At 38.8% G+C, this 60,948-nt stretch overlaps 3 protein-coding genes across 4 annotated transcripts in view; 1 reads left to right on the forward strand and 2 right to left on the reverse strand.

Annotated features, from left to right (window-relative positions):
• npm1a (nucleophosmin 1a) overlaps positions 1-4,605 on the forward strand; it is a 5,761-nt gene extending 1,156 nt beyond the window's left edge. The window contains exons 2-11 of the mRNA XM_004076570.4: positions 24-103; positions 1,156-1,275; positions 1,513-1,606; positions 1,694-1,803; positions 1,879-1,937; positions 3,159-3,210; positions 3,292-3,372; positions 3,461-3,568; positions 3,654-3,728; positions 3,840-4,605. Of these exons, the coding sequence (XP_004076618.1) occupies positions 24-103; positions 1,156-1,275; positions 1,513-1,606; positions 1,694-1,803; positions 1,879-1,937; positions 3,159-3,210; positions 3,292-3,372; positions 3,461-3,568; positions 3,654-3,728; positions 3,840-3,890 (830 nt within the window). The 3' untranslated portion in view covers positions 3,891-4,605. The remainder of the gene's footprint in view (positions 1-23; positions 104-1,155; positions 1,276-1,512; positions 1,607-1,693; positions 1,804-1,878; positions 1,938-3,158; positions 3,211-3,291; positions 3,373-3,460; positions 3,569-3,653; positions 3,729-3,839) is intronic.
• A 2,555-nt stretch (positions 4,606-7,160) lies between these two features.
• Positions 7,161-9,762, reverse strand: cldn2 (claudin 2). The gene is made up of 4 exons (XM_004076571.4): positions 9,192-9,762; positions 8,195-8,359; positions 8,037-8,121; positions 7,161-7,963 (listed from the first exon to the last, which is right to left on the reverse strand). Exons 1-4 carry the CDS (start codon positions 9,412-9,414, stop codon positions 7,798-7,800), a joined length of 639 nt encoding a protein of 212 aa, XP_004076619.1. The 5' UTR covers positions 9,415-9,762; the 3' UTR covers positions 7,161-7,797.
• A 7,492-nt stretch (positions 9,763-17,254) lies between these two features.
• Positions 17,255-60,071, reverse strand: fgf11b (fibroblast growth factor 11b). 2 transcript variants are annotated; one of them, XM_078930642.1, is made up of 5 exons: positions 57,361-60,071; positions 34,568-34,678; positions 31,151-31,254; positions 22,235-22,349; positions 17,255-22,164 (listed from the first exon to the last, which is right to left on the reverse strand). In XM_078930642.1, the coding sequence occupies exons 1-5, from the start codon at positions 57,551-57,553 to the stop codon at positions 22,028-22,030; spliced, it is 660 nt and encodes a 219-aa protein (XP_078786768.1). In that variant the 5' UTR covers positions 57,554-60,071; the 3' UTR covers positions 17,255-22,027. The 2 variants fall into 2 exon arrangements, with proteins under 2 accessions (XP_078786768.1, XP_023818346.1); XM_023962578.2 differs by having other exon boundaries at positions 22,235-22,433; positions 57,361-60,067.
• Positions 60,072-60,948: the final 877 nt, after the last annotated feature.

Consider the following 60,948-nt stretch of genomic DNA (forward strand, 5'->3'; position numbering starts at 1 on the left):
TAAAACCGTTTTTTGTCTTTTAGGATGCACATTGGAGGCTGGGAAGGAAGTGCTCTTCAGTCCTGAAGATGATGAGCTGGAGCATCAGTTAGATCTCAAACTGGTAATTATAATGAAATGAAGACTACAGTTCTGTGATATTCTTGCGTTTGAGCTCTCATGTCGAATAAATTTTTAGGCACATCAATGGAAATATTTTGGATTTTAGCTTGAAGTCCTGTTTGTGGGTTTAAATGAGCGGATTTTTATCATTTTAAACTGCGTTTAAATTTCAGGCTTTATTTAATGAATTTAAATGTATTGAATTATAATGCATTAAAAGTCCCACTTGATCTTTTGTCAAAGTGTTCCCAGTGGCTTTTAAGCATGATAATGCCAATTTATGCCAAAAAAAAGTATTAAAAAGTGGTCTTGTAGGACATAGTTTCTGCAGGCCGCCAGGAAAAATGTGCCTCCGCCCCCTAACTTCATGTTTGAGCAGCCTAACTCAGTAAAACTATGTAAATGTTTTTCGCGCTTCTACTGGAATCTAGGCAGTCAGGGGCTCGGAGTAGCTGGTTTACCAAATGAACCCAGACACTAGGACAGGCCTGATGGTGCCTGCGTTTGTCTTTCAAATAACGAAACACTCTCCTAGCATGGTGGTTATCAGTTTCAATCATTGCAAGGGTGTTGGCAACGAACCAAAATGTTATCGTTTTGTGCCCAAATTGTGAGATTTGCACCGTTTTGACATTTGGCACCAAGCCTCTTCCAGCTATAGGTTTGGACGTGTTGGTGGTCTCTCCTTGCTTGTCCACAATGGGCTATGTGAATCTAGCTCAACATTAGCAGTGCAATAAAATGGTGAGCAATGTTGAAGCTATTCAGCCGTTCAGTTTGCAACAAATCAGCTCAGACGAGGAAGACGTGGATCTAGTAGTCAACAAGTCGACGCAGGATGGACCGGAGCAGGGAACGTTTGGCACGTTCATTGTAGCACCAGCGCCACAAATAGAATTACATTTCTTTCATCTGCTCCTCATTCGTGACTTAAAATAGACTCAAAAATTCAGGTTTAAGCTCAGTTTTCTTTAAATATGTCCTTCATTGTGAGAAGAATGCTACAAGAATGTTTAAAACGTAGCTCAGACCTTGTCTTGTTTGCCCCTTCAGGCTTGTGTTGACCCCAGCACCAAAGACGAGCTTAACATGGTGGAGGTGGAAGGACAGAACGCAGAGGGGCAGAAAATCAAGGCAGCTCTGGTGTCACTCAAACCCTCCACCCTTCCAAGTGTAAGTACACACAGTTCTCCTTCACTCACCTGAAAGGATATTTTACAGTTAGCCTTTGTATGGAGGACTGTACTGACAGATCTCAAATTTCGGAATAATTTTTTTTTTCTGAAGAAAAGATCTGTGACGTTGATGTGTTGTAGGTTAAGTTCCTGAAGCCCATTCTGTTTGTTTCGGCGCATTTAAATATGGATCTTTAAAGCCAGCTTGTGTGACCTTGCATGCTTGATTTCGTAGGTGTGTCTCGGCGGGTTCACGATCACACCCCCAGCAGTGTTCCGTCTGAAGGCGGGTTCCGGTCCGATCCATCTGAGCGGACAGCACCTCGTCAGTAAGTGTTTTTCTGAAGATGGTTCTTTTATCTGCCCTTCTGTGGGTCTGCATTCATCACACCATCTGCTGTCTAATCTGCTTTCAGTGATGGAGGCGGATCAATCCTTTGAAGAGGAAGACGACGAGGAGGAAGAGGAGGAGGAGGTGAAAACATCAAAGAAGAGGCCTGCTTCATCCCCTGCTGCCAAATCTCAGGTTTGACTTAAAAACTTTAACAAATGCCATAAAATGTGATGTGCTGGTTTTTACCTTCTTCTGATCTGCTGACAGAAAAAGATGAAAATGGACTTGGATGATGATGAAGATGAAGACGATGAGGATGATGATGAGTGAGTATTAACATTCTGACGGCAAATGTTTTCTTTTGTGTCTTGGTGTTGTCAGAAATCCAAATGGTGTTTGGGCCCAAAGTGGCGGGTCCTGGATCAGGTGTTTGTCTCTGAGGTCATTCCCAAAACTACATTCATATTTAGAAATTTGACTTTTTTCCTTTTAACATATCAGACTGTGGAGAATACTGCATGTGATCAACTTAAGCTGTTAATTCGGTGGAAATCCAATTCATGAATCCAGATCCACGATTATCAGATCAAACTACAATAAACATTTTACCGTTTGCACACGTCTATTTACTGGATGTAAGAACATTAAAGTATGCATTTAAAATCATGTAAACGGTACTTTTTTTATTTAAAACGGCAGATAAGAATCAATAAATGAGAAAAAAATAAATGATTTTTATCACTCTAAACGCCAAAGTTTTCTTTTTGTCAACTTCCTGGTTAACTTCAGAAGTAAGCAGCGCATAAACATCACTGTTTTGGATAATTCTGTATCAAATCCTGAAAATGTTTACACCTTCTGACCATTAAAGTTTTACTGACAGTTCCAGTAGATGAATGAAGACACAACACCTAAATAATGATCCTGTAAGAGTTAGAAAGCGCACAGTCCTTTTAAGAGTTTCCTAACTAACACTTTTCATTTGTGGGGGAAATGTCAAAACTTTAGATTTCACACGTTCCAGTGTGTCTTCCCCACAGTGCTAGCAGGCTGTGTATGACATCCCATAATTCATGACAATTTGTGATATTTGAGGAAATATATATATATATATATATATATTTTCACATATATACAGATATAAAAGTAAATTGTTCACTATAGTTAAAACAAAATTACAATGTATATATATCTTTTAAAGCTTTGTTTTTAATAAATGGGTAGTTTACCTGCTCATCTAATGGAATGAGGTGTTTACTTCTTTCCATCTGTTCACCAGCAGAGGGCGCTGCAGCCATATGTTTGCATTTATATATTACATGTAATTATTGTTAAATGAGGCATAATCCTTAAGATAACCCAGATATAATTTAGACGCATGATTAAACACCCAGAGAACGTTCAACCAAAAATAAGAGCCTGGAAATCGAGCAAGAAACAAAATATGTTAAACAATGATTCAGGGATCTATTTTACAAAGTAATTGTAAAAATAATTGGTATTTTCCGTGGTATTAAACTCTTCCTTCTTAAAATTTTTCTTTGTAGGGATGATGATGAAGATGATGAGGAGAGTGAGGCAGAGGAATCTCCTGTTAAGGTAAAGCAGCTTCTGCATCCTTGGTTATATCTTTGTCTCTACTGTTAAATATGTTTTATTTATTGACTGGTTTCTTTGCAGGTCAAACAAACTCCAAACAAGCAGAAGGCCCAGACTCAAAACGGAAAGAGTTCTGCGCCCTCCACTCCTGCGACCAAGCAGGTGATGACAGAGTCCTTCCTCCAGCAATAGGTGCTCTGCGGGGGGCTAAAGCTGCTAACCTTTTACTCACCTTTTTTTTCACATCCAGGACAAGACGCCTAAAGGCAAAGGTGCTAAATCACCTAAAGCCCAGACTCCTAAACCAAACCTAACTCTGCCTGAGATCAAGGCCAAGATTATGGAGTCTGTAAAGAAGGTGGGCGGAGTCTGCTCCATGGAACCTTTATGGAAGACGCTTCAGTTTGTGGGGGAAGTTTGACTTTTGTTGTGTACGTTTGCAGGGCGTGGCGCTTCCTAAAGTCCAGGCCAAGTTTGAAAACTTCATGAAGCATGGACAAAATGTCACAGATGCTAAGGTAACAGGGTCTAGAATCTGGGTTTTCCTGTCTGGAGTTGAAAAGAAATCACTACAAGATTAAAAAAAATGTTTACAATCTTAACAGCTGGATCTTATTTCTTCCCTGCAGGTGATTTCAGAGCTGTGGAAGTGGAGACAGACGATCAAGGAGGAGAAATAGCCCACTAGAGTTTTAACTATTTTATAACTTGTTAATGTCTGTAACGCCTCGCAATCCCGTTGAATTCAGTCTGTGCCTCACCTAAAGTTTTCCTCCACCCGTCCGTCTGTGAAGACTTCATCTGACATCTCCATCTTGTTAAAAGAAAAAAAAACAGCATTTGACTTAATAAAGAAATAACAAGGGAATGCAATATAATGGAAATGCAAGTTTTGGGTAAATTCATTCCTTTGGTTGTCAGCTGTAAGCCCCTGACCACACCCTTTCTTTCTTCATTTACCTTTTAAGTTTCTTTTTGTCTACAAAATAAAGCGTGTTGGATTAGGCATCAACACCTGTTTTTAGTCCTACAGTGTGTTGCTATGGCAACAGTTGGCCCCACAGTCCAAAGGTTTATAGTGAAGTTTGTGAGGACTTCATGCATGAGGATGCAAGTTTTGTGTAATGATTCTAAGAATGAGCCGTCCCCCCTCAAGGTTAAGCGTATCCCGCAGTCTTCAGTTTGCAGTTCCTGTCGGTGCATGAGGCCTGTGGACGAGGACCATTCTATGTCGACTGAATACTGATGGAATTATCATTTCCGCTTTATTAAAAAAGGTGAAAAAACATCTCAAAGTTTATGCTGGTGAATTAATTCACTTTTTAGAACTATGCTTTGTTTTCAAGTAAATTCCTCTTTGTTTTGCGTTAATTTACCAATAAAATTTCCTCAATACCTTTTTGTTTTGTTGTCCTTTGTAAAGATTTGAAACTTTACATTGTGGGCTTGTGTTAAACCACTAGAGGGCGCTTTGAGCTTACAAAGCTCTTGAAATGGGTCACAAAAGAGCAGACGGATCCCTCTGAATGCAGAATCCACTGTGACGTAGTGGTCTGTGCTCAAGTGTTGGTGGCTTTTAGTGAAAACCTGAAATGTGTGGGAGGACATTTTACCCTAAAGCAGGGAGTGCCGGTACAGTCAACGGTCACATGCGCTTTATGAGGAAATGTTTTTAACTGGCTTCCTTTCTCTGCTTCTTTACAAGTGGAAACACGATTGTTGTTGGGAGTTCAGAGACTGGGCATTTCCAAATAATCAATTTTTCATTTATAAGATTGTTATTCTAAAACTGGAAAAGCAGTTCATTCCAATCTGATGTCTCATTTGTATAAGTTTGCTTTTTTTTTTTTTTTTTTAAATTTAAACCAGCCATATATGTTGTTGGCATTTTATTTATTCTCTTGCCGATCACAAAGCTTCCCACCAATGTTTAACGAAGCTCAGTAAAACGAATGACTTTATGATTACAAATCCTTGCAACATTGCAAAGAGATTGAAAGAGTTTCACAGGCCTCATGACTTCTGACCTCAGTTTAGTGACACAGTAACATCCATTTGTTTATGTCAGGGGTCGGTCGGCTAACAGAAAGCTTCTGCAACTGTAATTGACAGAAAAATAATTACCAATTTATTATCTAAACCATCACCCTTTTATTTAAAGTTTTTTTGATTGTTTGCTAAAATATCGTTGCCTATTCTATTTACTGGAGCGAAAAAACTTCCTAATTCACATCTTGTTCTGCAAATACAATCCTTTGCCTTCAACTAAAGTGCTTGGATCAGTTTGATTAGATCATGTGAAAACACTGTCCTGTAATGCTGGAGTGAACCTGGAAATTTGGTACAACTTGGATTGCCAAGAAAACAAAACTGAAACGTCTCAGTGACATCAGTCATAACATACTTACTCAAACTCAAGAATAAGTAAGGATACTGTAGTATAAATTATCCTTACTTAAACTAAAGTATGAATAAGGTTATTTTTAATGATACTCAGAACTTTTTGTCTGTCATGTTGGTTTGTGACTTTTGTCTCCTGAGTTAAAGGAGGATTTGTTGACTTCTGATAAACTTTTCTCTATCAACTCCGGCTCTGTTTTTTAGGACTAAGAGTCTCAATTTATTGATTAGATTAGAGCAGCATCATGTGGTTAAACTGACTCCACAGGCTGTGGCTTCCTAGGAAATGAATCAACAGAGGAAATTAGTCCTTCTGCTTTTAACACAGGAACTGTACTTATAAAGTCTTTTCTTTATATTTACTTTTTTTTTATCATGGTAAAATTCCAAAAGGGTTAAAAATATAGTTGAACATTTGGTCCAACAAGAGTCCCACTTCAAAGTTTAGATATGTTTTTGTGACCATTAAGCCATTTATTTATTAAATATAGGCTAAAATGTTCACAAAAGATGAATTATAACTGTTATACTTTCCTATATTTAACTTTTTTTATTTTACTTTTGAAAGCAGAACATACAAGTTCCTTTTAGAATAAAAAATACATCCTGCCAAAATCTAAACCTAAATGACAAAACTTACAAATGAACAAAAATAATTAAAAAAAAAACATTCAAATTATTAGCATTTTTCTTCAAAGCCAAAGAGCCACAAAAGGATATTAGCATGTGGCTATGGAGCCTCAGATCACAAAAATGTGAGTCAATCTCGTGCTTTTCAGGTTGTAATGATTTTCCAAAAGGGGAAAACACAGACGGAAGAACCACAGCAAGACACGGATGCCAGAGAGAATCACACCTCGCTGTTCAGCAGTGGCATGCATGTGGAGGAGGAGTGGCCGCCTTCAAGTTCCTGGGAACCATCATCTGCCAACCACAGCAGCTTCACTTCCTTTGAGTGCCACACAGAAACCACCTGGAGGAGAACGGCTGAAAGATTCGCCCGCAGCTTTCATTGTTGGGATTCTAAATACACTTTGACATGATGGCATAATTCTCTTCCCTTGTAACATGACAAGAAAGCATTCTACTCTAAAACAATAAGTTAAAAAAAAATTACTAATTACTACTAAATTCATTGAATGAACAGTCACTTGTATGGTATTAGTATAAACAAAGAAATCTGGCCAAAATATCCAACCAGGCAGCATCAAAAACCCAATTTGTCATTTTGGTGCAGAAGTAGTTTACCTCCAATCAGGACCTTACAGGTTTGGTTTCCTGCCCATTTGTTGTTGAGCAAGGCACAGAACACACAACTGCTCCTGGTGGTTTTCAGCGAGTGTGAATACGACTGATGTTTGAGTGTTTTGGGCTTTTCTAAAGTAAATATCAGGTTGTGTCCATATTAAAATGAGGGATCATGGGTAATAAGGATGCCACGATGTCTCCAGGGTCCAATATTCTCTACGCATCTGTTTTTTATATATATATAAAAAAAGCCTTTACCTTTATTGAAGCAATTTGAATCACAAAAACAAAATGATTCAAAATTATTCCTTTCAATTTGATTTTTCACTCTTTATTATATACACAAATTTAAAAGTATAAAAAAGGATAAAATCACAAGCAACTTTATGCAGAACATTGATGAAATTTTAGCCAATCCTCTAAACCCAACAACAGCATTAAATGTGGTTTGAGGCTTGGAAGGCTCGACTTAATGTACATTTGGAAACAATCATAACTTTGTTAGATATAGGGGTACGTCTTCACTGATTATGACAATAGCACATCGTTTAGGCTGTTACAATCTGATCTTTTCAGTGCGCTCCATGCTCAGACAATAGCAACACAATGCCACAGTGGGGAAAAAAACTAAAATTGAAAGGATCTGCATTGGTTTCACTGAAGGTGTGCTTTGCAGATATGCCCACAACATGATACAGGGGTATAAAACAAGACGGGGCCCCAAAAACAAAACATTAACAGTAAACTGACATTTAAAAACTTTAATGAGTTCCTTAAGATATACAGTAACATGACAAGAGGAGCCCTGCAGAAACTAAAATGCAGCATTTAAAATCGACTGCATGAGTATTTTCCATTCTCCCCATCGCAGAGCTAAAACTAATACAAAAAAACAAAACAAAAAAAACAGTATTTTAGTTAAAACAAAGTCCGGGTGGTTCAAACATGACTCTTGAGTGGTATGGAGGATGCTGTTGATTGAGGATATCTGCCTTTAGCAGGAATTGATGTCTGTCTTGGGCACGATGCAGCCAACATGCACCCCCCAATGAGACCCAAGAAGGCACCGGCCCAGGTGATGAAGATAGCGGCGCCAAACTCATACCTACAGGAAAAGCAGATTGACCCGTCAGAATGCTGCAAACCTCGACTTTTAGCCAGAAAAGGACGCTACTCACTTTGAATTGACGGGAGTGAAAGGGTTGTAGAAAGCTTGGACGATGTCGTTCGTGTACCAGCCGCAGGCCACGATGGCGCACAGAGCTATGACAGGAAAAGATTTTAGTAACACACCGAGGGGGGGAGGGGCAAGTAAATCAACTAAAAGGCGTCTCACCTCCAACCAGCATGATGATGCCTCCAGCCATGGCAATGCGACTCTTTTTGACTTTGTCGTCTCCACCACAGGTGGTGCACTTCATTCCCATGCAAGCTACACCCAGACCAGCCACAGAGACCACAATGCTCAACACCATGAGGGCGCGTGTTGCCTGGAGAGCACCTGAAGGAAGAGGTAATTGAGGAATTGATCATCACAACGTCACACAGTCTGCACATGCTGGAATCTTTAAGTCAAACGTGGGGAGGAAGTTGGGAAAACGACTTTTGTGGGGCAGGAAAGCGTGAAAAGGCGGTTGAGGGGGGGGGGTCGGATGTGCTCTGGTGCGTTTAAGCAAATCTACAAAAACAGGTTTAACCAGGTTTCAGGTTACAATGTTCCAAGAGGACACTCCCTGTACCTGTTCCTGGGAGACGACCTATAGCAGCATTAACCCTCATCTTTGAATCTAGCCACCACTCCGAAAACTCACAAATCCAACCCATTCAATAAAATCTGTCATTCCTAAAAAAAAAAAAAAAGTCAAAAACCAACAGAATCGAAAATGTATTATTTTTCCTGCACACTTATCATATTTAGGACCCATGCGTCGATAACCTTTAAGGGGAAAATGTTTGCCCAACAGTTCCTCATAAGGGTGTTTAACCTTTAACCACACCTGCTGTGCCAAACCATGGGCCTTCGTTCATAATGGAGGTTTTAACTCTAAAAGGAAAACACAGGGGGGCGGAGCTTAAACTATATCCACTTTCGTAATTATTTAAATGTTAAAAATAAGGTAATAGTTGGATGCCTCATTAAACGTAAGCAAAACTCGAAGAATTTGTACTTTTGTCGAATGAAAAACTGGAATTGGGACCAAAGACAGAGGAAAGGAGGGGATTTCAAGGGTACACAGGTGTTTAACTTTTAAGGGCGTAGGGGTAAATAAAAGGAGAACAAGGAACTCAGGGGGTGAAAGGGAGGGAGAGGGGAGTTTCGGTGGTTTACTCACCGTTGAGCTGCAGGATGGAGTCGTACACTTTGCACTGGATCTGGCCCGTGCTCTGGAACGCGCAGGACATCCATAATCCGTCGTACATGGACACCGCCGTGATGATGTTCGAGCCAACAAAGGCGGACATCTTCCACTGGGGCAAAATGGTTCCAATGATGAGTCCAAACACCGCAAGGAGGCCGAGAGCGAACCCCAAAATCTGCATACCGGAGTGGGCCATCGTTCCCCCCACTTGCTTTTACGAATTAAATATATATGTAAAAAAAAGTAAAAATAAAAAGCAGCTGTTTTCGATTTAAAAAAAACAAAACACGACGTTTCTTTGACAAAAGTTCAATAAAATCACTCCTCTGACAAAATATCTGCTTGTATTCCTTGGTTTAGCGAGAAGAAAGTCACACAACGCCGGTAGTTGGAGTGAATTTAAACTGGGTCGCTGCTCTTGCTCGCACCTGTTCACCTGCCGCACCTTAAATGGGGCGGGAACGGCGGGAGCGAGCTTTTTCAGGCGGTTTCTGCTGCAGGTGGGGGGCGGGTACGCGCACGCAGTTTCGACCCAGGAGTTGTCTGAACGAACACCTGAAGTTTCGTGATGACGTCACTGTTTTTCTTTTTTTTCTACGACGCCGCATACCGGAAATGATTTGGTATCAACAACAGCACTGTTTAAGTTTCATCAATCAGCAAAGTAAATACAAGAATTAAAGTCAAATCCTTTATGCATCCGCTACACATAAACTTCTAATATTTGTAGATTCATATTACTTCTGTTCATAAATTATATTGTTCTTTAAACTGCCAGAAAAATGGCATGCTAGCATTATACAACATTTTATATGTACAACATTATTTTTTATCACACTAGTCAAATGCAGTTTTTTGTTTTGTAAGAAAAATTCAAGCCAGAAAAATATCTTCAAAAACAAATAACTCAGTCAAATAAGTCAAATAACTAAACAAAACAGCCCCTGGCAAAAACCAGTCAATTTAAAGTACTACAATTATACCTACTGAATATGAGCTTACTTTTTATATAATTTCGTAAAATAAAAATGTTTTAGTCTGAAGGAGTACTCAGTTTGTATTCTACACATGCATGGTCCATAATATTATTTTACTTATATTTTTTCAATTCAATTTAAGCCACTTTATTTATCCCTGAGGGGCAGATGAAAAAAAAATGACATCACAAAGGTGCATTAGGAAAAACGAAACTAAACCAAACTAAAACCACAATATTATACAGCACTATAATTCCTCGATATGAGGAGAGGCATAATAGTACACAGGTATACTTATGTACACATAAATATACTGAAGTATAATTAATAAGCAAACGTATTTAACAAAATAAACTTCAAGTGTACTACCATTTGCTAAGGGAGTAACAGCCATTTTAATTCATAAACCTTAGTAAAACAAACTTTTAGTGTACTTTTTGCTAAGTATGCTTCAGTAAAAGTATAAAAAGTATGCTATATTGGCTATTTGCATGTAATGTTGGAAGTATACTGACTGAATACTCCTTCAGACTAAATTGAAAGTTTGCAATATATGGTTAGTACATAAAAGTATACCATCTCACTTTTAGTATAGACATTGTATACTTGTTGCACACTTTAATAGGGAACCCCACAATTTTGTGAGATTTCTAGAACACAGAAAAGATTCAAAAACAATTTTTTAAATAAAAGATTTTGGAAATTGCTTATTAATTAAGACTGAATAATATTATTTGGTTATAATTCCAATTTATTTAAAAAAAAAGGAGGATAGAATAGAATGGCCAAAGTTCATCAGATGTTAATTCAATAAATCTCTTAAGAAGCATTCTATTAGACTTATGAGCTTATCTTTTGTATTTTTATAAGCATTATTTATAAGCATTATTTTAGCGTAAAGCTACTTTTCAAATTAAAAATATTTTTCAGTATCAATTTCTAAAATACGATTGTTTTTCATTTTGTAAACAAAGTTTTTTTTTCCTTTTTCTTTCAATAAATGAGAAAAATTAAAGTCTCACACAGTGTTTCAATATGTATTATGCCTGTGTAATACATTTGTAGTATGCCAAAGATGTTTTTTGTAATATTCATTATTAATATTTATTTTTCTAGTTTTTGTAAACAGGCATCAAGTGAGAAAATCGTTAAAGCCTTGTCTTTTATTCTCTTCTTCTTCTTAAATGTGAGCAGAAGTGGCTTCCCGGAAGGATGTTCTTCATGAATATTTTAAGCCCAAAGTTGAATAAAAGACATTTTCTTTTGCACTTTTACCCACTGTATTACATTATCCAGTGCTCCAGACACCCAAGTCTTTGGGAAATATCAGTGATGTAAAAACGTGGGATTACAAAGTATCTTTATTGTGAAACTAAAAATTAAGGTGGGGATGTAGGGAAGAATGCGGAACTGAGCTGGCAGTTTGTTCTCATAACCACAGAAGCCAACAAACTGTAATCTATGCTTTGAGACCTAAAGAGAAAGTCATCTTGCTCACATTTAGTTGGTTAGTTAGTTAGTTTAGTTTTAAGTAAAATAGATTTTAAATGTAAAACATGGGGAAAAATGATCTCCTGACTGCTCTATGTGTCAAATTTCTGCGTTATTTTTAATGCATAAACTTAAACCGTTGTGGGACTTTGGTGAGCAACGGAAGTAGTCCAACCGGTTGTGTCGTGTACTTGTTGTGGCCTGACCTTTCCTGGAAAAAAAGAACATGGTAGCGAGCAAAAACGATAGGGCTGAAAACAAATTTCAGTAAAAAAGTAAATATCTGTGAATGTCTTTTCTGAATACGAGCCGCCATGAGTGGGTTTCAGAATCTTGCCAAAGTGAAACTTCACAGGCTGATACTGACGGTTGTCGCTGAGTCATGTCAAACCAATTCTGCACACAACATTTCCAATTTCAGGTAAGTTTTTTCACTAGTCACATGACTCATCTCAAGAAAAAAGAAGAGACACTTCCAAAACAGGACATGTTAAAGCTATTTATATTCCACAGGGTGTGTCTACTGTCACTGTTCAAGTGTTGTTTTTGACTGTAATCAGGATCAGGATCCAGCCTTTTCTAGTTTTTCTAATGGGATCTGTGTGATTTAACTCCAATTACATCCCTTTGTGAGTCACTTTAAATGTGTTAATCCTGTGAAAAACACCTGAAATCTTCCTTGTTGCATGCTTTTGATGTTCTAAAGAATTGTTTTTGCCTTTATAAACTTTGAAACCAATATATATATAGAAATATCTGGGGATGAAAAATTGACACTCCTGTAGTCTCACCACAGTGAGTCAATATCCTGTTACCCTGTGGCAAAGTTTTTTTCAAAACATTAGCACAAACCAAATGGAAGGTAACTCTGAAGCGAGAGGCTGCCATCTAGTGGTTAATGTGGTAACACCAAGAAAAGGTACTGTTGCTCCTCATTGGTCTCCACACCACAATGCTTGCTTTTATGTTATCAATTATACCCTTAATAAATAAAGCCTTCTATTGTGTCAAAATAGGAGATTTAATTTTTATTAATTAAAAAAAGAACATAATTCATAATGCTGTAAGAAACTATACCATAGATGGAAGGAACTAAAACTCTTGCCTCAGTCATATTCTCATCTGTGAGTCAGACATCCTTAAAGTTTCCAGGTTGTGAATTTGTCATGAACTTCCTGAGACGCAAGGAAACTTCAAAGGGACTCAAGCACAGTAGGATAGAATATTTTTGCTCAGATACCTGTCAGTTTGGTATGTGTCCAGTGTGAACACCACGGGCTAAATCAAGGATGGGCACACTTTTTGACTTGTGGGCCACAAACGTTTTTTAAATTTGACCAGGAGAAGATGAATGACGTGTTTTGGTAACCCACCTCATAAAAAAAGAGAAGAAAAAAAAAACATGTAATCTGGACGAACACAAGCTTTAATTTCGATTGAAGATAAATATATATCTTTTTAAACAGAACATTTTGGAGTTTTTATTTATTTCAAAACTGTGGCTTTTCTTTTGCTCTCGTTTCAGTACCGGTGCACCAATGGGTTGATGTCCACCAGAGAAAAAGCAAACTTAGAGAATTGCAGCGTTCATGTGCTGTTCAAATGATCGAAAAAATGGCTGTCTGACTCAGAAAACCCACATCATCAACAAATCTTTTCCAGCGAAAGTCAATGTATGTGTAGTGAGATGCCTATGGCCTCCGGGCTGCAGTTTGCCCACCTCTGGGCACCTTTTGCGCGTTCTTGAACACATGTTACATGCCCGGTGTGTCTGTAGCTTCAAGGGTGAATGTTAGTGTTAGAGGAGGTCTAGGCAATTGCACAAAACAGGACATACCTGTCTTGTCATTTCTGGGCCCTTTTCAGGTTTACTTTATCAGTCATATTAACCCTTGTGCTGTCTTAGATGAGCCCACCCTTACATTGACGTTTTCTCCCTACCCTGACAAAGGTGGATAAAGGTGGAAAGATTTCATGTAATCCATGGACACCAGTGAAGATCACAAATCATTGAAGAAAAAAGGTTCAGAGCACTGTCTAGTGGGTCTAGATGACCCAATTCCCAATGTTAAAGTGCCTAGGATAGCACAAAGGTTAATTAGCTAAAATGTTTTAAAGCTTACAAACATTTTAATATTTACATAAAAGAAACCCCAAATGCACCTGTTTTTCAGCAGTTTTTTTCCTGAAATGAATTTTGTTTTAGTTGTATTATGAGCTGAAAAGCTACCACTGCGTTTTTATATTTCTATATTTGTGAGGAGACATTGAGCCCAGTCACCTGAAACCTGCAAAAGAAAGCCATTCACATTAGAAGTCCTGCAGCTGTCTGTGGTGCAAAGCAGAGGTAAAAGAAAGGAGTCACTGTTTTAGCAGAAAGAATGGGATGCCTGTTCTTTCAAAAACTTCTGCAGTTTTCCAGGTTGAAACTACAACTAGAAATCTGACCGGTCAATAAAAATCTACATTCATAGAAAAAAAAAACTGGATAAAAGACACAATGAGTTTATAATTTGTGGGACATTTTTGCATGTTTTTGACAACTACGTTTTTGGGATTTGTTCATTCGCGCAATGACCCACAGATTAAACAAGTCGGAAAACTTCAAATGAAGGATAATTCGCTGAAATGATCTTGAAACGGAGGATTTGATTTAATTGCATCTTTTGTTTCATCGGAAGCACCGTAATGAAAGCCATTTGTCATGTTTGTCACCATCCTCATCTGCGCCCTGGGAACTTTAATCCAGTTCTGCAAAAAAAGGTAATTAACGTAAGATGTAGCCTCTTCTGCCCACATTCAATGGAAACATGAAGATGCTGAGAGTAATTGGTTGACGCAGTTTTCACAAGAACTATATTTGGCTTAATGCCTTAATCTGCATTTGCTGCATTAAGAAACGTAAAGCTCTGTTTAGTCGGCGTGTGTTTACTGCGGTTAGTCCTAAATAAATGCAGCTTTCATGCTTTGCGTGAGTTTTGAAAGGCTGCAGTGAAGCATAAGAAGGATCAGAGAGGGGAAAGAAGGCTGTGTGACCCTGACCGCGACCACGTCTCCACGTCGTAAAAGCAGTGACAGCCCAGAGCTCACAATAATCTGCCAGATCAGATTCGGCTCAGCTAGTTCTGAAGGATCATTTGAAGCCTAATTACCAAGCCTGTCAAACATTAACCAACCACAGTTGTTACAGAGAGATTTAATGAGCTTCAGAGAACTAAAAGCTGCCGTTTACTTGCTGATACTTTTCTAGTAAAAATGCTCTGGTTCCGGGAAACGATTTACGACTCTACAGAGATGCACTCATAAACTTTGCATCTTGTTTCAGCTTTTGCTTCCTTTTGAACTACAAATGAGTTTATTTCTCTATGCATGATTGACTTATGCATCATGCGTACATACTCACTGTCCTCTTTTGAAGCACTTATTGTAAAATAAATGTATTTCTTTCTTTTTCTACAGAGAAATAAATAAAGGATGTGAAACATTAGAAAATCTTACTGTTACAAAACCTTTTGTTCAGTTTATTGTTCAGACTCTATTCAGTAAAATATTTTATATTTCAGTGCAACCAAAAAACATTTCCCAAAAGCCTAAAGGCAAGTATACATACTTTTTGGGATGAGTATACATACTTTTTGGGATGAACTTGGTCAAAAGTTAAAATCCAAACTGATCAAGTTTTCATGTATTTCCTGAAAGAATTCTCCTGCTGCTCCTTTAAATCCAGTCTATTGTTGAAAGGATGATTTCTGAAATGTATGGAAATCAGGTAATGTTATAACTGTAAAGGACCCTGATGCTAAACAATTGAGTTTATGTATCATCTATGCCTGTATGAGCATCAATTTGTTTGGGACAACATTCTGCTTTATTTACTTGTGCAATAAGTAACTTTTGTAACATGTGTAACTTACTTTGTGTGTGTGTGTGAATTTTTAGTTCCTACAGAGGTCAAGGTTCACCATTGTTGCTGACTCCGCCTCTTGTAGAGCTGATTTTGAGGCTTCCAGTTCTCCCAATGACCAGGCTGGGAGCAGGGTTTAAAAACTCCCACAACACACTGCTCCAGAGCGCAACTGAATTCCTGAGAGGAATCTGCTGTCTGTCTGGAACTAGGAAGTGTTTCTCTCTTTTCCTTGGATCAGGGACATGGCACACGTGGGGGCTCGTCCGGGATATTTGTCACCCTTGTGCTATCCTAGGCACTTTAACGTTGGGAGTTGGGTCATCTAGACCCACTAGACAGTGCTCTGAACCTTTTTTCTTCAATGATTTGTGATCTTCACTGGTGTACATGGATTACATGAAATCTTTCCACCTTTATCCACCTTTGTCATGGTAAGAATAACACATCAATGCAAGGGTGGGGTCATCTAAGATAGCACAATGGTTAAGGGGTTTAATGCTCGGTTGAGATCTGCTGTTAACTTGGGTGAAGCCTGAGCAGAGAATAACATCAAAATGCTATTTGCTACATGCTATTTTGGTGTAAGTTGGACAGAAGCAGAACCGTAGTGGTTTAATCTTCCAAACATACTCGTTGCAGCTCATCTCATGAGAGGCTTTCACATAAGCTACAGAAACTGCAGTGCCACCCAAGCACTCAGATAACTAAAAAACACAACAGTTTGACCCCACAAGACAGCGCGCTGAAACTTTTTTCTTTAATGAATTGTGATCTTCACTGGTGTCCATGGATTACATGAAATCCTCTTCACCTTTATCCACCTTTGTCATGGTAGGGAGAACATGTCAATGTAAGGGTAGGGTCATAGGATAGCACAAGGGTTAATACAATCCTGTTCAAAATCTGCAGTTAAGAGTAAAGATGTTTCAGTTTAGATCATTTACATTCATGAAGCCTGTAAGGTAATAGGCCCAGCTCGCACTTTAACGCATTACAACCCACAATCCACTTGAGTCTCAGCGCATTAAAAAAAATTACCATTCAGGCTTCATCTAATTTTCATAAAAGCAGAATTCTTTACAGACTTTCTGTGCCATGGAGTGTTGTTATATGTTTACCTTTTTTTTCTAAAGAAAAAAACCTTTAGGCTGAGTGAACTATGAATGTTGAAGATGTCGCACAATCCTGCATGGAGTCTGATAAACAAGAAGACATTAACACCTGGGACAAACCATTTATCTATCTATCTATCTATCTATCTATCTATCTATCTATCTATCTATCTATCTATCTATCTATCTATCTATCTATCTATCTATCTATCTATCTATCTATCTATCTATCTATCTATCTATCTATCTATCTATCTATCTATCTATCTATCTATCTATCTATCTATCTATCTATCTATCTATCTATCTATCTATCTATCTATCTATCTATCTATCTATCTATCTATCTATCTATCTATCTATCTATCTATCTATCTATCTATCTATCTATCTATCTATCTATCTATCTATCTATCTATCTATCCATGCAGGGGTGAATGAAGGTGAAAAGAAAATAAGATGATGACCTTTTATGATGCCTGGAGAAAAAAGCACTACATTTAAAATGAAAGAAACTGAAAAAAAGAAGAAAAAAGCATCAGGGCCACATTTTACAATCATAGAAATATATGTTTGTTTATTGAATAATATTCCAGAATAGGACTCCTCCGTTGATTCATAGGAGTTGTAGTAGAAATGTACACGTTAAATGACAGACATGAAGAGAGGGCGAATCAAGGGCTTGTCTCTTGAGAGAGAGAGTCAACCTTGAGGAGTCACAAGTGCATGCTTCAAGAAAAAAGAAAAAGATTACAATAGTTGCCTGCAGATTTCGATTGAAGTGAGCCTTGTAGGTTTGTTTTCCCTCCTTGAGTCTGGACTGCTAGGTCTCGTTGCATATTGCTGGCTTTTGTCTTGCTGCTTTTTGGAGTGTTCAGAAAAGCTGCAACCATGTGATCTTCTGTTCAATATTGAGGAGTCCAGCATGTCTTTAAATCCCTGCCATCACTCGTGAAGGCGGGGACTGGGGAGTCAGGCCAGCTCTCAGTGGCTGACCAGTACCAAGGCTCACTTTACTTATGGCTTCTTCTTTTTTTCTTCCTTCAAAAACAGAAAACAATTTTTGTGTCTGGAAGACGAGAGGATTGTTTAGAGAGATGGAGAAGTCAACAGTCTGAAAGAGCAAGAGATAAGCCTTTGTGGAACAACCCTGGAAGACTTGCATGACCACCAAGGCACAAGCACAACTAAGTTATTCTGCTGTTTTCACAGGAATTCATTGCATCTGTCACCAAAAACACAGCGGAGCTGCACAGTGGCATTCTGGCTGGAAGAATTTCACTTAGGATTCGTATGAGAGTGGATATGTTTTGGTGCAGACTAAAGGACATACGGTACTACAGGAGAAAAATAAATATGCATAATCCACTTCCTATAAGGTTTGACACAAACAGTGCACAAATACACTATTAACACAAATGCAAACAGGCAGATTTGAGATAATGAAAGTCCATCTGCAGTTTTTCTCTGGAATTATGGAACTCTCAACCATTTTCTCTATTTGGATTCCATTCCTGAACTGATTGATTGGAAACACAACAGAGTTCCCAGGATGTAAAAGTAAAACTCTTTCCATTCCCTACAAAAGCCCTCTCTTTTCTGTACATCAAACAAGAAAAATAAAAACAGCAATTCAGCAACATACAAACATGAAAAAAACAAAAAAAAACATTTAAATTTTGCGCCACATGATGCAATTATAAGTAAATTTCCATGTATTAAGGTTGTATAAGATTGTAGTTGTATGAAGGAGTCACCACAATGATGAAATTCTTTAAAAGAAAATTAGTAAAGCAATAGAAACTTTTATTTCTCCTCCAACTAATATGAAACCAGTTTGGTGGATTTTCTTAGAAAACTCTCAGAGCACACTTTAACGAAAAAACTACAAAAGAAACAAAGCATAGCTCTTTTTTTCATTGCAGGTTATAAAAACGCCCGTTAAAGTTGTTTGCAGTGACTTATTTGTTAAAGTCGACTCTAAAACACGTTAGGTTGTACTTATTGTAATGTATCTTTGGGTTCTTTAACATTTGGGATGAAATGACGATGCCTAAAATTTGCTAAGACCACCTCAATCCTATTGACTCAACGTTCAAAAGCCTGTCTAAACCCTTTCTCAGGTGACTGCCTGAACACCTGGAGGGTGGAACATTTTTCCAGTTTTTCAAGTTTATGAAAATGTTTTTGTTCCGTCTAAAACTTTTGTATTTTCTTACAAATACGTGTGGGTGCTCTTTTTAATTAATTTGTTTTTTCAAACTATATTTTTGAGTCCAGATATGTTCATAGAGTCTAAAATGGACTTTTAAATGTCTTTTGTTTTTTGCAGCAATAGCAGGGTGGAAGTTTGACTTTTAGTATTGATATTTACTTTTGTTTGAGTCATGTGCTTTTTTTTTTGATTCACACATGCAACTGTAGAGGGTAACAATAAGTGCTGGAAATTAAACCCATTGCAGATTTTGGACCAGAATAACAACTTTAAAAGTCAATTTTGGGTTTTTGACCTCCTACGACAAGACAGCTGCACTTTCCACCTGTTTCACATTGCTTTTGAGTTTTACGCTTCTTATTCTAAATCTTTTTCAAAAGAAATCATTCCTTTTTTCCCCCACATGATTCAATATTTACAGCTTTCCCTGTTCTTGCCTTATCTACTTGCAAAATCAACATGAAACAACTTGCTGTTGCATTCCTTCAGACTGACACAAAATACAGTAAGGCCCGGCAGCTTTCATGTGCGGAAAAACCTGTATTTGACATTAAGTTACATCCAACTCAGGATTACTTTGAAATATGTGCACTTTATTATACGAAAAAAAAGATGAATATTTTTGGTTCAATCTGCACCTTGAAATTCCTGTAAGGGTTTTTGAAAAATGTATATGCAGATTCTTTGATTACAGAACTGGAAAATTTAGATTTTATTTGTCTACAACTTGCCATTAGAATTGGAATATTCTCCCGGCCACAAAAGTGTGCCGAGCCTCACCTTCATGATCCTATCCACACGTTGCCTCCCAACTGCTGAACCTCTTCTCCTGTGTACCTTCCTTATCAACATTCCTGAAGAATTCACCTGCTAATCCCTCACTCTTTCCAAACAACCGCCTTCAAGCCGTAGCCTCTTTGCAATTCTGCTCACAAATTCTGACTTTCTTTCACCCTCGACACATTTGGATAGCCCTCGTTTCACATCCGGTTACCATCACCTCTTTGGGACACAGTTACAAATTCAAATGCAATTCATGGTAACCCCTATTTTTCAACTTTTCTAGGGTTACAGTTTTGGATGTAACAATGAATCGATAAATTGAATAATTGATTTTTGTTTGTCCGATCCAACCAAATTGATCTGTCTGAGACAAGTTAATGAAATCGTATTGACCTTAACCATTATAAAATTGTTTCACAATGAAATAAATTGATTATAATCAATATTGAAAAATACCATTTTCCAATATTCCAATATTTTCCAATAGGCACGGTGGGTAAAAATGACCAACACACATGTCATGACAGCAAAAAATGTTTAAGCCATCATTCCAGTCCAAACACTTTGAATTTAGAAAAGACATGTGACCATACAGTGTGGTAGAATGTTCAAATAATGTTCCTTTTGGATTGTTTTGATTTACACTTGAATATCTTGCAAAAAATACAAGGGAAACTTCTCTTGCACTGTTCAGTAGCCAGGTATTTATCTCTGAGTCACACTGCTGGAATATTAGGCTAAAGATGTCCTGGATCAATTTTTGGTCAGTGAAAAATCAACCAAAATCGACTATGAATCGGATCGGTAACCACAAATCATGATATGAATCGAGTCATTGTTAAAATGAATCGTTACACCCCTAGTTCCAGTGTTATAATTCCTGACAGACAGAAAGAAAGGGGCCTAGTTGCAGTCTTTTTTAATGGTGTCCATGCATGCTCTTTGTTTAATGGGGGAACTGAGTTTTTTTAGTGGTTTTCATATGTGCAGCTCTCACAAACTCTGTCTGACCTGGAATCCCGCCTCATGCTGCACTAAAGCTTTCCAAAAGAAAAAAAGAAAAATAGATGCCCACATTAGAAGAAATTTGTTGTTTCTTTGACTGAAGGGCAAACAGGGAGCGATCTCCTCTTCTTAGTTACTTTCAAGCGAGCACAGACTCTGAATGCACGGCCACAGACACCCACTCACACGAGGTTAAGCACACCCAGACATTCATTCAGATGACTCCATTCTTCATAGCAATTCTTCCAAGGTGATTTAATAAAGCCAGTGAGTGGATAAGCTAGTAGACATTATCAGAATAACAAGTGCAGCAGCTCACAGGCTCTCTGGCTTTGATGTGGGGCTTCAAGCTCGCCTTTATGCTGACAGCAGATGCTGAGTGAAGTAAATGTTGCTGTTCCCTTCAGGTTTCTCAGCTCAGATCCGTCCCGGGCTTGACTTTAGTCCCAGTTGCTTATTTGCACCCTTTATCAAGTCAGCACACACACTCACTGATCTCTTTTCTCCTATTTGAATTGACCTTTTGGAATTGCTTTGAAAAATCCTCCTTATTAAGATGTTTGTTGACATGAATTTACTTGAACCATTTGTAATTCTATTTCTACTTTTTCGTCATTTTTTTGTGAAGAAAATAATCCTCATTTTTAGTGTCATCGTAAGGCATTTTCATGCTCATGCTTTTAGTCATATTGTCATAAAAAAGTCTCCTTTTGAGCATCGTTCTTATCAAATCATAATCAAGGACACAGATGAAAATCAAAACCCAACTGATTGGTTTTAGTTCTAATGCGATTAACTGTAAAAGATCGAGTCTGACTGCAAATTGCTTTGCAGCCTAATCTGGTTCATCTGACTTTGAACTTCACTTGACCCTGATGGTTTGCTTTTGCTGGTAGGTGGATGCTGACAGCTTGGCCACAGGGTCTCCACCTTCTGTGCAGATAAAGGGCCTCGTGGTTAGGGGGGATGATGCAGCAAAGAAATCAATTCATCTGACAGACAAAAATCCAAGATGGGGGAAAAAGGAGCATTAAAAAGTCACAGAAGACACTGAAATAATAAAATGGACTACAGGGGGTGTGGTCCTGGTTGTGATGCTAGGCTGCTTCAGATGAGGGCGGGGTCTCCCTTCCTGCTGATGGACTGCTGACCCTTTTGCTCCTCAATGAATTGCAGTGCACTTGTGGGATGTGGCGTTGGGGATGGGGGGTGGGGGGTTGGAGCACCCTTTCGTGCCATCCTCACTGCCTCGTGGACAGCTGTGTTTCCAGTGTCACTGCTGCCCTTCATCCCAGCCTCCTCCTCCTCCTCCTCCTGTGCTAGGAAGCATCCGCCCTGGGAGCTTCTTTCTGTCCGTTCTTTAGGGTTGGTGAATCTGACGTCCTCACTGTCTTCCGAGGAGGACTCACTGGCTCGGTGGTGAGCTCGTGGAGAGATGGCTCCTTATACATCGCAACTGTATGAGAAAGAGGAAGCCGGTTACCATGGTGATGGTAACCGGAAAACACCCCACAAAGGACGCAAACCTTCTATGACTTTAGGCACAAAGTGTGCCGCTCCCTTGGTCTTCTTTACCCGATTGCCCTTCATGATTTGACCATCTCGGTTGATACCAATATACCAGGAGCGGCCAGACTGGGTCTGACGATAGAGCATGGATGAGTACGTGACATAGTAGTTCTCAAACACGCTCTCTTTGAACTTACACTCGGGGGTGAAGTTCTCCTGGAAGAAAATATTAAAAGAGGAAACAAAGACAAATTATTCTTCAAAAATCCATCTTAAAAGAGCGTTAAGAGCACAAAGATGCTTGTGGTAATAAGGACATAGAAATAACATGAGCTTTTATCAAAGGAAAAAAAAACCTGCAGACAAAATAACTGTTCAATGTCATGTAGGATTTACTGTATAAAAATGCTTTTTTTGGGCTCAAAACAGATTCAAACAGAACATCAACAACTTAGAGAAGCCAAAACAAGAAAGAATTGATTAAGAGAAGCAGAGACCTGCTGAGACAACCAAAATACTGGATTTTCAAAAGTAAAAGGCACATTTAAAAGTCTTCATTTAAAAAATAAATAAAAATAAATAAAACTATACAGCTTGTCTGTGAAGACTCTCATTCATCCAGGTTGATTCCATCACTGTAGTAGGTTTAAAAGTTGTCATCTGGACTTGGTTTTTAAAGTTGATAAAGGCTTTGTCAATCCTGAAATAGCTCTTTTACCAGCTATTTCAGATTTAACAAAGCCTTTTGGATAAGAGGTGAAATGTTTTCAACTTTACAAACCAAGTCCAGATGACAAATTTTAAACCCACTACTGTAACTATACACCTTAAATTCCAAAGCACCTTATACATGGATTCAATCTAGTTGCTGATATTAAAGAGATTTTGAGAGGTAAAAGGCGCTCTATCAAAATTTTTGGTGGGGTGTTTTTGTAAATATACGTTTATTTTAGCTGTATCAGTCTGGTGTTTTACGTGTATGTAGCACTAACTACGGAAGAGGATTAGGGCCGTGGAGAGAAAAAAAAAAGGGCACAAAAAATTCTGACTCTAATCTCAGAATTCTGCCTTTAAACTCAGAATTCTGATTTTATTCTGACTTTAATTTTAAAGTCAGAATTCTAACTTTAATCTCAGAATTCTGGGCTACTGGCGCATGTGAGCCACATCCACCAGCACTGCAGAGTCTGAGGAGCTGCAGGAGTTAAACCAACAAAATTGACATCTGTACATGTCTTTTTACATGATCAAGGTTTACCAGAGGAGGTCATTTCGCTACTGGAAGAACCGAGGGTAAGTAAAAAAAAAATTGTTTTAAACTGGTTCTTGTAAATGAACGGGCAGCAGGCTATGCTAGCATTTTGCATCAGCCATGCAGGGCTTTGCATAGCTGGTGCAAAAAAGGCTTTGTGATATGTTAGCACCCCCATTGTCGTGCCCGTTTATATCAACAACTACCTTATAAGTTCGTTTTTTTATAGCCTTCAGAAAATACTCTCTACATATGTCTAACAGATTGTCGTGTTTTACTATGCATGATACCCACCGATCTTTAGTTTAAACTTTAACATTCAGTTTTCAGCCTTCTCTTCACGTGACACGTTCTCTCTTTTATTATCCCATTGTCAAACAAACACTCTGCAAACGACGGTCCCCCGTCACTGAATCATACCCTTTCATAACATTTAATACAATATAGTTTTTGTTATTCTGTATATGCTTTGTGTGGTGCTATCACTGCTGTCAAGCGATCTTCATTTTTTTTTTTTTGTCTTTTTTTCTTGTTTATAGGTGCGATAGTACATATCTGAGAATACCTGCAGATAACTGACATACCTTTTCCTTCTAATTTGACTTTATTTCTTATTTTCTATTCATCTTCGGAACCCGTTTTGTCCCAAAATGGGTCACAGGGCTGCTGGAGCCTATCCCAGCCTCTTATTTCATATGTGAAATTTAAAGAAATATGTATAATTAAACACATTTTTTCTCATTATTTTGTTACTTACTTTTAATTTTCAGTATTTCCATAACAGATGCATCAAATGATAGTAACCTAAGATCAAAAGTATTAAATCAACTAAAATTCAGTCCCTTGCATTACATGTGTTAGTTCTGCCCTTGTAAACAATGTTGGCAACTCCTGTTTAACTCACCCATATGGTAAAAAAAAAGGTGTTATGGTGCCAACTGAAGGAAGTAGCTCACAGGCCTCCATAGTTCTGGGATTAAAGACAGAATTCTGACTTTTTTCTCAGAATTCTGAGATTAAAGTCAGAATTCTGAGTTTAAAGTCAGAATTTTCTATGCCTTTTTTTTTCTTTGTCCATGGCCCTAATCCTCTTCCGTACACTAACACACACAGCAACCACATCATTCCAAACCTGGATTCTCCTTTAAAGCTCAACACTTTCTATTTTGTGTTCTTGCATACATTACTGAAGGCAATAATGGAGTCTTCTACTTTTTGAGTTTTCTACAATACAAATAACAACACACATGTAGGGTAAAAAGTGCTAAAAGAAAAGTAGTTTTTTTCTATAACACAGAGAATGCAACTTTTGATTAAGTACTGAGACAAATTGAGCTCAAAACAGTCGGAAGGACTCTCCAATCTATCGAAGGACTGATTTGCATTTGTTTGGGCTGTTTAGAATCCAAGTTAACTCTTGTGCTATCCTAGGCACTTTAACGTTGGGAGTTGGGTCATCTAGACCCACTAGACAGTGCTCTGAACCTTTTTTCTTCAATGATTTGTGATCTTCACTGGTGTCCATGGATTACATGAAATCTTTCCACCTTTATCCACCTTTGTCATGGTAGGGAGAACACGTCAATGTAAGGGTGGGGTCATAGGATAGCACAAGGGTTAATCAAACTAAAACCCTTTTTCCTGAAATGTTCTTAAAAAAAGGAACATTTTGGCTGAAGCAGCCGCGTTTTCTGACAGTTATCTATGACTGATTAAATCTGAAATAACACAGTCAAATGAAATGAATTTGATTAAATCCATTACTTAAGACAGGCCTTGTAAATGACCATGCCCCAGCCACACCTTCCTCCCCTCTGTCCAGAGCATTTATTGAGCTCTGCTCAACTGCTGAAATTAACCAGTGGAGACAGATATACATCTCTTGGTGTGCATCAGGGTCTGGTCTCGACAGGTTCCTTCCCCTGTCAGGAAGCAGAGACAATCTCCTGGATTGATTGAGTCAGTGCAGCAGGGCAGAAATGGCTGAGTGCCGAATTTCTCAGGGAGCCAGGAATTCAGAGCTAGGTCCAAGTTTAGTGGAGACTGAACGGTGCAACAGACTTCCAGTTTCACACATACAAGTCATGATTTTATTCATCACAGCGTCCTTCTTAAGCTCAGATGGTGTCAAAGGTACAGTGGCCCTAAATTTAATAAAATTCAATTTTATTTATATAGCCCAATACTACAAGAATAGTCGTCTCAGTGGGCTTCATACCGGTGATTGTATAGTAACCATGAAATAAGTCACAAAATTCAACAGGTAATGGCTAAACTAAACTTAACAGACTAAGCTAAACTCGGCATCCCTGCCCTTAGACCCTCATCTCAGTCAGGAAAAACTCCTATAAAAAATGGATTGGGGAAAGAAACAAAAAAAAGAAAAAACCTCAGGGATGTCCACATGAAGGAGGGATCCTCTCCCCGGATGGACAGACGATGTAGCAGAACTGTTGGAGAAGAATTAGCTTATCTAACTCTACAACTACATGTTTGAATTGTGTAATAGATGGGCTTCATCCAGCCCCAAGCTGAAGTGCAAATCAAACCAACAAATCATTCAATACAAAAACACATTAAAAATAACAACGACAATAAAAAAGCAAAACGCAATTCCAAAACAAGTAGAATAAAAATTTAACATTTCGGAAAACTAAATTAAATTAAAAAAATTAAAGCGAAATATATAAAAACCAAAACACAACAAGAAATGGTTTCTTTTTGTGCTTCATTCTTTAACATTTTATTTTGATATCTGGAAATCAACTTTGCTTTCCAAAATATTTTTTTATGTAGGTACTATAGAACATCAAAGACCGGATCATGTTTGAGCATAATTTTAACTGAAAGTTATTTGGCATGAAGTGACTGGATGTGCTCCGTACTAATCATAAAACTTTTATTCGTAAGCAGACATTAAAGACTTATTTGAAAAAACTCAAATGTTATCATCTAATCAGTAATGCCTCCTAGTACCTACATTTTCTTTATATTTCTTGTATTTTGTTATTTTATTTAGATTTCTTGAAATAACTACAACTTTCTGAAAATTTTCCTTTTTTCTTCATTTAATTGTTTTGGAATTGTGTTTTGGTTTCTAGAATTTTGTTTTAATATCTAGAAAGTTTTTTGGTTTGTTATTATTTTTTTTGTTGTTGTTGTTCTGATCTTTGATTTGTTTTTGCATTGCATGATTTGTTGGTGTGATTTGCACTTCAGGGCCACCGTTCGCAGGACTTTCTTTGTCATCTATGAATGCCCAATTGCTCCTTGCAGCCAATGTTTGTTCCACAAATGTTTTCCCACCCTTTGGGAAAAAAAAAAAAACGTGCCTAAAAAAAAGCACAACACATTCCATCCCGCCAGGCGGGGTTATTTTAAGATCTACTGACAGGTTTGATATCTTCTGCTGCGCTAAGGCAGAGGACGGGATCGATAGATGATCCGTGTCATTCATTATTAATCAGGCCAGAAAGTAAGAAGGGTGGGAAGCGTGGGTGACAGAAGAAGGGAAAGTGGGGAAGACAGGAAGGAGAGCAGGGATCACTCAGAGAGGACACAGGAGTTGCCGGATAATAAAGCCGATTGAGGGGAGAGCAAAAAAGGTGAGGCCTCTCCCGACCTTAAGCTTCAAGGCTGACACTTTTGTCCCTCTTGAAAGAGGAGCCATCACTTCAGCAAAACATCCTTCAGCCACACATCTGACGTGACACCGCAGATAACCCCTCTCCCAAGTCCTCCTATAATTGCCCTTCATAATAACTCTCCTGAAATTAGTCTAAAGATAGACAGATTTGATATTTCACTCCAGGAGTCTCCGAAGGGCTGGAGAGGAAAATCAAAACATTTTGCAAGCATGGAAAAGATAGTAAAATAAATCATTCTTATGATATAGAGCAGACTTTTCGACGTTTCCACCACGCTCACTTGCACAGATGAATAATGGCTGTCGATGTGGGGCACATTTTTGAGATGAGGGACGAGGGAATATTTCCATCCAAACAGTGGACTCTAGGCCTGGAAGTTAATCAAAACCTCCCTCTTTACCCATGTTCTGAGATTCAGGGTAAATGATTTTATTCCCTTCTGCTTGCCTCAAGCCAGAAATTTGAATGACAGTAGATGAGAGAGGTAATGTGTAACGTCCGTGCCGAGAATCCCTAAGACGGGAAAAACCTTTTTGTGATGCAGAGTATTATCTCAATCCTGCCTCCCCACACGCATCAGCTCCCTCTTCATCCCTGGTGCCTGATTACATCTATTCTGCTTCAGGAAGCTTCATGCAGCCATGCACTGGAAGTGTACTTACTGCAAAACAGACAGAAAAGCTCCTAAATTACAGGCAAGGAGCTCCCTGAAGTAACTAACATCTTCAACTAATAAGAGTTTAATGAACAGAAATAAATGTTGTGGCTCTGACTAATGTTCTATATCTTGTTTATTTTCATTTTGAAATGCACTCCCCTGCATGAAATCTAAGCTCCTGAGCGAAAATGTTGACATCCTTGCAAGAATTGGCACGCAGTACCCAATGTGGACAGCAGGGGTCATGGGTTTTCCACGTCTTGCGACTGTCCCATCAGCACACAGTGTGATCTGTGAACTGCTGTGAAATCTGCCCAGCTGCAGTGAAGCCACCACACTCCCAGAGCACGGAGTCACTGCTGCAGCAATCCACAGGGCGACGGGAAGCCTATTCAGTCCTGTCAGTGAAAGGTGGTTGATGTGGCTGCGGAGCCACACGTAAATGCACAATTACATAAGTCAGACAGGCACAGATGTGCTTATGAAGACGGCTTTACCCCGGCTGACACCGGCAATTAATACTGTCTGGCAGAACACATGTATGGTCTGTCCACAGTGCTCTCAAACACGCCATGAAGCTCACATGACAAGGACACAGTGGATGATGATGATGATGAGGTGCAAGTACTTATGGCTTTGCTGAGCTGATGGACAACATGAGGGCTGTGTCAATACAAGGCCTTAGTACCACTTCAGCTCTTAAACATCTCATTTTGTCAACTCTAACAGAGAAATCCTGAAGGAAATGAATTAGATTGATTATTAAAATCATTTATATACTGTAGTAAATAAAACACAACAAGACACAATATTGATCTGACATGGGGACCATTTAGAAAAGTTCAAAGATTTGATGCAAAAATAAAATATACAGAAAAATAATAATTTATCAATAATTATTATTTTCAGAATTTGCCAACATGCTGTTTTAAAAAATTATTTTTCCAATGCCCCCCTTTACTAAAAGTAAGGGCAGAAGACATTAAACATTTAGAAATAAAAGAAAAAAAACAAAGTATATGAACAAAACCTAAATTACTATCTATTTTGTCATGAGTTCTTTCTTTCCGATGATGTTTGCTGTTATTAATTTCTTGTTTCTCACAAATATATATATATATATATATATTTTTTTTTACTGAAAGGAAATATTGTGCTTTATTCATTCAGTCTGTCACAGGGTCACACATATCACACACCCATGCACACTCACATTCACACCTGTGGACAATTTGGAGTGACCAATTAACCTATGAAGCATGTTTTTGGACGGTGGGAGAAAGCCGGAGTCCCCGGAGAAAACCCACGCATGCATGGGGAGAACAGCCAAACTCCACACAGAAAGGTCAGTGTGAGGCAAGAGCGCTAACCACGGCGCCACCGTGCAGACAATACTGTGCTTAAAAAAGTCAAATAATGGGTCAGTTAAGAACGCCGTTCTTTAAAAAAAAAGTTTTACTAAAACCAAATTAACCCGCTATTACTGTCTATGTAGCAAAATGCTATAGCAAAAGAAAATACTTTTTTTTGTAACAACCCATCAAGGACATCTGTACTGTGTTTGGCATGATATTAGTGCTGTTTTTTTCAAGAAAAATATGATGGAAAACACAAAAACTGCCATGAATGGAGTGCACTGTCCTGTGATAGCAAAGTGACATGAGTTCTTATCCAGAGTGCTGATGGGTTTTATTTGATTTAAGCTTTACATTGAAAGAAATTTAAACCTGCAAAGGCTTGTAAAATGTATTTTGAAAGCAATTTTACTATTGACCTTTTTACACCATATGTTCTGCACTATAAAGCGCACTATAAAGCCTTATTTTTAATTCTAAAAAGGGGAGAGGGCCTTTTAATCTGGAGCGCATAATCAGGGCGGTGGCAGCAGACTGGCAACAGCTCTGATTGGACAATATGTAAATGTCTCCGGACATTGGCTGTCCACATAGTGCCACCGGGCGGCTGGGGGGTATATAAAAAGTGGGCCATTCTGCACCAGTGGTCATTCACACCTCATATTTTGAGAACACATTATAATCTTGTCCAGTTATAACTTTACACATTTTTTGACATGCCTCCCATGAAACCCAGCAAGGACAAAGCCCAAGCATCCAAAACGAAGGTCCAAGCGGTCCAAGCACCGCAGGGGTCTTCATCGGATGAAGAGCGTTAATGCATCAATGCTGTCTCACCATTTATATGCAGGACCCACAGTGGCAGGGGATCACCTTTGTCAACAGCCCTCATTGGTGCAGGGGGGCGATATAAAATCGGCCCATCATCAGGCGATTTTGGGGACTTTGGAGACCCTCCAATTAGTCAATTATTGCACTGCTGCCTTCCTGCCACCGACCTGTCACTGGACTGCCATCACACAACTTCAAAAGGTGCCCCGGACGGTCAAAGAATTATCCAGTTGCCGTAAAATTGTACCTTTTTCTTAATACCTCCGAGGCCACCAAGCAGCTTGTGCCTGCGGCCTCCTGGTTACCAATGCCGCCAAATTGGCTAAAAAACTTGTATGTAGGTCACAGCGCTATGGCATTTTGGGATGTGTGACCGTAGCCTTGTCTCTGACTTTTGTCTCACTTAATGTGCCTTATAGTTTGGTGCGTCTTATATTTGACACAAGTTCAAAGACAGCGTATTCATAGTGCGGAAAATAGGCTATACATCGACAGGCACTGCTCTTAAAATGAGCTTTAGTACACATGCCACTGTTTAACAGACTCTGAGGCAGTAGCCAGGGATACTTGTTTTCTGTTTACCATCTGCCAATAAATAAGAACAGAGCCATTTATTGTTATAGGGATTGAATCTTCCATCCTCTGTTTTACCGAGCGTATGACATGTCTTACCTCTGGTCTCTGGAATAATACTGAGCTTTGTTCAGCAATAGAGTTTAGTTGACTGCACCTAAGCGATCACACTAGCAGCTCTTTATCGATCGAACATTATTGGATATGACACTAATGGCCATTAACTGTTATCCTTATAATTTTACAAATATAGTCCTAAGGCTATTAGACATTCATATTCAAATTTATATCAAAATATTTTGTAGACTGAGGCTGATAATAAAACTTCCACAATGAGGATCACTGTGGAAGCTCAAATACATTTAATCTTTTGAAACATTATGACAGAGACATACAAATGAAAAACAAAAGGCCACCTGTAAAGAAAAACATCACTTCTAACATGTCAGCATCTGTCTTCAAAGTCTGTCCAGCCCTGTCCATGCACAGACAGAAGTTTTCTCCGCGAGGACGCTGAACATCAGAACTTTTCCTGCAGAAATGATGAAGCACCAGCATGTTTTTGGACTAGCTTCACTGCCTTATGTGGGTTTGTTTGGTCCATGAGGAACACTTACCGAGGTATAGAGGTATCCTTCACCGTTCATGGCAAGGTACAGCCCTGTTTTTGTCCCTTGAATTGCAACAATCCGCAGTCCCACAGGAATTAAGTTGAACTGAGCTAAATCGGGGAGTAAAGCAGAAGAAGATAACGCAAAGACAGGCATTATTAAGGGAAAGCCAGTTGACTGGGAAATCAAACATATTCTGCCATTTCCGTTGCATTGTCAATGATGTTCTCTCAGAATTAACATTCCCAAAAGTGTCTCACCTTTGTTGTGCTTCCTGGTGTCTCAATATTTGGATAATAAATACAGAGGATGCTAAAGCATGGCTAAAAGAATGGCAGCAAATGTGCGTAGATCCATTATGCCCTTTTATTAAAATAGGATCGTACCACCTGATTTAAGGGACAAGGGCTCAATGGGAAAATATTTAACAATTCTTTTTGGGAAAAAGCCCAGTATCTGAAGGTCAAAACAAATTACACATATTCTCAGCTGATACAAATGATTCCTTTAAATGACTTTTAGATATTGAGTTGGAGTTTGAACTAGAATCAAACTTTAAGATCCAATTATTTCTTCTCTAGAGAGAAAAAAACACTTAATTGCCAAACTTTGACAGCCAGTTTGACAAGAAGTCCCGTCCCATTTCCAACACAAAAATAGCCATGTTAATTCAGGCAAATTTGACAGGTGAGCTGAGAAAGTTTTTACATTGTTCTTGACTCTTCCGCCTCCGTGCTCCATATAAGACTTTAGTTTGGTTTAGTTAAGGCCTTAAATTGCAGGGCTGACTTCACCAAAAGATGGAAGATTTTAGCTAATTTTTAAGGTTTGGTAAAAGTTGCATATCTTTTTTTGTTTTTTCTAGAGGAAACATTCAGTAAGGTATCTAGTCCAGGAGTCTGCAACCTTCAAAACTTAGTCATTTGGTTTAATTTCTCTGTGACCACAACCCAGAAGGTTCACCCTTTAGAAAAATAAGACGCTAATTTGTATTTAGGTTACTGTGACTATTATCATAACTATGAACAAACTACCAGTTTTTTTATGAAAAACATTAATAAGGATAATTATTTTATAATATGAAATAGTTTTGGCAGGGGTTCCCATGACTTCCTTTCAAAATAAATAAAAGACATCCTATACCACTAAGAACATCTCAATGCAGCGAAAGTAATAGCAGGTAGTGTGATGTAAGTAGTGATTAACCCTTGTGCTATCTTAGATGACCCCACACTTACATTGACGTGTTCTCCCTACCATGACAAAGGTGGATAAAGGTGGAAAGATTTCATGTAATCCATGGACACCAGTGAAGATCTCAAATCATTGAAGAAAAAAGGTTCAGCGCACTGTCTAGTGGGTCTAGATGACCCAACTCGCAATGGTAACGTGCCTAGGATAGCACAAGGGTTACAAAGAGAAAAAAAACAATGCACAGTTTATTCTATTTCTGCTGGTGCATCTCAGTCAGAAATTCATAAATTTAACAAATTAAAATCAAATTAGAGCTATTTAAGTTAGCCTTACTGTATCTTTCAGACTATATGGCTCCCTTAAAATCCTTGAATTTTGTTCAATAATATAATGGCTCAAGTATGAATTCTGGTTTTGCTTACTGACCTCAATTTAATTGGAAATCTGTCAAGAAGTTAAACTTTGGTAAACGATAAAGCTGTACCACGATGGACTGTTGGAGCATTATGGCTACTGTAGTCAGGAGCCTGGAGGTGTAGTACATTTTGTGCTTCAACTGTTTTGTTTTGTAGATTAGCCAAAAAAATATGTTAATGTTTAAAATAAAAAAGCATTTTCTTTTTCGTCAACCAGAGAGCAACAAGGGGGGGGGGGGGGGGGGGGGGCACAAAGAGCCACATGTGGCTCCGGAGCATAAGGTTGCAGACCCCTGATCCGGGCCATACCTCATCTTAACCCTTGTGCTATCCTAGACACTTTACAATAGGGAGTTGGGTCATCTAGACCCACTAGACAGTGCGCTGAACCTTTTTTCTTCAATGATTTGTGATCTTCACTGGTGTCCATGGATTACATGAAATCTTTCCACCTTTATCCACCTTTGTCATGGTAGGGAGAACACGTCAATGTAAGGGTGGGGTCATAGGATAGCACAAGGGTTATAGATGAAAGCTACACCGTTTATACACCTGTAAAGTTGTTTTGTCATTTCTATATTTTTAAGCCTTTTTTTCCCCATTGCCCATGATGTAAGGAAGAAAGAGGCAGCGTACAAGTCATAAGAGCATCACAGGACCACACAACGAGATACCAGCAAGAATTCTAAAACTTGGTCTTAAAAATACATTATTTTATTATGTTCACATTTTTAGGGCACAAAAAGGAGAAAATTTAGAAAAATGCCAAATAACCTCAGCATAAATTTGAATATAAACTCTGAAACTGAATGGTAAATTCTATAAGTAGGACAACATGGAGCATCGTTGAAGGTTGCAAAACCTGCATGTCGACTGATTCAAAATTTTCTTGAGAAAAAACGTCCTTTAGAAAGGCTACTTTTGGCAAAAACCAACTGAACGTATTGAGAACAGACATGTCAGTGCTGATAACTGAGTTAGGTTTTGGTTCAGGGTTAGGGGTATTGGGAGCTAAAGGAATATTGGAACTTTACAGTTACCTAAATTAAGTGTCACAATCCTCAGAGTATAAACAATCCTTTAACCCTTGTGCTATCCTATGGGGTTAAGATGACCATTGAGGTGTTCTCCCTACCATGACAAAGGTGGATAAAGGTGGAAAGATTTCATGTCATCCATGGACACCAGTGAAGATCACAAATGATTAAAGAAAAGAGTTCAGCTTTGTGGGGTTGTTGTTGTTGTTGTTGTGGGGTCTAGATGACCTCACTCCCAATGTCAAAGTACCTAGGATAGCACAAGGGTTAAATCAAGAAAGAAGTTACAATGTATCTCCCCCAAAAAGGAGATGCTGGTAATGAATACACTCAAGCAGTTTTTGGAACATAACCTGTATGTTCAACAACTAAGGTTTTGACATTTACCTGCCATAAAAACAGAAAAGACAAGGTCCTGTTTGAGCTTAATTTAAATATAAATTCAAATCCAAATATAAAACAATATTAGGGCATACAGATATTAGAAATGTAAAGTTAAACCTTTTTACTTTGAAGAGACTAGGAATTGACTTGCAAGTTTAACACATGATTTATTTCATTCAACAGTCAGTTTATTATGTTTTGTTATTATTATTATTTTTTTTGGGAAGAGTAGCTGCATTGTTTTATTTTGAAATTCTATATTGCTTTATTTTGAAACTTTTCAACTTTTTTTTCACCCACTCTTGACATAACTGTTGCCACACCAATCTAACAAGGCATTTTGTTGCTATCTTATATAAGTGTGTCGTCTCAGGGGGGTGAAAATAACTTACAGAAAGAGCTGCCTTCATCCTTTGTGCTGCCAATGGAGCCATCAGGAAGCATCTGCAGGTAGAAGCCATGCTGACTGAAGAGCCGGGTAACAATGCCTTTCAGCTGTGGCTCTGCATGGGTGCACAGAAAAGCAACATTTCATCAGACACATGCTGCTGCCAGAGAACGACAACTTCCAATGATGTACAGAGGCTACAAAACAAAGGTGCATGTAAGTTAAAAACCATTAACTATAAATATAATGTGCTAAATATTATATTCAATAGTGCCCCCTAACCCTATATTTGCGTCAATATAAACATAAAATGCTCAACCAAAAACAAGATCCAGAGAATAGATACAGAATAAATAATATCAACTCAATTGAAGAAAGCTCATGGAGTTCAAGTTTACATTTACCGTAATTTGGTTTTCGACAGATGGTAGAAAAATATTTGTTTTAATCAACATTGAACAACATAGAGCAGGGGTGTCAAACTCATTTTCACTGAGGGCCACATCAGCGTAGTAGCTGTCCTCAAAGGGCCAGATATAACTTACACATGTAACTAAATGGAATGAAAAATAAATAAAACTACTCTTTAATGTTAAATTACTCAATATTTATGAATTATAACTTTTTAAAGTGACAATTACAGTTGCATAAAAACACAGCTTTTTACTGTAGCAACCCTTTTCAATTTTGTCCGCTAATTAAAACCCACATAACTCCATTAATGAAGGATCAAACTGTCCAAGTGAATAACGAAAAATAACATAAAACTGAACTGAAAAGAACATGTCTTACAAGTGTAACATTTACACGTGTAACATTTTACAAAAAAGGCTGCACACAGCCTTGCATTCAATTGATGGTTTGATGACAACAATTTGTCTGCGTACACACACATAAGACCTGCAAATATTGAATAATTACAACAGTAACTACACATAAATAATATGTAATCAACAAAAAAATATATTTCAAGGAATTAAAAACGTTTATGCTCTCGTGGGCCACATGCAATGACATGGTGGGCCACATTTGGCCCGCAGGCCTTGAGTTTGACACATGTGCCATAGAGTATAGCCCAGTGGCTTATGCAGAAGTAAAACTGACAATCCTATGAAAACAAAACAAAAATAAATAACAAAGAACAACATTTTTCCAAAAATTTGGACCCAAAGATTTAAAATTCATGAGATGTTTTGTAATATAAAAATTGATGGAAATTTTCCAAAGATCTTTAGTTTAAATCAATTTAAATTAAATAAACAAACATATAAACTGGCTTGAGGGTTAAGGCAGTTGGAGGGGATTCATGTTTCGAGGCTGTTTGTGGGTTTCTGGCTTTTTCCTGCAGGGGAAGCTTCTGCTTTAACAGCTCTGGGAAAAAAAGGCTGTTCCTTAATGGGTCAAACTACTACATAAGGTGAAGAAAATGAAAGTGGCCACAAGTATTTATTAGACATTACCGGTTTCTGGACTGTTAAGCTACGTTCATGTCACTCTTGTCAATGCCTGTTGCAGCAACCACTTCAAATGAAAAGTCTATGTAAACACATGTAAATCCCCACATCAGGCTTCTGGGTACAAAACTCGCACGTTAATTTGTTGCCACGTACGTTTGTACGACCATTTTCGTGTTTTAAGTACAAAACATGCACATCAACGTGGGTTGAAAGGTAAGCCAGGACTCTGATTTGGTAGTGACATAGATGGATGGTATCATTTTTCTGTAACGGAAGTGCCAACTGTTTGAAAATTGATCATGGAGGAGAAGTGAATAATTGCAGTTTGTGCCCCACTGGAATTTTATGACACCAAGTCTTTTATTTATTGGAATGGAGCAGTGAGAGGAAAAAGTCTGGTGCAAGATTCAAGAGATTTGCACCGCTTTGACATTTCGCACCAAGCCCTTCTGAACTGTAGGTGGTGAACATACACTATTAAACAGTAGAAAAAGAACCTGTCTAAAGACGCGTTCAAGAATGCGTGTCACATGCCTGCTTGAACGTAGCATTACAGCTGTCAAAGTCACCAATGGTCACATGTACTCTCAAAAGTCCCATTTTCACTTTCAGTGGGGAACAAGGCTTACCAGTAAATAAAATAAAATAAAATAAAATACCCCCCTCACCTAGTTTTTGCAAAAAAGACATAGTTTAAAAATTATGTGTTTAACTTTCCACAACTCTAAAACAACATTGCCATGAGGCTCTTCTTTTGTTTTTGGTCTTAAAATAATCTCTGTCATGCACAGGAGCTCCTTTGCACGCCGTTACATCTGTGTACAGAATTTTCCCAGAACACCGCTGGCATGTTAATTAATACCGCTGCCATAATAAAACACACAACACACAATAGTCAGAAGTGTGTTTGCCTTCCACTGCAAAAAAGATACATGAAGAAGTGGACTAAATGAGAGTCATTGGAGCTTACTGTACTTTCAGTGACGTGACTTCAAAATTCGAACAAAGAGGCGTAAAGATTTGGCTTTTTCTTTTATCGACTCCTTCAACTTAATTTTCTTGTAAAAGGTCTAATGAGTATAATGAAAAAGGTCCATCAGCTTCTCTTGGTCTCACCTCACAGTTAGAAGGCCAAATCCCAGAAGGTTCAAATCCCAGCTAGAGGAACTCTGTGTGGAGTTTGCATGTTCTCCATGTGCATGAGTTTGCACTCCGGCTTCCTCCCACAGTCCAAAAACATGCTTCAAAGGTGAATCGATAAGACTAAATTGTCACTAAGGTTTGCAAGTGAATGTGTGGTGTGGCCCTGCGACAGACTGGCGACCTGTCCAGAGTGTACTCTGCCTTTTTGGGTCAACTGAGGCTGGGAAAGCCCAAATCCTGACCCCCAGGTTTGCAAGAAATCCAATTGTTTTATCCCTTGTGCTATCCTAGGCACTTTAGCATTGGGAGTTGGGTCATCTAGACCCACTAGACAGTGCTCTGAACCTTTTTTCTTTAATGATTTGTGATCTTCACTGGTGTCCATGGATTACATGAAATCTTTCCACCTTTGTCATGGTAGGGAGAACACGTCAATGTAAGGGTGGGGTCATCTAAGGTAGCACAAGGGTTAAAAAAGAAAATATGAAAATCGCTTTTTTTCATTTGTGTGAATGAAAAAAAAACAAAAAACAAGGCTGAATCTGAATTCTTTTGAGTTTACATGTAAATGTAAATGTAAATACTGACTTTTAGTTTTAGCATGACTCTTTAAAGATCTAAAACTGATGTTGTTACTCATTTTCCGAGCGCTGGCAGCCACTTGCTGTGGATGACCGGCGACTATTTATGACGTCATCGAGTGGGCGTGACGGCAGAATGAGAAGACACTCTTTTTCCAAAACTTTGTTTTGTTTGGAGGGCTAAATGTAGGGGTAGGGATAAGCTGTAGGGAATGGGGGAAGAATTCGGATTTGGCCTATGTCACAGTGGAAATACATCAAAACTATGATTTTGCACACAAGCCACAACTCCCTTATGTCACCAAGAAGTTTAAGCAACCAATATAAAACCACACTTGTTAGTCACATTGTACTTACACTACACAATAAACTGTTGATTTAATGAGCAATTTTCTGCAGTGTTTAGCTTGATAAAAAATTTTAACTGGTGAAAATTGTTAATTAGCATATACTTATAAAGTGCTATTCTGCGTTCTTTGAAGGTCTGGCACTTTATTGTCCCATTCCCCCATGCACACGGAAATTCACACACTGATGGCAGCTCCGGGAAACTCTGGCGCCAACCTCTAACCACCTAAAGTAATTTGGGGTTCAGTATCTTTCCTAAAGACACCTCGACACATGGACTGGCAAAGCGGGATCCGAACCTGTGATTTTCCAATCAGAGGTCAACCGCTCTGCCCTGGACCAAGGCTGGCCCACTTGGCAAAAAATGTCTTACGTTTTTCTGTCTGTTACAGAATATATTACATCCACATGAAGGTTTGTTATCCTTGGAAGCCAGAACACCAATTTTTGAGCATCTTGATACATTCAAATCTACAGGAAGCACAGCAGACACACTTAAAAATGTCACCAGGTGAGAGCAAAAACAACTAAGCTGTTGGATCAGCCTTGTGCTTTGCTTGGCTTATCACACTCCAGTATTTTATCACAGTAGATGTTCAGAAAGTCTTTTAGAAAAAAAAAATGTGAAGACGTGTATTTTAGAAAAAACATGACTTAAATCTCACATAATCAAATATAGTTCCCTTTAAAGGATAAAGCTCGTGGAAGATTGTAGATCGTTTTCCCTTAACCTCCTTTAAACTCATAAACTTACGTATAACATCTCTCTGCAGGGAGTTAGAATGAGCCACAACATCAGTAGAACTATGACCTACTCCACTTGTTACAGGGATCCATCTGCAGTCCCTGCTGTCCTGTCAAAACATCTCTCTTTATTCTCTATCTCCTCTTTTCTAAAGAATTCTCTTTGAATCGTGTTCACTTTCACCTCACATAATAAATCAATTCATCATTCAATCAGGTCGTTAAAGTCATTCATTACTTGTTCACAAAGATACCAGAGAATAAAGGAGTGATGGCAGAGGCTGGGACAAGGCTAGGACTGACGGGGAACACCAGAGAAGCCCAGAGAATTAGATAATAATGTCAATACAGTTAGTATGAATGTGTTTAAAGATGGTTTTACAGATGATAGATATTTGTTTTCATGTAATACTCCTCTAATTAATACTCTAGGTTATTTTATTAGGATCAATGAAGCCACTGTAAAAGTCCTCACCTGAATGTCCAAAAGAAACATAACCATAACTTACTTCCAACAAACAAAAAAAGTTAGTTAAATCCTTCCTAAAAAGATTGAATTCAACAATTTTTAAAACACGTGTTCAAAATTTAGTAGTTATGTGTCTACAGTCATTTTTTAATATGACAGTTGGCTAAATAAAGGTTGTATAGCTGCAGGGAAATGTAAAACTGGGTTTTGTTACTGTGCAGGGGCGCAGCTAGAACTTGGGGGCAGAAGACTCTGGAAGGGTGGCAAATGAGAACAGAAGAGTGGACGGACATTGCAAATGAAAGGATCCAAACTACGTATTTCAAACAGTTGTGTTTTTCTTTAGCAGTTCTTCAAGATGAGGGTCTGTAACTGATGTAAAGTTGTAGCAGAAAAAGGAAAACTTGTAGAAATTCTTGAAAGATGAATATGGACCTCTAGTATGGAATTCAAGCACAATAAATGATGAGATATTTCCACATACTAAACCCTCACAACAACAGGAACAACATAATTTAAATGTCCGAATATTACACAGTTCTTTTAAATACAAACTTCAGCATTCATTTGCAAGATGGAGTTCAAGTATAATGCTTAAAGAAGCTTGAATCGATGATTTCTATATATAAATATGTTATACCTTTGGCACACTAAAGAACAATCTTTTAAATAAAATATTTGTTGTTTTTGCTGCTCCATTCAGAACCCGAAAGCAAGACCACCGCCTTTCGCTCCTTGTGGGTGCCGTCCGTTTCATGACATCATCATCATCAACAACATTGAAACTTTTGCAAAGATGGATGTGCATATTGCGCATAGAAAATGAAAGCATTTTTTTCCAAAACCGCAAGCTCCGCTGAGAAAGTGGATGTGGCGGGGGCGCTGCTGTCATCGTAGAGTATTCCTGGAAAGGGCAGTTCCTCACTTTCATATGTGAGAATGTGAGGACCCGCTCGTTTTTGTGGATTGGGAGGGGCTGTTGCTCAGAGCGAAGGTTTTTAGAGGAAAACTCACAAATGCGTGAAACAGATAAAAAAACACTTTGAAGTTGTTTTTTGTAAGGGATGAACATTATAAAACACTTAAGAGTTTTAAAAAGTTGTATGTAGGCCGTTTAATCTTTGACTCAAAAGCTAAAGGGGGGGAACCTTTTTGGTGAGTGGCAGCTGCTCCCCCTTGCCCCCTGGTAGCTCCGCCCCTGTAACTGCCTTTCAATAATGAAGCCATTTCACTCACCGACAGTAGTTCTAACCATTATGACCTTTACATCCATTAAACTCTCATTTCAAGAAGGTGAATTGGAATGTTCCAAATCATTGCCATTTATTTTGCCGACCAAAAAATCTGTTTTAATCTTTTTTCACCTCTTTTGCTTAATTCCATTTTCACCATCAAGAGAAGCAGTAAAACTGACCAAAATAATTTTGTCAACCATAAAAACATTGTTTTTCCATATTCAAATGTTCACACAACAACCAGCTTCGAAGGTTTTCCAGTTTTTTCCCCACTTCTGTGGCCGCGTGACGTGTGTGACTGACGCAAAGCCTTCTCTAAACCGGGTCAGTCGGCTGTGGGTCAAAGAGCCCCCTGCGTTTTGTACAGACGAGTGTTATCATCTCACTCAACGGTATGTTGACTCACCAGCAGGCCCACGTCCAACTGACCTCTTCACACATAAGAGGGAAAATCTGATTAGCAGTGGATGCATAGAAGGGTGTGTAAGAAGTATGTGCATGGTGCAGAAAATGATCTTCCCGTGGCAGGAAAAATTGCATTAGGAATAAAACAATTACAAATGCACTTCAACATCTGCATTTTGACTAGATGTAATTATCATTCCAAGAATAGATACAGATGAACAAAAATGGAGATTTTCACAAATATGAAATGACTGCAGAATGTTTTGTTAAAGATCAGAGTCGTGGGGGCGTTTTGTTTTATTAAACCGATCCAGTCCCAGCAGGAAACGGCTGCGGGGTTTACACAGGGATGCCCCTCATCAATTTACAGTCGACACCGATAATCGTTTGGAAAATCACCTGGGGGGGAGAATGGCGCCTAGCCCTTCAGTACAACTGTTCACATAGCAATTATGTGTGTTTCTGTGTAAATGAGGTCAGTGCACATGAAACCCAAGGTAATCACCTCATGCCTTACAGCTGCTATCAAGGACACTTAAACCTCTCCGCGTGGTGTAATTGCTCTGGAAAATAAGCAGTGGTTTTAATGCTAATCAGCATGATGTAAAGCTCGGTGTTGGTTATCACACACTGATGTGTTTATATGGCTTGATTTGAGCGCAATTTGCTGATCTCCGTGTACCTGAGCTCTGCTTGACAACCTGCATTTTAGCAGCCAAGGGCATTTCCTTTATATCAGCTGCAACCGACCCATACATTCAGGTTTTCCTTTTTTTTTTTTGTCTCCAGGATTCCCCTTTTACCTCCCTCCTCTCCTCCTCCAGCTCTCCTTCAGCTGCTCCCCTTTGGCACACATGCACAGGCAAGATTTGTTTGAATTAACATGCATGCATTTTCAGTTTTACCATTCTCTGCTGCAGCATTTTTGTGTCAAATAAAAGTAGAAAGTGGTCCCTCCTTGATTTTCTCTCTTTTTCCTAACTGGGCCATGAGCTCCATAGTGCTGCGATTAATTATCAGGCTTTTTTTTTTTTTTTAAATATAGAGAAAAGCAAGACGCAAATGAAACAGCTAAAGAATAAAGATGGTAAGGTAGGGAGGGCAGGAGTAAATTGCCGTGACGAAGGAATGGAACATCCCTGTATCAGGCTTTGGAGGTAGGTGAAAAAAAAAGATGTAGAGGAGCTAAATGAGGAACCGACATATAGAGTGGGGTTTTGGAAAGAAAGGAAAGAAACAAGGTGCATAGCGTTCCTTCCAGCTTCAACAGTGACCTCCTAATTTGAATTCAAGGCTTCATAAATCATTTAATGGGACAAAGGCAGCGGTTCACATGAGTGAGGTGGAGTTATGGCAGCTTATTAATGGTGCTGACAAGAGCATGTCAAACACAAGCAGGAGCAAATGGGGCTCATGCTGCTTCCCTGACACACATTCAATAATCATATGTGCTTCATTAGCATTATGAAAGGAACATATCAATGACAGCTCACACGGTGAAGAGAGTCCCCAGAGCAGAAATCTTGTCTCCTCCCACTTTTCACGTCTCTCCCTCAAGGACACACATGTTTTGCAAGAGGGTTCAGACCTCTGTCAAAAAGAAGTGATCTGTGTTTACTGAGCACAGCGACGGACAAGAAAGGACTCAGATTGTGACTTTGCATTGATTTACTCCCAAGAGCATCCCCCATACAGCCGCGACACGCTGTGCTTTCCTCACACAGAGCAAGAAAACCCTCAGTTTACGTGCTTAAGGGTAACCGCAGAAGAAATCCATTATTGATTTTTAAAGAGACGTTATCTGAGATTAAGTTTCACTGATGCAGTTTTCACACATCTGCAGCCCATTCTGGATGGAAGCACAGACACACAGAAGTTTAGCTTAACACAAATCAAAAGAATTATTTAAATAAAAGTCTGCTCGTAAACCAAGTCAAGTGGTCAGTTTTACTCTTGCCTGCAGCCCCTTTTAAAAATGTGGTGCAGAGGAAGAGTGGACAGCCTCTGATTGGAAGATCGCATGTTCAGTTCCAATGAAACTATTTTATTTTTACCAAAAGTTGACAGCATAGCTGCAGCAGTACTTCAAAGGCTTGGTCGCACTCAAAGGATTTGGTTCATCCATAGTGGTTTATATATATATATATATATATATTTTTTTTTTTTTTTTCAGCTTCGTCCCACCAAAAACATGCTTCATAGGTTAATTGGTTACTGTAAATTGTCCCTAGGTGTGAGTTTGCATGGGTGTGTGACGTGTGGCCCTGCGACAGACTGAGGACCTGTCCAGGATGTCGCCTGCCTTCACCCACGAGTTGCCGGGATAGGCTCCAGCAGCCCAGTGACCCGGAAAAGGCACAAAATGGGTTTAGAACAGTGTTTTTCAACCTTTTTTGAGCCACGGCACACTTTAACCATGACAAAAATCCCACGGCACACCAGCATCCGAAAATGAAAAAAAAAAAGGAGATCTACAGTCCCTCTGCAATCTCACAGGCATTTTTGTGATCATTTTGCCAGAAAAAGCTGGAAGTTACAGCTGTTTTTTTTTTTAAAGTTGTAATAAAAGTTAAGTTAGAAGATTTAAAAACTGTTTGATGTGTTCGTTGTGGTTTCAAGACGTTAAGAGGAGAGACTCATTGTGCGCTGAGACGCTCTCATTTTATGGGAGATGTACTGTGAAAACTGCCGCAAAAGGGCAGTCAGACTGGCGTCTCTGAGCTTCATTGTTTTGTTCACTTTTTCCACGGTCTGATACCAGATTCTGTGGAAAGCTTCGCCGCAAAAGACGAGGTTAAGCTGGTATTTTTGTTGGAACTGAGAGACTTTATGGGCAGAATCGGAACAAGGAAGTGAAGACTTTAACCACTTCTGATTGGTCAGACTTATGAGGTGTGATTAAGCCACCAAGAATGATTGGCGGAGACGGTTAAAGGGGCGGGACTTTTCAGCAAACAGCTTTAGCTGCAGCTAAATTGCAGTACCGTCATTCTTATCAAATGTCTTTAATAGAATATAATAAACACACAGAAAAAAGTGTTTTATGATCTTTCATATTTATAACTACTCAGTGTTTTATCAGGGCCTGTTTTGGATGAACACAGAGCTGATATCCTGGAGATGGTAAATGTTTTTAGATCAGTGAATGAGGGCAATTTCCTACGGCACACCTGACCATCTCCCACGGCGCACTCGTGTGCCGCGGCACACTGGTTGAAAACCACGGGTTTAGAAGATGAATGAATGAATGAATGAATGAATGAATGAATGAATGAATGAATGAATGAATGAATGAATGAATGAATGAATGAATGAATAAATGAATGAATGAAAGATGAGCACACCATCTGCTGCACACGGGTCACAATTTTATCCTGATGCATTTTAACTCATTTTACTGATATTAGTAAACCCCTTTCTCCATCTAGTGATGTGCTTTCCTTTCTTAAGGACTTCTCTCTAACATTCTTATTTTCACCTTCTCATCCTCTCACTGCTGCCTAAGTGTCCTCGTCCCCACTGTCTCTCTCTTGTTAGAGGCAAATTCAATCTACTTTTGTATACTTTAATCAAAGCAGCCACAGATTGAATTTAGCAGTGTGTGTAGGAGTTTAAAGTGGAATCTTCCAGAGGTCGGGATATGAGGGGGTGTTCTCTGCACAGACTTCTCTTCACATGCAGGACTTTGGATGAAAGACTCTGAACAGTTCAATACATATCTTTTAAATGGAAAATTAATCTATTAGTCCAGTTCCAGTTCCCCAATCTGCAACTGTCCACAGACTTATTTCACTAAAGACGGATAAAGCTTTAAAATGAATCGATGGGGTTTATCTGATCCGCTTTGGGGTTGATCTTAGTTTTAATCTGATGTTTACATCATGATCAACTCGATGATTCATACACAAACATCCCGGTTGATCAGCATCACATATTTTACACCCGTGTGGTAGAAACAATTTTCTTAAATTATCCTTCATTTTATAATCTTTCCATTTTAATGTGATCTTGTCGTTTTAACTCTTTCCAACTTAATGACTTGACTCTATAAATAAGATTTCTAAAAAATATAAATAAACCTGTTTTTAAATTAATACATTTTTGTGAGGAAAATAATATGTTCCTCTCCTGCTGATTTTGTCCTCTGAGAGAGAAATAATCCCTTTGTAATTTAAATGGCAGCTTTATTTGAACAGTGAGAGACTTTTCACAAAAGAAAACATTTTTTTCTATAAATTCATGAACTGATTTGCATTTTGATGACAGAAAAGAGAAGCAAGATTTCTGGCACCCCGCTGTCTTCTATATGGGCAGCGAGCTGGGAGTAGGAGCATCCGTTACTTTTATAGGACACTCGTCTATGGAGGGATTGTCAAGTGTAGTTTGAAATCTGATTGATCCGACTCTTCACCAAAGTTGTCCAAAATGTCAGGGACAAGACTGAAGACGTAGTCTGGAAATTGGTTATCACCAATCAGCTGTGGTGGGAACATTCTCCCAGTTTGTGAGATTATTTCCAAATGGGAAAAGAAAAATCACATAAATACCTGTCAGTCTCCCTCAGTCTGGGGCTCCATGCAAAACCTCACCTCATGGACTGTCGAACTCTAACCACATGGAAACATTTGGTTGATGATTTTAAGGCAGCTAAAACCATAGCTGCATAACAAACAGATGCAAACACTAAACGGCATAGAAATTCTCCATCTAATGCAAGGTCCTCCCGCTCAAATGAGCCCATTAGAAGTTTGATAAGAACATCAAAGTGATTCAGAGGAGAACTGAGTGAAAAAGTTTCACCCTGATGAAACAAAAATCAAGCTCTTTGGCATTAACCCAACAAAAAGGTTGCCTTTGACCCATAAAAGAACTGGATTGACTGAATCTGCCCCCCCTCGCGTTCCAAGCAGCACCTGCTGGCTCAAAGAAGACAAAATCCCATAGACTTCTGTATAGAAATAAAAAGCTTTTATTCAGGCATTCTATTGGTCAGAATAACCTTTCTTGTTCTGATACATTTTTTATAACGTTCTTGCTAATTGTGATTTATTTTCGTTATATTTTATCTGTGGTGCAAGTTATTCAAGTTCTAAACTGACTGATCCGATGTCTCAATAAAACCATGCTGTCTTGTGTGAATGTTCAATGCGTTTGATTGACAGATCCGGTTCTAAATGGTAGGGGTGTGGCCTTCCAGCAAGCCCACTCCTGATTGGTAAGAGTGGTTGCCATAGAAATCTGTACTTAATTCGACTCAGACCAGACAGTGGCACAAACATGACAACGTCTGTATTGCAATAAAATGTCAACTGAATTGACTTAATTTTCTTTATGTGACATCACACTCACTTTGTCCAGTTCTCATTTACAGTCAATGATTTGACCCCAAGAAACACCATCCACATGGTCAAACATGGAAGTCAAAACAAATTGGGATTTTTTTTTACAAATGAAGCGGAACAACTGCACTCCATCAAAGGGAAAACTTAAGGAGCCAAGTCTCATTAAATATTTGGTGAGAACTTAAAAAAAATCATTAAAAATTGAGTATTGTGGGGTTTTCGTCATGCCTAAAAATGCTTACAGAAAGTGTCTCACAGAGTCTTACTAACTTGTAAAATCAGAGTTCCTAAGCCTCATTTCCACTGAGCGGTATGGCCTGGTCTGGTATGGAATGGTACGTCAGTTAATTCTGGACCGCACTGAGTTTCCACTCAGTTAAGCCTCGCTTCCTATGTCTTGGAGCTGCTGCTGTGCTGCATCCCCTATCATTCTGATCACCTGGCAGGTGTGGCCAATGATCTTGATCAGCACCTGCCAGGTATTTAAGTCAGAGGAGCCCTCGACCAGGGAGGCATGCAGAGAGAACAGAGCTGCGCAGGAGGCTGAGGAGCAGTTGGGGTTTGAGCTTGAGTTGGAGCGCTGCTGGTTGGTTTGTTTTTCCTTTTCACCTCTTGGTCCTCAGCAGTCTTATACTGCTGGGTTTTGTTGTTTTAGTTTGGGTTTGGACTTTAGTAGCCTATATTTGCGGGCTTTGTTTATTTGTTTTGAACAGTTAAACCTTGTTAGGCAGCCTTGGGAGCTGCTGACTACGGTGGTCAATGTGGCTAGGTCAGTTGTCTCCCTGACTTTTTTTATGTTTGACCAAGGTTCCAATCCTTCCATTTTGTCTTTTTGTTTGAATCAGCACAGTGATTTCTTTCTGCTTTACAGGACATGGTTTTTTTTTTTTTTGTTTTCCCTAAACTATTCCGCAATTTCCTGGTGTCCAGTTTTCATATGTCATGGCCCCTCTGTGATCCATTACCCTAAACTGAGGCAGGTTTGCGATAAGTCGTTCAAAACTGTGATGGATGAAAACAAGTATTGTTTTAATTTGACAAAAGGGGGAAATTAGATGTCGCTGCACGCCTGTGGTGCAGCTAGACCATTGATAATTCTTTATACTGAGCCAGACTCAAAGATGCATGTCAGAAGACTTTTAAGCAGCATCAAACAAAATAAACATTCTAAAAAGTAAGCAGTTCTACCCTTTTTGAGAAACACATGATGTATTCATGATACAATGTGACATGATCTGTTCATTTCTGAGTATTCCTCTGAAAACCTGCTCTCTGAGCACCAACCCAACTCGCGCAAATGAGCAGGTTCTCACAAGCTGACGTAGAGAACAGCCCCTTCCAGGAACTGTCTGCCGTTAGCCCTGCCCCCAGGCTAAGGCACACACCCACTTCCTCCATAGAGCTGGTGGTGATCAGCAAAATGCTTTCTACATGTACAATCTGCATATCCATCTTTACAAAAGTATTATTTTCTTGGACGACACGCTGCTGAGGCCGACTCCAGGCTGACATGAAATTGGCAGCGCCCGTTTCAGAGATCGAGTCGCCATACTTCCGGGTTTGAAAATGAACTTAGAAAAATAACATTTAATAAAAAACGTGTTCTTTTGTGTGCCAAAGGTATTTTATTGACATACCAAGATAAATGTATACATTTTTGGTGTTTTTTGTTAAAAACAAACTCAAGCCTACTCAGTAAAGCCTATTTATTTTATGTGTTTTGACATAAGTGTCAGCAACCTGCTGTGAAACAAAGCTTGGAAACCACATTATGCCTAATTTTTGTATTATTCTTTCCAGGTGCATGCTGTAGGCAATATGGGGTTGTGCATGGGTAAAAACAAGTACACAAAGAAGCACAATGGTCTCTAATTGAAGACAAAACAGAAAAATAATTCCATTGGTCATATAAGTTAAAAAAATAATCTTTTATCATTGGTCTTTCAGGGCTGTGGATCGTACTTGGGTGGCATTTTTTTCATCTGCTTCTGATTCACAAAACAAAAAATAAACAAGTACTCAAATGAACTTTTGATCTTTATATATGTCTTCCATCAGAAAAATGCCACTAGAACATGTTAAAAACACCAAAAATATAATTAATAGAGTGGATCTTTAAAGCCATAGTATAATTCTCTGAAGTATTTTTTTACTTTACTATGTTTACATTAAATATATGCCAAATCAATGATTTCAGGCACCACAAATATTCATACTTTTTTTTTGTTCTGGAACAGATGACATAAATCACAGTATTCAGATGCTGGTTACAGTCCCAAAACAAGGCTTCGCCTTTTCTACTTGCTGGCACTCAAAGTACTTTCAAATTGCTTTAAAGCTCATTCACACACCCACGAGGGAGCAGCCATGCAGCTTAACCTAATCCATTGGAGGCAACTGAGGGTTCAGTGCCTTGCCCAAGGACACTCAGACATGTGACTGCGCTAGCCAAAATTCAAACCACCAATTCTTCAGCTGGGAGACGATTGCTCTTTGAGCCCCAGCCACCAAACAGTCAGCTAAACTTTCAAAGGCGAGGCGATCTTGTAACGTGTTTACAGGGTTGGTAGCTGCTTTCATTGACTGTAAATGAGAACTGAACTGAGTGACACCTCCCTCCTGGCACTCCACATAGAAGGCACCCTATGCCCAATCTATAGAGAAAGAAAAAGCTATGTTATTCTATTTGCCAAAATCACCATTCTTGCTCTGATACTGACCAGATGCATCAATAAAAGCACAGTGGGGCAAAAAAGTATTTAGTCATCCATTAATTCTGCAAGTTATCCCACTTAAAAAGATGAGAGAGGCCTGTAATTTTAATTATAGATATACCTCAACTATGAGAAACAAAGTAAAACAAAAATTCCAGAAAATCACAAATTGATTTATAAAGAATTTATTTGTAAATTATGGTGAAAAATAAGTATTTATAACAAAAGTCGAACTCAATGCCCTTTGTTAGCAATGACAGCAGTCAAACATTTTCTGTAAGTCTTCACAAGGTTTTCACAAACTGTTGCTGGTATTTTGGCCCATTCCTCCATGCAGATCTCCTCTAGAGCAGTGATGTTTTGAGGGTGTCGCTGGGCAACACAGACTTTCAACTCCCTCCAAAGTTGTTCGATGGGGTTGAGATCTGGAGACTGGTTAGGCCACTAGGACTTTAAAATTACCTCTTACAAAGCCTCTCCTTCGTTACACGGGCAGTGTGTTTGGGATTGTTGTCATAGAGAAAGACCCAGCCATGTTTCATCTTTCATGCCATTGCTGATGGAAGAAGGTTTTTCACTTAAAATTTGCCTTTACTGAAAAACAGCCCCAAATCAGGATGTTTCCACCCCCATGCTTTGCAGTAGGTATGGTGTTCTTTGGATGGAACTCAGCATTCTTTCTCCTCCAAACACGACAATTAGAGTTCTTACCAAAAAGTTCTATTTTGGGTTCATCCAACCACAGGACATTCTTCCAATCCTCCTCTGGATCATCCAAATGTTCTCTAGAAAACTTTAGACGGGCCTGCATATGTACTGGCTTTAGCAAGGGGACACGTCTGGAACTGCAGGATTTGGGTCCCTGGTGGTGTAGTGTGTTGCTGATGGTAGCCTTTGCTACCCGTCTCTCTGCACGTCATTCACCAGGTCCCCATTCTTGTGAACATTTTGACCCTATTGGGTGAGCTCTTGCAGGGAGCCCCAGATGGAGAGAGATTATCAGTGGTCTTGTATGTCTTCCATTTCCTAAAAATTGCTCCCACAGTTGATTTCTTCACACCAAGCTGCTTACTTATTGCAGATTCAGTCTTCCAGCCTGGTGCAGGTCAACAATTTAGTTTCTGGTGTCCTTAGACAGCTCTTTGGTCTTGGCCATAGTGGAGTTTGGAGTGTGACTGTTTGAGGTTGTGGACAGGGAACTTTTATATAGATAATGAGATCTTGCAGGTGTCATTAATACAGGTCACGAGTAAAGAACAGAGGATCCTCTTACAGAAGATATAATGTACAAATAGATTCTTTAAAAATCAGACAATGTGACAATGTGTATTTTTCTCACTTTGTCTCATAGTTGAGATTTTCATATGATAAAAATTATAGGCCTCTCTAATCTTTTTAAGAGGGAGAACTTGCAAAATTGGTGGCTGATGTGGTCTCACATCAAATATTCAAAACATTTGATTGACTGATTCTTCCAAGCCTGCTTTCAAGTGGTAGGGGTGTGACTTTCCAACAATCCCACTCCTGATTGGTTAGAGTGGTTGCCATAAAAATGTTGATTTAGAATGACCTGGACCAATACGTTACTGATGTCATCTGGTTCCAACTTTGCAACATCTATATCGCAAAGAAATTGTGACTGAATTGACTTTATTTAGCTGGAGCCGTAAGTCATTTTTATGTCACACTCACTACCTCACATTCGATCAGTCCAGGTCTCTTATACAGTCAATGGGTGCTACACAATAATGGACAAACTACGCCCGTCACACAACTGTATATTTTAACAAACACGTTTCACTAGTCTTCCATTTAAAATTAAATAAAATGGCCAAAACATTAAATGGTGAAACCCCGCCCACCTCTCTTTTAGTTCCAACAACACTCCTCCTTCCTTTGACATAGTTCTGGTCACTTCTTACACCTCTCTCCGTGAAACATGTACCCACCCTTTGATCCATTTTTTTCCCCTGACATCAATAATGAGCTATATATTTTACCTTGTGTTTACCTTCACAGATAACTGCCTCTGTCTCCTTCTCCCTGTCTCCCTATGTTTCTCTGACCCCTGTCACAGTCAGTAAAGTTCTGATGAGAAGCTACATAACACTGCATTGTCTGATCGGGTGTTGTTGAGTAAGCAGGTTTGCTGCCCTGATCTCTTGGGGTCAGCTTAATGCTATCCTGGCTGGGTCTCTCCTTGTAACCTGGTCTTCTGGAGGCCAGCTGGGGCCTCCGCTCTGCTCCGAGCGTTATCTGGCCTTCTGGCTTACTCCTACAACATACTACTGCTCCCCTATGCCAAAAAGGACACTCAGTTCTGTCACTTCATATGACACGTCACTTGATCTGGCCACGAATTGTTTGTCAGATTTCCTCTTCGTGAAGGGACATGGTTGAAAATATGGAGTGTTCTCAAGTTAAAAGTAATTTTTTTTATCTTTCATGTGCTTTTAATGCATGCTCCTTCTGTGAAACAAGAAAACACATAAAAGGTGATACACAGGGACAGGCAGTTCAATATCTTTCCCCTTTCAAGTCAGATTCCACCTTGAACAAACTAAAGGGTGGTTATTGATTAATTGATGTCCACTAATGAGCTGAATTGATCAGTGGAGCAGATCACTAGCTGTGAAAGGGTCACCCCTTTAAATGGCATGTCTCATCGTAAAGGACTATAGATAAAGGGATGAAGGGAAGGTGGGTGGAAGGAAGTCAAATCAAAAGCAAACTTGGGTTTGTCATTTATCCCCAATTTAAGCTATGTGCCAAGAACACGCAACAGAGTTGAATTACTATTTTGTTGCATAAGAAAACTGTTCAGTGTTCCAAACGTGGCTTAATATGATGAGTAGAACATTCAAAAAACCACTCAGAGCCAAGATTTCTGTCAGGGGTCAAGAGTGTCGCACAAATATAAACACACATAATCTCATATGAAAGGTATTAACTATCTGGTGTTCATGTTACACAGGATGTGTGCCTGTGTTGCATAATATGCTAAAGTAATCTCCTTTCCACATGATCTAATCTCTAAGCTGTTTTGAAATGGTTTACTGTTTAAAGTATAAATAACATCATTCATGTTCTGTCTTTTATGCAATCCTGTAGAAATACGTTTTTTCTGGAAACTAATGACTGTCAAAGCTAAAAGTCGCTAAAGTTTTGATGAAAATGGACAATTTGACCACAATTTTGACAATTTGGACATTCTTTAGGGGGTGTTGTTTAGTGCTTTTAATATGTTTTAACTAGCACAAAGAAGAAAGCCCACATCACTCCTGTCTTGAGTCTCTACACTGGCTGCCTGTCAGCTTGAGGGTTGATTTTAAGATTAATCTTCTAGTCTTAATGGTTTGGGACCCTCCTACCTCTCCTACCTTTTCAGTCCTAACAAAACTTTCAGAACTCTAAGATCTTTAGGTTCTTTCCTTTTATTTCGTCCCACTGTGGGAATCATGCAGAACTCATGGTGAGGCTTCCTTTCAGTATCGTGGTCCTCATTTGTGGAATAGTTTACCTGAGGACGTCAGAGTTTCTGTCCTTGTGGAGATTTTCAAAAGCAAATCAAAGACAAATCTTTTCAATTTAGCTTTTACATAACTCATTTATTCAACGTATCTATTTATGTGCTGGGCTTTTTAAGTATTTTATGGCTTTTATGGTTTTATTGTTTTTGTGTTTTTTACCTTATCTGTCTTTTAATCTATGCAGTGCTTCCTCAACTTTCTGGCCACAGTGATCCCTTCATTTTCTACTTTTATGTCTGTTTTACTGTTGTTGCTGTTATCTGATGCATCTTATTTTATATAGAGTTTTAACTAATGTTAAAACAACAACTAACTAATGTAACTAATGCATTTTTTAGACCACTGTGATACTCAGAAATGTAACTTTAAGCTTGATTTTCTTTACATGTGACCATAATTCTTTATTGTCATTGTCACAGGTGTATGTATGCCGGACTGGACACCATTCTACTATCAATTTATCTAACTTATCTAACTGTACTCTGTTGACAGAAATATTAGTGTAATTTCCCTTTAGTTACTTCAGATTTAGTGTATCATTCTTCTATTGGGGGTTTGTGTCCCTTCTCAACCATAGAAGCTTCTGCTCATCTTAAAAAGCTTTGGACAAGATGTTTGAGTAGGAATTTGTGCTCCTAATGAGGATTTAGTGGTGTGAAAACGAGTTAGATTAGATCCCCTCCTGGAATAATTTAGTCAAACATGTCTTTTGCTGGGTGCACTTCGAGAATGTTAAAGGACTTTGTCCAAATAAAGATTGACTTTCTATTAAGTTGCAGGTCTAAACAGTAAAAAAAAAAAAAAACTCCCATATCATCATTCCTCCCCCATCAAATTGCACATTTTTCACAAAGCAGCACTGTAGAGGCAGTGCATTCGAAAGGCTCACACGCCCCACAGCATGTTTCCAGCGCTCCACACTCCAGTGAGGGTGTCCTATAAGCATTTTCATCCTTCTGTTAGCTTTGAACTCATTTATCTAAAGCTTGCAGCTATTTATCCATTGAAACCCACACCATAAAGCTCCTACCTACAGTTTATGTGAGTCATTGTGTTTAGAGGTAGGTTTCACCGGCTGATTCCTTCAGGGGGGCAAAAGGAGATTTGTAAGTTCACTCATCGTCCACTGTAATTACAGGCCACCCCTAAAGCAGTTCCCACTCTTTGAAAATATCAGGTTCAAATTAAAAGTAACACAATTATCTTTTGTCAGAACATTTTACAAAACCTTTTAACCAAATGTAACAATTTAAGCAAATAAAAAAAATACTTAAATAAAGGGCATGCATGGGGCTTGCTTTTTTTTTTTTGGGGGGGGGGGGGGGGGGGGTACAGTTTAAACTTCTAAGCCTTAGAAGTATGAGTGCAGCTAAAAACAAGCCTATTAGGTTAAAATAATTTACACCAAGTTTAAATATAATATAAATAATTGTGCAATCTTTAAAATAATTCAATTTCGTCATCACCTTTACTTTAAACATTCTTGTAAAAGCGACTACTTTTCAGATCTTGGTTACTGAATCAGAAAACAGAGAAAGAAGCCAAAGCTTGAAATCAATGTTTTTACATTTTTAAATCACATTTTTATTTTCCTAACTTTTTTTTCTTTTACAAAAGACACAAAAGAGTCCTTCATTAAAAGAATTTAAGTTCCAAGCTTAGGCTTTTGGGTTCAATTAATTTTTTTAAATGTAAATACCGGTAGGAAAGATTTTGTTATATTAAAATGGTAAACGACATGCAGTATTTAACCCTTTATTACCTTCTTAGAAGCCCAAAGGGCTTTACAGTCACAGACCCATTCACCCATCAACACACTGATGGCGGCACTGCTGAACACTGGCGGCAACCTGTGACCACCAGGAGCAATGTGGGGTACAGAGTCTTGCTCAAGGACACTTTGTCGACCTCCACTGGTTTAAAGTTGTCAAGTAGGACCATCTTTGTCACAGTTGATGATCAGTCCTTCTCTTCCATCTCTCTGACCTTTGGTGTTCCGCAGGGATCTCTTCTAGGTCCTGTACTATTTTCAATTGACTTCATTTTGTTGGAGCCGGAAGTACAGTAAGTCCTTTTCATTGGGTGATGTCATACTAACTCATATATATTTAATGTCTGGTCACTTAAAAACTTTCATTTGTTTGTGACTCATGCTTCTACACATTTGCATAACAAAGACTTTACTTTTTCTTTTTACTCAATATTCACATCCATTATTTAATCCCTTCGATTCCTGTTTTACCTGCAGGATAGTTCTCATACATTAATTAACTGTACCAAGGTGAGCCTTCATATGTCAATAAAAAGGAATTATCTGGGGAAATTCAGATGTTCCTTAACAATATTGACATATTGCTTCTTTAATTCACACAAAGTAAAAAAATGGACAAAGGTAAAGTAGAAAAACGTCCCTCCACATCTGTTTTTTTAAGTCTGTTAATAGTGCACAGTTTAAAGATAAATATAAGGACGTTTTAATATTATCCACCCAGTAAAAATAGGTTAAGCTAAAAAGCTATCAATATTTTTTTTAATTAAAAGATACTTTACTATTTCAATGCTTTAATCTCTTTCTTTGCATTAAAACAAACAAATAAAATTTCATTTATAAGTTGGTCGTAATGTTAAACGAATGCAACATTTCAAAATAGAATCAACTGTAAACTTGTATTTAAAAGGACTTTCTTAGTAATGTTCTTATTCCCTCTTTATTGATGTTATCATTACTGTACTGTGTATTTTTTATGGATTTTGTTGCATCAATTATTAGTATTTTGATTAATTTGATTTTTTTGATGAGCTTGTCTTTTTTTATTTTACACAAAATCCTTATTTTGCAGAACTTCTTTTTCATGTAATACATGCCGGATTTTACTTTTCTCTCCAGTTTTTAGGAATCAGGGTTATGGCACTCCCATTACCCTGAGCTCTAATTTGTTGCTAAATCAGGAAAAGCAATTTGCTAAAGCAGCATGGTAACAAGTCAATCTGGCCCTAAATATGATATGAACAAAGATCATGCACACTGACAACAATCTATGGTGCTTCAGCACTAGCATGTCCAACTATTCATTTAATTAGATTTTAATAAAATGGAAAAAGGAAAGTTTCAACATGAAAGCATCTACAAAATGTAGTTTGTAAAGCTCCTTATTTTCTATCAACACAAAGCTTTTTTTTTTTTTTACAAATCCAGATCAAATGCAGAATGTTCTCAGTGGTCATTTTTAAACCTCTAAAGACTAATGGATGTATACCAAATGGGACATCCTAGAATAACCTAGGCTGACTTTTCCATAAAGCCATAATATTAATGATCTTGACAGATTTCGAGCTTTGGACCGTTTGTTTCATGTCTGCTGTGCACACGCCTCAGTGATGAAAAGCCAGACAAACATTTGGTATCATTATGTAAAGAACTTTAAAGCTACTTTCAGGGATTGGAGAGGTCAGGCTTGAACAGATGCAGCATATTCCTGCAAAAACACAATTTTCTAAAGAAGTAAAATTACTATAATTTTTACTTATTTAATGCAAACTGAATGAAAACATGGGTAGGTCAGGAGACTGCGCAAATCATGCAAACGTGTTTTTTTTCTTTCAAATTCAATTATGCAAAAGCTATTATCTATAAAATGCAATATGTCATTGTGGAAATCTCCTACACACAAACATATCATGGATGCTACATAAGAGGCAATATCCTTCACACAGCCAGACACGTTCTTATCTTGGGGCTTCTCTGGGAAATATGTTTATTCAGCAACATTTCTTTAATATGCATAATTTACCTTAAGCATGGTACTCTCCCTAATAGAGCATGCACACGGCAGCACATTAATTCAGTGAATTAAATAATTAAATGAGGGTACAAGTCACCGCAAAGGAGACACATGGACTTCAAAACTGGATGATGAAATTGCATTTTGATTGTGTTTAATTAGTGCAGTCTTACATTTTAGGGAAGAGCGGAAAACTGAACAAGTCAGCACAGGAAACTGCAACGACGGGTTTTAGCAAATTTCACAGTTCACTGTCCATGCAAATATCCATATGTATATGTTGAGGAGTGCAAAAGCCCCTGGGTGTGTATAAAAATTCCATCTGACTGGCTTTATTTTGATTGTGCAAAGCACTGGTAAGTCAGTGCACAACCGGATCCGTGCACAGACCAACTGAACGGCAGTTGTGAGTCTACAAGGCCCCTACCCTTTTAACCAAAATATAAATTTTTTTGTTTTGTTGAACTTTTTGTGAGAGTTTTTGTCACGAATATCTGAACAGATGATTGATTATTTACCGAAACCCAATTCCATTAATAATAATGACCAGTTTGGATTTGAGGGACTTCTGCTTTTTTATCGAATTTTCTGCATCTGATTACAGTCAACGAATGGTTTATTTTTAAACTTACGTCGTATTTGCAAAATTCTACGTTATTGGCTTTTACTAATAAAAAATAGGAGACAGTAAAACTATCTATTGATGGAGTGACAATCAAAAAAGTGTCTGAGTTTAGATACCTTGGGGTAATTTTGGATGAACATTTTTCTCGGATGCCTTATATGTCATATGTTAAAAGTAAAGTGGCCAAAACTGTATTTGTTCGGAATAATGTTGGGTAATATTTATCCTGTAATGTGCTGAGAAAATGTGTATGTTTTTTAGATATAAAAGGTGTTTATATATTAAAGGTGGTTATGCAAGAATGTTTTGTGATGCAGGCCTTTAATTGAAAAAAGACTTTTCCTTCTCCCAATTAAAGTCACAGGTACAAGGTTGCTAAAACAGACCAGAAGACAAAGGCAAAAGAGCAAGCTGTGACTCACCTGGCCTTTTTTCGTTTCGACCTTTTCGACCCCCACATAGTCGAACTTTGGAGATCAGGACCAGGATCTGTTTCTGGCACAGAGACTTGTTGCTCTTAGGACAGGGCTTGCGCTTGTTGGCTACCGGTCGGTTCGCCTGATCGTCCTTGACCGCCCGTTTCTGTCTGATGAGAGAGCTGGCGAGAGCTGCCATCTTCCCCCCCTCTCACTTTTGCGGAGGGGGGTGTCTTCCTGCCCTTTTTTCTGTTGCTTGTTTGGCTTCTCCTCTCAGCAAAAAAAAAATAAAATAAAAAAATTCAAAATTCCTCCCAAAAAAGAGAAAAAATGCTACTATGGCCCAAAGCTTTGGCAGAAGCTCCCACGGGGGAGATCAGGATACTAAGTGGGTTAACAGGAAAGAGTTTAGCTTGATGGCTTCCTTTGAGAGGGAGGATCTGGGAGAGATGCAAGTTCACAAGTAGTCCACTTTAAAAACCTCAACTCTTGCTAAAAATAAAAATCTAGCCGTAAGAGAGTGCAGGGAAACGCGCCACAGTCACATTTTCAGGTGTAAACTAAAACCAAGGTTAGAACGGTTGACTTTTCAAAGATGGAAACAAATATCTCTAACCCTCATCTCCACTTAAATTTCACATCCAAATTTGCTTTACCAGCCTAAATATTGTAGTGCAAAATAGCTGTCCTACTTTAACATTAAAAAGCAGCGAAAACAAGCTCAAAAAATGTTACATATAAAAACACTTTTAGTGAAGAAAAGAGAAACCATGGCGAATGCTAGGAAGCTCTTAAAAGCACAAGAAAAATCAAATTGTTTGTCACCATTTTGGCGGTCCACGGAGGTCCAACTTTGCCTCCCATTTAAAAGCTGCAGCATGGAATAATGAGGCAGGAGTGTGGGGGGGTAATCCAGCGGAGTTAGATCCAGAGGTGGAACAGGCAGGACGCTGACTGTCTTTGACAGAAGAGAGCCGGGAACAGAGTGGAGACATGGACTCGGACGGACAGAGATTCCTCCTCTGCCTCGGGATGCTCCTTTCCCACAGTCCTCACCAAACCCACCTCCCTTTTCCTCCTCCCCCCTCCTCCTCCGCCTCCTCCTCCCAGCCAAAGTCAGCGAGCGCTTCAGAGTCTGTGTGTGTGTGAATTCCAGCAGCTACCATCAGTAGAGGTGACATTCATGAGAAAGAGAGAGGCAAAGAGAGACAGGGGGAGAGAGACAGCAATAGAGGGAGGGGGGTGGGTAAGCTTGGCTGGGGTAGAGATGAAAATATGGGAGGGAGAAAGAGTCAAAGACGGGAACAGCCACTACGCTACGACTAAAATTTTGTTATTTTATGGAAACGTCCACTTAAAAAAAAAGCTCAATCATTTTAACCACTTGACGGAACCAGAAGGGGGGGGGGGGGTCAAGTGCAGAATGTGACTTTTCAGTCAGCATCACTGATGGCTCCCTGTGAACATGTGTTGGTGAGGGATTTTCCCAAATGAAGTCAGTCAACCAAAACACATGTACTGTAGATTGTGTTTATTCACTCACAAGGACTGGAGTAAATGATTCCTACAAGACCCACTCCATGTGTTTTTAACATGTTCTTGTGGCATTTTTCTCATTATGGAGGACATATATGAGCCACAAGCTCCCTGCTTCGCTCCATTCGGATGCATTCACTTGTAGACCACTCGTTCATTTTCCTCATCTGAGATGGCATCCGGCTCAAAACTGTACGGCTGGACAGCTCCAATATTGGTCGCCAGTTTTGTTGCACCCGTAATGTTAGGTCGTGGGCGTGAGGGGCTCTAAGCAAGTGGGAGAGCGTGTGAACAGAGAGCTCCCAGCAACGGGGATGTAAAGGTGGGGCAGGGTTGCTCTGCTCCAACATCCCGCCCACAACCCGGAGGCGAATTTGCAATTAACTCTTGCTGCTCTGCAGAAACTGTGTCCTACCGTGACATGTATAGGACATTTATGTCAAAAGGTTATTGGAGTGGGACTTTGTTACAAAGCTATACAGAAAATCAATGGAGAACACAACTAATCCTGACAGCCTGTTTACGAATACAGTTGGCTTCAACACGCTTTTTGGTATTCAACATGTAAAATAATTGCAACTTAGCTCAATTTAAATGGCAATAAAAAATGATGATGGCTTTAAACATTTAAGTGGCAATAAAACATTAAGTCTCCACAAAAACAGTTCTAGTTTGGAAAGCAAAGTTGCAAAAAAAAAAAAAAAAAAAAGACTTTAAGAAGTGTTTATGGGATGCAAACTCTTAGAGATTGGGTGCACACTGTTGTTGGGTCCAACATACTTTGCTATCTGGAGTAGTCCACTTCACTTGGCAGGTGTGAAAGCTCTCACGCAGCGCTAAAGTGAACTGAGGTTGTAAGTGAACTCTGCATTTCTGTGACAGTGTGAATGCAAATGGACTATCAGGAAGAGAAAAGAGTGACATCCATCTCTAAAATGAGTTAGTGATTTAGGCCTTGGTCCCACGTGTTGTACAGTGGGTTGACCCGTACGGGTGCTGCAGGTTTTGTGGTTGTCAAAGCCCATGGACAGATGTGTCTTGCAGATTCCTACAAAGAATCTGTACGACGTGCCTGCATCTCATCAACTTAACCCTTACTTACCATTGTATTTGTTCAAATGTTTTCCATAACCTGTTGCCCGCGGCATGCCTGTAGAATAACCATTTTGTTATACAGGCTCACTGGGCGGTCTAAAATTCTGTGCAGGCCACAAGTGTGACCTGTAAGGGTTTGCCATTTTTTGCCTGTAGAGAGCCCGTATCCACCAGTTGTGACTGAGACCTTAGTGCAGGGGTGGCGAACACACGGCTCTCGAGCCGCATGCGGCTCTTTGCGTCTCATAATTTTTTCTATATACTGTGCCCAATAATTTCCGCAGGTTACACCCAATACCGGAAAAATAAAACTAAAGATTTGATGTGCGTGCAGATCGTTACACTCATGGTCAAAATGGCAAAATTCAGAGTATAAAGATAAACACAGGACGCTTCTGGAAGAATGGGATTCCTGATCTGACACAAATTGTCTCCTTTATTAACAAGTTGAAGCTTTTTAAAGTGCACATTCAAAACGGCAATCTGTCCCACTTTCTTTCTTTGTGGAGCTCACAGCAGAAAGCTCCAATCCAAATGAATAAAGCGCAGAACGTGACGCTGCTTGCGCAACTGGACGGAAACTTTACTTTGCGGTTTGAGGACCTGCAGCAGAAACGACTGCAGATCACTTTTCTGATCAACCTTTTTAATAAAGAGACTGACTGCCTGAGATCCCCGGTTGACACTGATGAGGCAGTGAGTGAACCGGAGATGATTGAGCTGAAATCTCTGTGAAAGAAGGCCCTGTTAGGTTTTGGAGAACAGAACGTGTAAAAGGGCCACTCTCAAGCTGCTGTCGATGTTCTCCTCAATATATGTCTGCGAGTCACAAAACACATGAAATCAAGGCATCGGTCCGTTCTGACCGACACTCAAGTAAACGGGCTGATCATAGGGGCTACGACTGAATATAAAGCTGATCTGCAGAGGATAACTAGAAACAAGAGATGCCAGAAATCCCAC

Source organism: Oryzias latipes, chromosome 14 (genome assembly GCF_053564925.1).
Source record: "Oryzias latipes strain Hd-rR chromosome 14, Olatipes_Hd-rR_3.1".
In the NCBI taxonomy this organism is placed as follows: Eukaryota; Metazoa; Chordata; class Actinopteri; order Beloniformes; family Adrianichthyidae; genus Oryzias; species Oryzias latipes.

Coding starts and splice junctions, on each gene's coding strand:
- cldn2 (XM_004076571.4), bottom strand. CDS start 9,414: ATGGCCCACTCCGGTATGCAGATTTTGGGGTTCGCTCTCGGCCTCCTT. Junction 8,122..8,194: donor CATCATCATGCTGGTTGGAG/GTGAGACGCCTT, acceptor TTCCTGTCATAG/CTCTGTGCGCCATCGTGGCC. Junction 7,964..8,036: donor TTCACTCCCGTCAATTCAAA/GTGAGTAGCGTC, acceptor CTTTTCCTGTAG/GTATGAGTTTGGCGCCGCTA.
- fgf11b (XM_023962578.2), bottom strand. CDS start 57,553: ATGGCAGCTCTCGCCAGCTCTCTCATCAGACAGAAACGGGCGGTCAAG. Junction 31,255..34,567: donor GGATGAAGGCAGCTCTTTCT/GTAAGTTATTTT, acceptor TCCCCGATTTAG/CTCAGTTCAACTTAATTCCT. Junction 22,434..31,150: donor AAGGATACCTCTATACCTCG/GTAAGTGTTCCT, acceptor ATTTTCTTCCAG/GAGAACTTCACCCCCGAGTG.